This window comes from Amblyomma mixtum, chromosome 1 (genome assembly GCF_055824585.1).
Source record: "Amblyomma mixtum isolate Tamu chromosome 1, ASM5582458v1, whole genome shotgun sequence".
Classification (NCBI taxonomy): domain Eukaryota; kingdom Metazoa; phylum Arthropoda; class Arachnida; order Ixodida; family Ixodidae; genus Amblyomma; species Amblyomma mixtum.
Window position 1 is genome coordinate 95689197 of NC_143012.1, and position 72089 is coordinate 95761285.

At 47.7% G+C, this 72089-nt stretch overlaps 1 protein-coding gene across 2 annotated transcripts; it reads right to left on the reverse strand.

Moving 5' to 3' along the window:
• Window positions 1-24421: 24421 nt before the first annotated feature.
• Window positions 24422-47806, reverse strand: LOC149367264 (uncharacterized). 2 transcript variants are annotated; one of them, XM_089554858.1, is made up of 4 exons: window positions 47574-47806; window positions 47199-47469; window positions 41235-41465; window positions 24422-32573 (listed from the first exon to the last, which is right to left on the reverse strand). In XM_089554858.1, the coding sequence occupies exon 4, from the start codon at window positions 32433-32435 to the stop codon at window positions 30837-30839; it is 1599 nt and encodes a 532-aa protein (XP_089410984.1). In that variant the 5' UTR covers window positions 32436-32573; window positions 41235-41465; window positions 47199-47469; window positions 47574-47806; the 3' UTR covers window positions 24422-30836. The 2 variants fall into 2 exon arrangements, with proteins under 2 accessions (XP_089410984.1, XP_089410981.1); XM_089554855.1 differs by having other exon boundaries at window positions 47199-47806.
• Window positions 47807-72089: the final 24283 nt, after the last annotated feature.

The following is a 72089-nucleotide window of genomic DNA, read 5'->3' on the forward strand; positions in this document are numbered from 1 at the left end:
ATCTTCTTCGTTAAATTTCTTTTTGTAGCTGCGCGTTCTAAGACACCCTGACCTAGTTTCAAAAAGTAGGGCACTGCCTCTTGAGTTAGCATAGAAAAATTCTTTCCTGATCTGCCTTTTCCAGTATTGATATAGTTCTACACTAGGTTTCTTTTCGATTGAATTCATCCAATTTTTAACTTCCGCGTTTTTAACCTGTCGTTTAATGCTCTTTCTTTCTCCGTCCTCATGACCGGCATACTTACTGGTTAGTTTTCTAGTTCTTTTCCGCCACTGTGAGTCAACGCTCTTTCTGTATAAGTATTTAAATACCTAGGCTGCCCACCTACTATCGTCCAATTTCCTCAGGCGTTCTTCATATAGTATTTTACTCTTTGTTTTCCGCGCTTCGAACGATGCTCAGCCCATATCCCCTTTTACTGCCTCGTTTGTGGTTTTACCGTGGGCCCCTAGTGCTAATCTTCCAACAGCTCTCTGATTTACGTATAATATCGACTGAACTTCTGCCCTTAAGCACAGAACCGCATTGCCGAAAGTAAGTCCCGGCACCATTATTCCTTTCCAAATACTTCTTAGTACTTCATATTTGTTGTACCCCCATAATGCCATGTTTCATTATCCCGGCGTCTCTTCGTCCTTTTGCCCTAAGTGCCTTTTCATGCTTTTCTGTGTATACCTGCCCTTCGTTTAGCCATATCCCGAGGTATTCGTATTCGGCCACTTTGGCTATTTCGTGGCCTTGTATTGTAAGCACCTGATCAGTTTTATCGCTAAAAATTATCCCACCTGACTTAGTTGCGCTAAAACTTAATCCTAGAGCATCTCCTTCGATTCCACAGCAATTAACCAAAGTTAGTAAATCTTCCTGGCTATCTGCTAACAATACAATATCGTCCGCATACATTAAACCCGGGAGTCGCTGCTCTACTACATTTCCGCCTAATCTGTACGACAGATTATAACCTAGATTACTTTCTTCTAGCCTTCTTTCCATATTTATCACGTAGAGCATAAACAGCAGCTGTGATAGAGGACAACATTGCCTTAATCCTTTGTGCACCCCACAGCTGTGGTACTTTTTTCCCTGCCCATGTAATTTCAATTTCATTATCTCGGTTGATTTCCTGTAGAAAATTAATTACGCCATGACCGATACCTCAATCTTTCAATATGCTCCACAGGAGTTCCCTGTTCACGTTATCGTATGCACCGCTTATGTCCAGAAAGGCTAAAAACAGAGGTCTGTTTTCCGCCTTAGCTATTTCTATGCATTGGGTAAGCACGAACGGGCTATCATCTAAGCGCCTACCCCTTCTGAACCCATGCTGAAGTTCTCCGAGTATCCTATTACCTTCTACCCATGACTGCATTTTTAATCTCACCGCCGGCATAGCCAGCCAGTACATAACAGATGTTATCGTCATCGGACGGAAGGATTTTATGTTCATCTTATCTCCTTTCCCTTTATAAATCAAATTCATTTTACTCTGTCTCCAGCTGTGCGGAATTTGCTTATTTGTTATGACTATCTCCAATGCTTTTATCAGCGCTTCCTTGCTTCTTGGGCCAAGTTCATTAATCAGCTTAATTGAAATTTCGTCTATCCCTGCGAATGTGGTTTCAGGAATATTCGCTTCCGCCTTTTCCCAGTTAAGACTAGTTATTTCTAAGCTGTTCTCCATTGTGCTGTCCTGTGTTGCTGCCTCACTTGGGGAGATAACCCCATTGTCGTTGCTAAAAGACGCAGCTATAAATGACGTAATGTATTTCACAGCATCGCCTCCCTCTAAACATTTTCCCTCAGCATCTAGGAACTGTTCCTGCTTTCTTTGATTTGTTTTTACCAACCAGTTTAAATGGTTCCAGAATTTTCTTGGCCCCCCTTTATTTGCCTCGCAAACTTCAGCCAGCCATTTATCAGAGGACTGCTTCATTTTAGCCTGGACTAGGACATGAACTTGTTGTTTCTTTTGTCGATAAGATTCCCATTTTTCGCCTATTTACTCTTCAGATAACTGCGCCCTCTTTGCTTCTCTGTGTTCCCTTGATGCCACCTGTCGTTGTTCGATGGCCTCCTTAATTTCCATATTCCACCAGCTTCGTGGCTTCCTCTTTCCTCTCCAGCGGTTTACATCTTTCACGTGTTTCATTTCTGTAGCGATGACCAGTTCTAACTGATTATAATCGCACTTTTCCATGGGGCCTTTCTCGATTACTTCTTCTATATTGGGTGATATTAGTGCTATTTGTTCATAGTTTAATTTTGCGTTGTCTTTTTGACTTCGCTGAATTTCTTTCTGACTAGGGCTTCCAACTGTAGACTAATACGTTTATGATCACTTCCCAGGCTGTACTTCCCCTCTTCGTCTATTTACATTATTGCGAGCTTGCTATAGATGCCCTGCGAGATTAGACAGCAGTCAATGGTTGTTTGCCTGTTACGGGATTCCCACGTTATTTCTCCCTCACATTTAGTTTCTCTATTGACCATAACTAGGTTGTGCCGCTCACAAAAGTCTAGCATTAACTTCCCGTTACAATCTGTGTATCCATCCAGATCCTCGATGTGGCCGTTCATGTCTCCAAGCAAAATAATATCGACACCGTCTCCAATCTGCTTTATATCGTCATTGAGGCACTTAACTAGATCCTTATTTTCTTGCCTGCATTTGTCCCCGGTCCCTAAATTAAACTACTCCTAGCCATGTCCTTTTGCCAGCAATTGTACCTGATACCCAGATCTTTGCAAGTTGCAGCTAACCAGGGCGGCGCCACCTAGCGGAATCCCAGGAGGACAATGATCTCGCGCCATGCGCGATGGCGGCGCGCCTGCCATCGCTGCCACCATCATCCTCTTTACACTAGCTACAGTTCCTTCTATCATCTTAGTAAATCCGCGTTAGAATTGAAATTTAATTCCCATAGACGCCGGCTGGCATTCATTTAAGTATGTGGTCATTTTAATTTAGTCAATATGGGCTTCTCTGCAAGTTCCCAAATTAAAAGAACACCCAATTTTCGAGAACTTTTTATTCAATGTCTTATTTCTTGGCTGTGCACCTTTCGAAAAATATAATACACTAGCAGAAGCCGAACGGAATCACTGTCTAGTCCTCGAATGTACTCATCGGCCCCGGCTGCGATGGTTCAATTTTGATTGGTTTAGTTTATTGGGGTTTAACGTCCCAAAGCGACTGAGGCTATGAGGAACGCCGTAGTGAAGGCTCCGGGAATTTCGACCACCCGGGGTTCCTTAATGCGCACTGACATCGCACAGTACACGGCCCTCTAGATTTGCGCCCTGATCGAAATTCAGCCGCCGCAGCCGTGATCGAACCCGCGTCTTTCGCGCCAGCAGCCGAGTGCCATAGCCACTGATCCGCCGCTGCCGGGTAGTTCAATTTTGATGTAGGCGGATTTCCTGAGGCCTTGGGGCTGTCCGCTTTCAGTGCAGGTTAAATAACCGCAGGTGGTCGAAATCTCCAGAGTCCGTCACTATGGCATTCCTCATAGCCTTAATCGATTTGGGACGTTAAACCTTCGTAAACCAAACCAAATTCATCGGCCCGCAGAGATCATCGCGCAAAGGTTCATGTTCCACTGTGCATTATGACATGTTCAGAAATTCATTCGTCCCCGCAACTGCTTCGGAGTGCGCCGGACTTTCTACCGCTCCTCCGTCGTCATGATTATGGACTCTAAAATTCAAGGAGGATGTTTCTACTTGTGTGCTGCAGGAACTCGGGATTTTCAGCTTGTTTTTTCTTCATTATATTACCACTCCTCTCTGCAAAGTATAACCGGAATGAGGCTAATGAAATCAAATCAAATGGAACGTTGGACTCAAGATTTAAACCATGCAATAACAAGAAACGCATATTGATTCGTAATTACATCATCCCGAGGAGGTCAAAACTATAGCAGATGCACTTGTGTTCAAGCATGATGGCGTCGTTTGCTTTCCAGATACCACTGCAGGGCCACGTTAGGCACTTTCTTCATTTTTATTTGTAGCTTTCAAGACCCAGAGAGGGAGCGCCAATGGATCCTGTGAGGGGAAATTAGCTAGCGTTGCATCTAAAACTGCTGTCATCGAAATGACGGTTTTATAACACACTCTGTATAGGCACTTTGCAAAGTATTACTATTCACGACTACGTCTTCGGCACGTCGCTCAAGCAGATAGATTGATAGATTGTAATTGACCCAGACAGCAAAATGTCTGACCAGCTTTTTAGGGTATCTACGCTAAAGCTGTTTCAGAAGAAAGCTTGTTTGGATGTGCAGACTTGGGAGAGTATAAGTCCGTGTGACTAAGCCGTACAGTTTGCTAATATCGTCGGCACTGGGACCATGTTGTTTATCTCCGGAACTGATAACTTTTTTTTATCTCTTCTTGCTTTCTTTTGAAATGACGTGCGTGTGCAAATAAAATCGATGCGATATGATTTCTAGCAAATTTTGCCTGCGCTCTTTGCAGTGAAAACGTGAAGTAAAAACTTGGAAGTAGCGGTCACGGGGTTATTTGCAACGCTGTGCTCTAATCACGCCGTTCTTATCAACGACAGTAATTTGGACGATAGATTTGAAACAATTTTTTTGCTCAATAGCTTTCCTTCAAACAATAGAATGACAATTTTTTGAAGGAGGATAAGGCACAAGAGTTTAACTGAAAACGGGTTATTATTGTGATAGCATTGGACGGCTCACTTTCATGGTCATGTCCGCAAACACGGCACCATATGACGTCACAGTTCGATGAGTCACGTGACAGTGAAGAGGCCACGCAATTATAATGCTAGCTAACGTACTAATTAATGTAACGAGCTAGATACCCTGCTGAAAAATGTTGCATGACGCAATAAACTAATACAGTTTGTCATACATATATCTTAGACTTATCATACAAATCATAGAATATTATCATATGAATGTCATACATTTCTGTAAAATCGTACAGACATCATAGAGATGTCATAAGATAACATAGAAATTGTATGATATATCACATAAATTGTATGACATTCTATGATGAAGCCTCTATGAGGTTATTGCATGATAGAACTTTTTTTCAGCAGCGTAACGCCAAGAATAATAATACGATTAATCATACCATATGAGTGTGGCGTCAAAAAGAGTGACGGGAAAACGGTGATCCCGGGATGGTATCGATGGCTGACCTGAATGTGGTGGCAGCATTGCCGACTACATCCGCATCAAAATTTTGAGCAACCGTTCTCCGTAAAAAGTGTGCGGGTGGTGTCATAGTATTTCCCTCGCCATATAGCTTGAATGCTTCAGTAAAGTTAGAGGCTAGCTTGAGACAAGTGTTGGAACCGATGAGATATGATCCTTCAGATGCATGCTTTAGGGCGCGGTTGCGGTGCCCACCGATGTGTCCAGATGTCAGAGCTTCTACGAAAATGTGTAACAAACGATCACAAGTATCGCCGCGCCCTGGTAGGTCTCGAAAATTATTTTTGTTACAGAAAAACCAAGCATCAGGAAAACTCCATCAACTCCTCCCAATGCGTGATCCTGGATACAATTTGGCCATAGCGGCCTTCCGATTCTGTTAAAAAAACTTTGTCCTCGAGGCCAGTATCAGAGGAGATGGACTGTTCCATCATTCTTCTGCAACCATGGACCACGTCCACCTCTTCAGTTTTAGATTATATGGCTGAAGTTCAGCACCTAATAGATTCTAAAACGGCAGTGTCCCACGATTGTCTTTTTTTTATACCTTACTCCTCGTACGATGAGCATCATGAGCCACACCTCTGCCTGTGCCTTTCTCATTACTAGCGAAGAAAAGATTATACGTCGCAGGCGTCATACACTCGACAAAGGAGCAGGCCGCGACATACGCCAGGCTAGTATTTTGATTGTCATTCACCACTGCAAGCATAATACAGCAGCACCCCTGAAAGTAAGCGAAGCCCGGCTCATTCATCCTATAGCTTTGTATGCAAGTAAATTACGGCTCGCCGGGAGGACTAAATTGGTGCTGCTGTACCACAGGCACTGCATCTGAACAGAACCAGAGCCATTTTTTGAGAATACTGGAAGCTGTAAGCAGCAGCCGCCTGAAAGCCACAGTACTTCGAAGAGACATTAAAACGCTCGTTAATAGTGGATATATTACCTCTTCAGATTATAAATTACGGATTAAGTTTCAGTTATTAATTATTTTTATTCTTGAAAGACCACTTCATGTGCTACCCAAATGCTAAATCTTGATTTGTTCATTGCTCTATTGTGTCTAAAGAGCTGCAGTCGCAAACAAGACTCTTGGCGGCTGTTGCTCTGCTACCTAGTGCAATAAGAAACGTACCGGTAACAGGAGCCTGCCGTCCTGTGTTACCAGCTCATCTATGTTGTGACCGGGGAAAAAGAGATATTGTAATCAGGTAAAGCATTACCCTGGATGCGTGCATTTGTAAAACAAGTCGAAGACCTATCGTATGAATTTTGTTTATATAGGGATGATATCTTTTTCATTCTGAAGCGTTGTCTTGCATTACGCATTCATTGCAACAGCGAGTGACACCAAAAGTATCGCAATGCCAGTTTATATATTTTCTTGCTTTATGCATGAGTTGAGATGAAACGCAGTTTGCCGTGATTGATGCGCAGAACCAACAATTTTTTCTGGTCTCTCTTTGACAGTATATTTAGAACTTGGCCTTGTTAGCAACGTATGCTATCAGTTGTTTATAAATTAATCCCTTTGCTTACAGGGACCCTTGTTCATTAAGTGTTGCTTCTTCAACTCACCTTATTCGTGCCATTTTTTTGAGTTGCACATCAAGGTTTAACTTTCTGCAATTTACACAGATTCACACTGCGGGGAGTATATAGTTATGAGTCAATAGTCATCGTCGATAGCATTTATCGTAAATTGTGGACAACTCGGTTACTACGGATTAGCAAAACAAGGAGAAAAGAACGGGGACAGTTGTTTATTACCCTCGGTAGAAGTCCACCGCGCCGTAGAGTGGCGGCGCCTGTTGGTTATCAAAAGGGTGCCGATAATGACTTTGCGGGCAGGCGCCGCTCACTGCTGTGAATATGAGCGATGCCGTTCCAGCGCCGGAGAGTTGACGGAATAAACTGAACCTTTTGTACACTCACCCATTTTGTGCATTCGTCCTGCGAAGACCACCACTACATGACAGTGGCAGGAGAACTCACGAGATCAGCGGGTGTTTCTGGTTCCGTGGCATTACTTCGAATGCTTGTGAAAAAGCGCAAGAAATTATAGAGCAGGTAGAGAACTTCTTGCATCGCTTCCTTTGACTGAAAAAATAAAAAAACTGCGACATATTTATTTACTCGTTCTGAATGATTTGTTGATTAGAGAGAAATCGGATACCGGCCGGGCTGAGGGCGGCGAGCACTCTCCTTTGCCTGCGCGCTTCCGCTAATCCTAACCTCACAGGAAACCAAATAATCGGACCATTTCTGGAGATTTGAATGGCAACATGACTGATACAGTGATAGATTGCGCCCAACGCCTGATTCACAGAAGCAGAAATCATGATCAATTGTCCAGACTATCTACACCGCGGTGATGAGGCGTATTGCGAGGAAGCTGCGATAGGTCTTGTTTCTGGCCTCTGTGATAACTTTGACACTGCTATTCTGCTGAGTGTTTTGCAGCTTCTCGAAGCTTCACATACCCAATATTCTTCTGAAGTATGAAGGTGATTATATTAGTAAAGAGTGATTAGTGATTTACTACGGGGTCGCTGGGGTGCTCAGTAGCTGCACAGTTACAAGTCTTGTTTACTAAGGTGCCTGCAGTGTAGTACTTCTTGGGGGCAGCTGACTTGGCCACTTTACTTGGTTCTATGCGCCAGTGCTGAAACAGGAGACGAGAGAAAGCAGGCTATCTGCTACGGGCCTCTGGGTCCTTTTAAAGATGTATCAACTTTTTACAGCATTTGTGTACTCTATACCTAAAATACAAATTGCGTGTCTACTTCAAAATTAAAAGAAATGTCGTACAAAGGCCCCAGAGGCTTCAGACCTGTTCAGGTACTCAAAGCAGAAATCTGATTTAAACAAATGAACTGTCTCGGAAGGTTGCTCGGAGAGTCGCCTTGGTTTCACACTTCATGAAAAGCTGACTCTGCGGAGTCCTAGTGAGTGGTGTTTGACATCCCTTGCCACTTTCGTGGCAGAAGTGAAGGACTTTTAGGAATTCCACAAAAGAGAACTTCGCTTTGGAAAGTACGCGCGGTCTGACAAGTATATAAATACCTAGCAATGTGCCACAATGTACGGCGGCAGCTCAATTATTCGCCAGAGGCTCTTCGGTGAGGGCTACATGAGTGGCAGCGCACTCCAAAGAACCCAAATCTCGCCGACTGCGCTAGCACAGCAGTGGCGCATTGCTTGATCTTTACACCCCTCCTCCTGGAGTGCAATGAGGACTCCCAGCGATCTATGAATGTATTGGAGAGGGGCCAACTGCAGATATAAGGACATCAACTACTTATTCGCTATCCGTAGAACTGCCATCCGTGAAGAATAGATCTGAACATCGGAATTGAAGGGCGAACCGAACTGCTGACGTACTCAGTTTGAATTTAGCCTAAACAAATCGACCATCATTTTCAGTGGAATTTTTTTTAGCGAAGCCAGGGAGGTATTTTATTCCGCCGCCATTTTTTTTTACCGCGGATGCTTGGACTCCGATTAGGTGGAATGTTTAGGTGAAGGATGCAGGATCCACTCGCCAATGGCTCACAAAGACGACCTGGTATATTCACCATATTTTGCTCGTGCATTTGCGAGACTACCAGAAAACAATTCCTTTGCAAAGCTTATTCATTTCATTTCATATCATTTATTCTACCCTCAAAGCCCGTGGGTATTGAAGAGGGGAGTGATTGTATACAGTGGTTTAGTACAGGGCGTTTCATTTCTAATTGTACAATGTTAGCTCAGGCGGAACAAAAACGCTAATGGTCGATGATGGAGGCTGTACTTCCGGGAAGGTGGTTCCAGTCCTTTGCTGTTCGTGGAAGGAAAGACTCAGCTGCGCATTTTGTTTTAAAGAAAGGAATGCCGATTTTATGCGCATGATCAACTCGTGATGAACATATTGCGGAGGAAGTATAAGATCGCGGTGCAGTCTGGGGTCATGATAGATTATTTTATGAATTAAGCAAAGGCGAGGGTGCTTTCGACGGCTAGCAAGAGATCGTAACTGTAATGTATTCTTCATAGTTGTTACGCTAGCGGTACGGTTATAGTTCTGAAGGATGAAACGTGCCGAGTTATTCTGAATTATTTCGAGGGAACTGATCAGGTTTTCGGTGAAGGGATTCGAAATGGACGCAGCATATTCCAACTTACTACGAACGACAGATTTATAGAGGAGAAGTTTCAGGGAGGTGGGGGCAGAGAAAAAGTTACGGCGAAGGTAGCCGAGGGCACGGTGGACGTTGTTAATCATTGAATTGATGTGTAAAGACCAAGTTAGATCACTTGTTATGTGAACGCTTAAATAGCGGTATGAAGACATTTGTTCTACCGGGTGCCCCGCTAACTTGGACCATGATGTGTAAAAAAACTAAGCGTTCTTCACAACTGAAACTGTTTGGATATTGTTAGGGTTACAGTACCATTTTTTCGCTCGTCCTATTTGAATAATTAATCGAGATAAATAAATTAACTTTTTAAATATTGCTTGAAACGTTCAGGCGTCAATGGGAAAGTTGTGGAGCTCCATAAATGTTGTCCAACCCAGGCATTTCAAACGAGATAGACTTAGCGTGGCCGTTTTTATCCGGGGAAAACGAAAGCCCGCAGAGTTTACAAAATATCACGTGACAGCGCGCTCTGTGCGCCCAGATGCGCCGCGTTTACTGCGCTCTGATCCGTGCTTTGTCAAAAACATCACTCGCTTCGCGCCTTTCGTGCCGCGGTGGCTCAGCGGTTATGGTGCTCGGCTGCTGACCCGAAATACGCGGGTTCGATCCCGGCCGCGGCGGCTAGAATTTCTTTGGAGGAGAAATTCTAGAGGCCCGTGTACTGTGCGATGTCAGTGCACGTTAAAGAACCCCAGGTGGTCGAAATTTCCGGAGCCCTTCACTACGGCGTCTCTCATAGCCTTAGTCGCTTTGGGACGTTAAACCCCATAAACCAAACCAAACCTTTCGTGCTGCCCGAGAGAGGGCTTCGCGCTGTGCTTGGTTCCAAGATAAGCACCTGTGGGTACGGGCGGCAACTGAAAGAAAGCCGGGCTCCAGTTTCCGGGGCGATAGTTGCGTTCTCCCGTTAGCAGAATGCATGCGGAGGAACGATGACAATCTCATGAGTTTGAATTTGGGAGCAAGATCCCAACAATCAAAGACATATACAACAAGCCTGGTAAGGTCGTTTGAATTACGCTGAAAAACAGGAGCTGCGCTTTATTTCAGTTGCCGCCCATACCCACTGGCGCTTATCTTGGAACCAAGCACAACGCGAAGCCCTGCCTTTGGGCAGCACGAAGGTTGCGAAGCCAGTGACACTGTTTACAAAGCACAGATGAGAGCGCTGTAATCGCGGCACATCCGAGTGCACGGAGCGCGCTGTCACGTGGTATTTTTAAACTCCGCGGGCTTTCGTTTATCCCGGATAAAAACGGCCGCGCTAAGTCTATCTCGTTGGAAATGCCTGGGTTGCACAATATTTATGGAGCTCAACAACTTTCCCATTGACGCCTGAACGTTTCAAGCAATATTTAAAAAGTTAATTTATTTATCTCGACTCATTATTCAAAGAGGACGAGCGAAAAAATGATACCGTAACTTTAGATAAACCCTAACAACATCCACGCGGTTTCAGTTGGTAAGAACGATTAGTTTTTTATAAATCTTGGTGCAGGTTAGCCGGGATACCCTGTATATAGATAACGTTTTTTTTCACTGGAAGCAACACAGTATATGAATAGACTGCCTTCAAGCACATCTTTAATCACCTCCAATGATATTTTCGTTCTTATATTACATTGACCATTTGAGTTTTGGGGTGCTCGGAGCATTTCCGCCCCTTTTTTTTTCACTGCTTCTTGATCCGATTCTGATTTTTAGTTAGGCTGTCACTGCTTAGGTAACGTTTTCCGTTTTTGTACAACCTCCCCCACTGGAAAGGCACTATACGGTGTGGGTGAATAATTAAAATATTCCGAAGGATAGGAAGCTCATCTGTTCGATCCACCCATAATGGTAGTTGTTGAGAAATGACGATACCCCTACCCAGCTCGAGAGACTGACTATTTAGTGCACGGGCTGTGAGTCACTCGGGAGATATTGGTGCAAAGCATGATAAAGGAGTTAGACAGGCATAGCAGAACGGCCTGGTATTAAAACTAACATGAAGAAAAGCAAACTGATGTTCAACAGGCTTGCAAGGGATCAGGAGTTCACCAATGCTAGCGAGGTGCTAGAAGCGGGAAGGGGATACGTCGACTTAGGGCAGGTAGTGGCCGATGGTCCGGATCATGAGAGGGAAATAACTAGAAGGATAAGAATGGGGTGGAGCACACATGCAAGGTTCTCTGAAATCATGAATGGCAGTTTACAAATATCCCGCTAGATAGAATTATACAATAACTATATTATCCGTACTCCCCTACGTGGCAGAAACGTGGAAGCTGACGAAAAGGGTTCAATTTAAATTAAGGCCACACCAGCGGGCTATGAAAAGGAAAACGGTAGGTTTAACGTGGAGACACCGGCAGCGGACAGAATGGGTGAGGGGGTAACGTGTGTTAATGATATCTTAGTCGAAATCAAGAGGAGGAAATGGGGTTGGGCAGGGCATGTAATGCGAAGGAAAGATAACCGCTTGTCTTTAAGGGCAACGGAGAGGATTCCAAGAGAAGCCAAGCGTGGCATGTTGCGGATCAACTGAGGTGGGCGGAGGACATGGAGAAATTTGAGGGGATTCGGGGGCCGCAGCTAGGAAGGGACCGGGTTAACTGAAGAGGTATGGACGAGGCCTTTGCCCTGCATTGGACGTAGTGTAAGCTGCCGCTGGTGCTGCTGCTGCTACTGCTGATGATGGTGATGATGATGATGATGACGACAGAATGTTTCGGTGGTGGCTCAGTGGTTTGGTTAAGTAGCCTGTGAAGCTGATCTATTCGCGCCAGCCCCGGGTTTGAAACCACGTAGGGAGATATTTAAAAAAAAACGCGTTCTCATTTCGGTTTTCGGACGGCCTGGCGTGGGCAACAAAAACTCTAGATTTAGCGCCTCATGAACCACTTCAAGCTTTTGCATTAATAATAGCTGCCGCTCCAATTGAGCGAGGCGAAGAGGGTGGCGGCGGAAGCAGCGGAAGGGTGCACCCTTCAGTTCCACCGGCTGTGCAGCCCAAGGCGTGCAGCAGTGTCCAGCAAGACTGAAAGCCAGACACTTGCGGAGCCACCAATGCCGAGCTTTAAAAGAAGTGCAGCTCGATTAGATTCATGGGTGGTGCGAAGCTCACAATTCCACGGAAGAACATTATCTCCTTCGAGCGTGCTCAATACACGGTAACTTTTAATTTTCTCAGTGCAGGCTTCTATCTAAGTTCCTCTATCTAGGCTAAGTTCCTTCCAGTGGGTAATCATGGACATGTTTATGTCTTGGCGATTTTTCAATTCTGCTGAAAAAAGCATTGCTCTCACAGCCAGGAAACGACGAGAGATTGGGTTCTCCACCATTCCCATCCATCCATGGTTCATGCCTGCCTTTCCAATTGCAGTGTTTATTGTTGAATTTCAGCGGCCGGAAGTTTTGTAAACAGAGATTTACAATTTACGATTATGCCTTTTTCATTACCTTTCTTCTCGAACAGTCAGGAATCCTGACCTATAGCTCCACCTATGTTTTTTCTCTTTACTAGCCACGGGTAGATGATTTCATGCAGATGTGATAAACCTGAACGATCGGCAGTCCGCGAGCCTACACCACGCTAGTATTTTATGTCTTCGTTTAGCACCGTAGGAATAATACAGAAACTGCCGAGAAGCTAAGCGAAGCCTTCCTCATTCACTCTTTATTATCGCCACAGCATTATCTGAAGGTAAATTATTGCTCGCTGGGAGGGCTGAACTCATCGGAAGAAAAACGATTGTATTGTCCCGCAGGAAGTGCAGCTGACCAGATCCTGAGCCATCTTTTGAGATCACTGGAAGGCGTAAGCAGCACCTGAGTGAGGCCACAGAACTTCGAGGTGGCATTAAAATCTTCGTAAGTATTGGTTGCATTATATTTTCTCTTTGTTTCATTGATTTCCGAAGTGCATTCAGTTAATATTTGTATTCTGAATATAGCGTCTGTTGTGCCACCGAAATCCGTATTGTTGCTCCTGTTCATTGGTGCATTAAGTTTAAAGAACTGCACACGCAAATATGACTGTCGAGAACAGTTGCTCTGCCGCCTATTGGAATATGAAACCTATCCTAGTAGGAGCCTATTGCTCCGTGTTACCGGCTTCATCTGTTTTATGATCTGGACGGTGTGAAGTATTGCTTGCTGGTGTAGAATTTGTCTGTATGAGTACATTTCTAAACGAAATCGGCGATCTACCGTCAAAGGTTTTGCTCCTTGACGATGATATGGGATGAGTCGTAACCATTCAAGCGTTGCCGTCCATTAGAAGTTCATTTTAAGAATCTGCGAGTCCAAAAACTATGTCAATGGTAATTTAAAGATTTTGTTACTTTTTTTGTGTGTGAGTTGAGGTGAAATGTGTTTTCAAGTGACTGTACGAAGAGCTGAAAAGGCATTTCTCGTTTTGTCGCTGAAAGTAAATCTAGTGAATGCGTCCATTTCCAACACGTATGCCATCTGCTGTTTATGAATTATTTCCCCTGCTTCTGAAGGCTGTTTTTCATAAAGTGCCGTATCAATTGGCTAGTTCATGCCGCTTATTCAGCTACAATTAAAAAAAAATCTGCGCTGCGCAGCGCTTCATATTGTCGGAAATATAGTATAAAAGTTAACGTCAATAAAAATTTAAGCAAATTGAGGATCATTCGGTTTTTACAGATGACCAGTAAGGAGGATAAAAATTTGGCTGTGGTTCAGCTTTGTTTAAACTGGTAGAGTAGCGAGAGTTGTAAATACCCCTTTGTACGCTTAGGTTCCGCTTGAAAGTAAGACACACGACGCAGCGTTCGGAGGCCGTGCGAGCTACGCGCTTCACATGCTCTCCGCAAACTTCATCATTTACGACAGGATTACCTCATCCCAGCCGTCTGAAGCTAGTGTTGTCAGCCTCCGCTTCTCGCCAGGAACCTGCCTATGCCAGCCTTTCCCAGTTGGACTACCAGATCAAGAGGGACGTCCATATATTTTCCTCACAGGTCTGCGCTGAGACGCTAAGCCTCGCGACGGAGCAGCAACCGACACCGAACGCCGCTAGAGACGTAGCTTCACCCCTTGACCACCGGCGCGTCGGAGCCTCGACGGCGGCATGGAACCCATTCTAGTAGAGAGACAAGACATATCACCCTCGGAACTTACCTCTATCAGCGCGGCGAGGCGCATGGGCGCACACCAGCTGCATGCTCTGACGTCACTCTACGCATGCGCACAACTGACGAGGCGGGAGGCGCCGGCTCCGCCGTCGGAGCAGCGGAGAGCCGCACGGCGCGCACACCAGCTGCGTGCTGTGACGTCACTCCGCGCATGGGCACAGCTGTTGGAGCGTGGTGCTACGGCTCAGCGCTCAGCCACGCTCACCTCGCGAAGCGGCTGGCATAGTGTTGCTCTCGCTACAAAAGAAGAGTGGCAGTAGTTCGTAATCCTCGGTAGATGTCCATCACGCGGTCGAGTACCGGTTTTTGTTGGCGCCCAAAGGGTGCCGGTGTTCACCTTTCAGGTGGGCGCGACTCAGTGCATGGAATGTGAGCGATGCGCTTCCGGAACCGTATAGTTGACGGAATAAACTAGCGGTTTTGTGCACACCCATATTTTGGGCCTTCGTGCTGCGATGACAAGCATTAACTTTGAATGGTAATGCGGCTAATACAGTGATTGTCACTGCCCAATGCCTCATTAATGGGAGAACAGATGGTATGTCATCTGTAATGCGTAATCCGCTCTTGTATGTGCCCTCGTAGACTACTTTACACCTGTGAAGAAGAAGATGGACGCCTTCGCTGGACGCAGATGAAGAAGAAGCAGTTGTGGGATTGCCATCGCGCAGATCGTGTAAACATACTCCATTCTCTGTACATGAGTGCGTTTGTATTCGCTATGCACCCTGGCCAATCCCCCGCCGTGGGTATGTTCCATTCAGCCTGAGGACATCATCATCATCAGTCATCATCGTGTTGGTCTTGGTCGCCCCGCTCCATCGCCGACGTCGACGCCGCAGTACCGATGTCCCCTGTACCGATTTCCCCCGGTTTCCTCGATATACCGGTTTTCCCCGCAGTACCGCTGTCCTTTTCACACCCTCGCCTATCTTTATAAACCACAGAAGTCTTGCACTGCCTTATGCCGTACTTTCGCTATCAGCTGGCCTCACCGTGCTCTGGATTTCTAATCCGTACTAATTTCCCGTGTCCTTGCGTCGTGGTGAATGCCTCGGCACCATACAGCTCATTGATTCCATTCTCACCGGTGACGCGACAGCCGCTTCACAGACTGATGACTTAGCTGCACTCACACCACCTGTTGTGGCGCTGGGCCAGTCATCTCCCGACGTTTTTCTCTGCTGCATCGATGCGAATCTTCCTGGCTCTCAACGCTCTGAACTTGTCGCACTGCTTCATCAGTTCCGTTCTTCATTCGACTCTCATCAGCCTGCTTTGAGCCGCACATCGACTGTGGCCCACCACACTGAAACGGATCCCATGCTCCTCTGCGTCAGCGCGCCTATCGTGTCTCTGCCACCGAGCGCCGAGTTATTGAAGCCTAAGGTCACACTATGCTTCAGAATAGCGTGATCGAGCCTTCTAACAGTCCGTGGGCCTCTCCTGTAGTCCTGGTGAGGGAGAAAGACGGTTCTATTCGCTTCTGCGTTCACTACCGTCGCTTAAATAAAATCACGCGGAAAGACATCTACCCTCTACCGCGTATAGATGATGCATTGGACTGTTTGCAAGGCGCTGAACTCTTTTCTTCGCTCGATATACGCTCCGGTTACTGGCAGGATACCCATGGCTGCGGAAGATCGCCCTAAAACCGCATTTGTCACCCCCGATGGCCTGTTTGAATTTACCGTCATGCCTTTCGGCCTCTGTAATGCCTCTGCTACATTCGAGCGTATGATGGACACTATTCTGCATGGCCTGAAGTGGAAGACGTGCCTGTGTTATCTAGATGACATCTTGGTGTTCTCGCCGGGCTCTGCGACCCACCTCTCTCGCCTGAAGCAGATCTTGACCTGTCTTGCGAACACCGGTTTGCAGCTCAACTTGAAGAAGTGTCGTTTCGCTGCTCGCGAGCTGACTCTTTTAGGCTACGTTGTGTCCAAGGAGGGTATCCACCCTGATCCCGCCAAACTTCGCGCTTTGAGTGTCTTCCCGAAACCTACTACCATTAAAGGGGCCCAGAAACACAATCTTAGTTAACTGTTTTGCCTGTTGATTGCATACAGTGAGTTATAATGGTGCTATTAGCGTCGGTAATACCGCGTACATTCCGTTTTTTAATATTTTAATGTCCTCCCAAAAACAACTTCATGGCTCTGATGGTGTCGCCACACAGTGGCGGGTTTTTAGCAGCGGATATGAGATCACCTGGCGCGAGCTTGATGACCGGACAAACAGTAAATATACTGCAAATTGTGTGAATAAATAGAGACACATTTTGTCACCTGTCTGCGTTTTATATTAGATGAACAAAAACAATTTGTTTGTCTTATACAAAAGCCCTGCAAAGCAAGTAAAATAAAAATACACCACCAGGGGCGCTCTGGCATGGAAACAACGCTGCCAGTCTCACAGAGAGCAGGCAACCATGGAGTACAAACTTCCGCGACGTGCTCTGGCTGGCTGTTTTGATTGGTTGCGCCAGGTGCCGTCATTGGGAGAGCGAAATAGGAGTGGGAAGCCCCGCCAAAATCGAGTTGAGGGCAGCGTTTTGTTTGCTTGTATTTTGAAATTTCTTCACTGAATAACTTCCGTTCCTGTGCATCGATTTCTGTAATTCTTTTTAAGTCAGCATCTGTGTGACATAAAGAACCCACCTGAAGTATAGCCGGTATTCCCCCAGGCAGTGTTTCGCAGCCCCTTTAAGCAACTCAGGAACTTCTTGGGCTTGTGCTCGTACTTTGGGCGTTTTATACGGAACTTTGCTTCCATTGTCGCCCCGCTGACTCAGCTCCTTGGCAATAACGCAGACTTTTCGCTGTGGTCACCAGCATGCGACGCTGCTTGCAATACCCTGCGCCGTCTCCTCACAGCTCCGCCCATCCTGCGCCATTTTGACCGCCAGGCGCCCACCGAAGTGCACGCAGACGCCAGTGGTGTCGGCCTCGGCGCTGTGCTTGCTCAGCTCCCCTCTGGCTTCGGCGAATACGTGGTCGCTTACGCCAGCCGTACTCTCACGAAAGCCGAAAATAACTACTCAGTAACGGAAAAGGAGTGCTTGGCCATTGTTTAGGCACTCAAAAAGTTTCGACCTTACCTTTACGGTTGTCCTTTTGATGTAGTCACTGACCATCATGCCCTCTGCTGGCTTTCATCGCTCAAAGATCCCTCCGTCCGGTTAGCACGATGGGCTATTCGCCTCCAAGAACATGGTATCCGTGTCGTTTACCGATATGGTCGTGAGCATACAGACGCGCGACGCTTTGTCTCGCTCCCCACTTCCAGCCGACCTTGCCAGCCTCTCCGTCTTGGACCCCGCGGCGTTTACGCTCGACGTCAGCGACATGCCTGCTGAACAACGAAAGGACCCGTGGATCACCTCTCTTATTGACTACCTCTCCCACCATTCCAAGATTACCGGCTCATGCGCCCTTCGCCGCCAAGCTTCCCACTATGAGTTTCGGAATAACCTCCTTTACCGGCGCAACTACAATTCAAGTGGACGGAAATGGCTCCTCGTGATCCCGCGCCATCTACGGACCGAAATATGTACAGCTTTCCACGCTGAACCGCAGTGCGGTCACGCTGGAGTTTTCAAGACGTACACTAGAATCCGTCTTCGTTACTATTGGCGCGGTATGTACAACTCGGTTCTTCGGTACGTTCGATCGTGCCTGGCTTGTCAACGCCGCAAACCTGCCTCTCACCGTTCGGCTGGTGAGTTACAGCCTCTCATATGTCCGCTTCGTCCCTTCGACCGCATTGGCATTGACCGCTACGGCCCTCTACCGTATACAGCTGCCGGCAATCGCTGGGTCATTGTCGCGGTCGACCATCTGACGAGATATGCCGAAACCGCCGCGCTGCCAGCTGCAACAGCCCGTGATGTGGCCGGTTTCTTATTGACGAACTTCATTCTCCGTCATGGTGCTCCTCGCGAATTGCTCAGCGACAGAGGCCGTGCTTTTTTATCTGACGTCGTTCAAGCCCTGCTCGCTCAGTGCAAAATCATTCACCGCACTTGCACCACCTACCACCCGCAAACAAATGGTCTTACTGAACGATTTAATCGCACCCTCAGTGACATGTTGGCGAAGTACGTCGGATCCGATCACACCAACTGGGACATTGTCCTTCCTTATATCACCTATGCATACAACACTGCTACGCAATCCAGCACGGGTTTCTCTCCGTTCTTTTTGCTTTACGGTCGGCATCCATCTGCTCCCCTTGATACTGTGCTCCCCTACAACCCTAATGCATCTGAATGTACCACAGTTACCGAAGCTGCACAGCACGCTGAAGAATGCCGCCAGATTGCCCGGTCGTTCACGACCGACTCTCAATGGCGCCAAAAACATCACCATGAGACCAATCAGAAGAATGCACTACACTTCGAGCCCGACTCACTCGTGTGGCTATGCGTTCCATCCAGCAGCCCCGGCCTCTCCACAAAACTGCTCTCCAAGTACAATAGGCCCTACCGTATCGTCGAGCGCACTTCGGCATTCAATTACCTTGTTGAGCCTCTTACACCACCTTCTGATTTTCGGCGCCGTGGCCGTGAAACTGTACATGGGCAGCGCCTTAAGCCGTTCTACGACCCCATCGTATCTTCGTCTCCTTAAGTCACCAGGATGGCTCCTTTTTCTCTGGGGGGCCATTATGAAAAAGAAGATGGACTTCTTCGCTGGACGCAGACGAAGAAGAAGCAGTTGTGGGATTGCCATCGCGCAGATCGTGTTGGTCTTGGTCGCCCCGCTCCATCGCCGACCTCGACGCCGTCCACGACGTCCTTCTTCTACACACCGTTATTCTGTTTGTGACTGAAATGGCAAGAGCGCTACAGCGAGACATACACAACACGGACTGACGTAGGACATGCGATAACTTCATCTGAGTTTATTTACTGCAAAGCCAGCATATATATAGAAAATCTAATCTCTGCGCAAAAAAAAACAGGAACAACAAGGCGTCGACAAAACCGTTCAATATATATTTCCGTCTTGAAAAGGCGGGCCGAAGTATAGCTTACACAATCTATTCCCGTCTTTTTTATGTGGAATGCTTCCGAAGCCTCCCGTGCCTTCCGTAACGAAGAATACGAAGCTGGCAGTAGGGTTGGACGGAGCGCTCCCGCTAGGCCAGCGGCCATTTTTTCACTCCTTGCCTTCCTTGTGGTGGACTCCCCCGGTGTTGCTCTCGCGTGTGCTTTTCTTTTCCCTTTAGTATGTACAGGTGAATAGCAACCTTTACCTCCCGATTCTTGGCCGATCCCCTAGTGTGGGTATGTGCCATCTTTTCAAAGGCTAACAACAACAACTAAAAGAACAACAAATCATCTCATTTTCATCAGTCTCATTCTTCTGCTGGCCGCCACGTAACAACTGGTGTGAGGTGCGGGGGTCCCTTCATCGCCATCCTGATCCCGGAGCTTCGGCCTACTGCGCCTGCAGAGGGCGTCGGCCGTGTGTATTGGGTCCGCCCCACCCGGCTGTGCCCCAGCCCGCCCGACCTGAACCGACCTCGCTGCTCCCCCCAGCCCCGTTCCCCGCCCCGCCCATAAGACACGACAATTTAAAGGTGGCCAGGTGAGTGATGAGTGCTGCATGAGAGATTGAAAGTGAGGTGGGTACGAGGGCCAAGGGAGGCGGTGTTAATATTGTTAGCCACCCGGCTAGGGGGCTTTGCGGCGGCAGCCCTAGCCAATAAAAACAACACTTAATATTCGATATCTTTCTTTACAACCTCGTATTTCTCGGTTGTGCATATTTCGAAAAACCTAATACACTAACAACAGCCTATCGCAATCATGGTCTAGTCCTCGAATGCACTCATTGGCCTCGGCTGCAGCGGTTGGTTTTTGATGGAAGCGAGTTTCTAGAGGCCCCATTGCTGTGCGCTGTCAGTGCACATTAAGGGACCCCAGGTGGTCGAAATTTCCGGAGCCCTGCACTGCGGCGTCCCTCATAGCCTGAGTCGGCGTCCCTCATAGCCTGAGTCGTCAAAACCCACTAACCCAAACCAAAGTCATCGGCCCGCAGAGATCCTCGTGTAAAGGTTCATGTTCCACAATGCATTGTTACATGTTCATAAGTTTATTTGTCCCCTTAACTGCCTCGGACTGCCCCGGACTTTCACGATTATGGACTCTCAAATTCAAGGATGCCCTTTCTACTTACGCACTGCGGGCACTCGTGCTTTTGATCCCTTTTTTTCTACGGTATATTGCCCCTCCTCTCAGCAAAGGATAACCAGAATGAGGCTAATAAAATCAATTGAAACGTTGGAATCAGTATTTGAAACCTGCAATGACAAGAAGCGCATATGGATTCGCAGTTACAACATTCTGAGGATGTCATAACTATAGCAACTGCACTTGTGTTCAAGTATGAAGCGTCGTTTGCCCTCAAGATGCCACTGCAGATCCACGTTAGGCTAATTTTACATTTTTTATTCGAAGCTTTAAACACCAAGAGAGGAAGCGCCAATGGATCTTACATTGGAGCATTAGCTAGCGTTGCATCTAAAGCTGCATTCATAGAATTGGTGGTTCTAGAACACCTCTGTGCATAGGCACTTTGCAAATTATTGCAGTAAAATGTATGGAACACAATGTACAGTTGTTTTAAATCTTGAAATATCAGCGAGAGACAATGAAGAAGCGGGCTGCCTGATGTTTGACACCGCGTTGCCTAACACTAGATAAGCACACTGCTTAGACTTAAGATCTGTGCAATGGGTGACAGTCGGAACCCAGGGATTGTCAGTCTTGCCACAAACATATGGAAACAGTTATAGGGTTTACATGTCTTTGGTCTCAAGACTCAGCTATGCTGCTCGCGGTGACGTAAGCCGGTACAAAATACTCCATTATCGTCGCTGTCGAATTACCAACGTCATGTAAGTTCTGTCCATGCCCGCTTCTTCGGTACGTCGCGCAAAGACATAGATTGTAACGCCGATAAATGACATAGGAAAGGAAAATAACCACCGTGGTCAGGTTTATCTGTACTAAAGCTGTTTCACCAGAAAGCTTGTTTGGATGTGCAAAGACTTGGGAAAGTATGGTCCGTGTGACTGAGCCGTACACTTTGTTAATAGCGGCGGCACAGGGCCATACAGTTTCTCCCAGGAACTGGTAACTTCTTTATTTGTTCTTGCTTTCCTTTAAAATGACGTCTGGGTGCAAATAAAATGGATGCGATATGATCTCTAGCAAACTTTGTCTTCTCTTTTCAGTGAAAATGTAAAGCGAAAAGCTTGCAAGTGGCAGTCGCGTGGTGTTTATTTGCAACGCTCTGCTCTAATCACGCCGTTGCTATCACTGATTATAATTAGAGCGGTACATTTGAAACATTTTTTCTTTTCCCAAAAGCTTTCCTTCAAACAATAGAATGACAATTTTCAAAGGAGCGTAAGACGCTAGAGTTTAGCGGAAAATGGGTTATTAATGAGAGAGCATTACATGGCACAATATGACGTCACAGGTCGACGAGTCATGTGATAGAAATGATTACGCCACACAATTGTACTGCTAATTAACATACTAATTAATGTAATGAGGTAACGCCAAGACTACTGCTATGATTAATGACACCATGTGAGTGCGACGACAAAAGAAGTCATGCGAAAACGGTGTAGTGACATCATAACAAATCACGTGACAACGATGTATTCTGTCGTCATACTTAGTCACGTGAGAAAGACTATGGAGTCGTCATACCAAGGCCTTCACCCAGCCCCTAATCCGAGATTATGGAGATGAAATCGTCTGGATAGTATCAATGGCTGTCCTAAATGTGGTAGAGCATTGTCGACTACAGTAGCATCAAAATTTTGAGCAACCGTTCGCTGCACAACGTCCGGATGATGTCATAGCATTTCTCTCTTCATATAGCTGGCATGTTTCAGTAAAGTTACAGGCTGGCTTGCGACAAGGGTTCGAACCGATGACGCATGCTCCTTCTGATGCATGCTTTAGGGCGTGATTGAGGTGTCTACCGTGATGTCCAGAAGAGAGAGCTTCTGCGGAAACGTGTGACAAATGATCACAAGTGTCACCGCGCCCTGGCAGGTCTCGGAAATATGGTTGTTGGAGAAGAAGCGCGCATCAGGTAAACACCATCAATTCCTTCCAATGCGTGACTCTGGATAGAATTCTGTCTTAGCGGCTTTCGGATTATGGTCAAAACGCTTTGTCCTTGCGGCCAGGATCAGAGGAGAATGACTAATCCATAATTTTTCTGCAACCACAGATCACAGCTGCCTCATTAATTTTAGATTATGTGGCTGAATTTCAGTGCCTAAGAGGTTTTAAAATGACAATGTCTGACGATTATGTCTTCACCTTTCTACTCGTGTGATCAGCAATCATGAGCCAAATTTCTGCCTGTGTCTTCTGTGCAGGACGATATCTTGCAGGTGTCATAAACCTAACAGAGGAGCAGGCCGCGGCATACGCCAGGCTAGTATTCTAAGTCTCATATACCACTCCAGGAATAATCCAGCAGCTGCTCAGAAAGTAAGTGGAGCCCGTCTATTTTATTTATCAATACTGCAATCCCCTCTGGGGATTTTAGCAGGGTGGGATACAATAAATACATAATGAAAACAATAACAAAAACAATAACTAATTCACCCTTTAGCTTTTCTACAGCTTTACATGGAGGTAAATTATTGCTCGCCGGGAAGACTAAATTAATGCTGCTCTACCGCAGGCACTGCACCTCAAGGCAGCCAGAGATTTTTTCTGAAAATACTGGACGCTGTAAGCAGCAGCCGCCTCAAAACCACAGTATTTCGAAGAGCCATTCAAATATTTGTAAATACTTGATATATTATCTTTTTCCTCGCTTTATCAATTACAGAGGACGTTTGTGTAATTAATTATTTTTATTCTCAAAGGACCGCTACATATGCTACCCAAATTTGAAATCTTGCTCTTGTTCATTGCTCCGTTTTGTTTAAAGACCTGCAGTCGCGAAAAGGTGCTTGCCGGCCGTTCGTCTACTGACTAGTGCAATAAGAAACTTATTGCAAACAGGAGCCTGTCGTCCTGTGTTACCAGCTCATCTAGTTTGTGACCTTGACAAAAGATATATTGTTATCCGGTAAAACATTACCCTTCATGCGTACATTTGTAAAACAAATAGAAAACCTATCGTACAAATTTTTGGTTATATATAGATATCTTGTTCTATCAGAAGCGTTGTCTTGCAGTATGTGTTCAATTTAAGAGCCAGTGACACCGAAAGTATCCCAATGCCTGTTTATATATTTCAATGTTTTTTGTATGAGTTGAGATGAAAAGTAGTTTGCCGTGATTGATGCGCAGAGCCGACAATTTTTTCCTGCTCTGTCTTTGACAGCATATTCAGCACTTGCGCCTGCTAGCAACGTATGCTCTCCGTTGTTTAGAAGTTAATCTGTTAGCATAAGGGTAGTCTTGCTCATAAAATTTTGCTTCAGCTCCAGTTATTCATGCCGTTTTTGAGATACAAATTTAGGTTTAACTTTCTGCCCTGTACAGAGATACATACTGCGGGGAATATAGTTATATCATCGTCAATAACATTTATTGTAAACGGTGGATCACACCTTTGCTAAGGCTTACCAAAACAAGGATAAAAGAACAGCGCTAGTAGTTAGAAATCCACGGCGCGGTAGAGTGGCACCTGTTGGCTGTCTAAAGGGTACCGTGGAGACTTTGCAGGCTTGCGCTACTGACTGCTCTGAATATGGGCGATGCCTTTAAGACGCCGTATGGTGGTGGTGTAAAACATTTATTTATACTATATACAGTGGTATTGCTTGCACCGTGCCTGAAGGGCCCGGCCCTCACAATCACTAAGAGGGATCCCTAGTCCGGGACCCCTGTGGCCTCCGCGGCGGCCCGGGCTCTTGTCACCAGGGCTCGTTGGTCCGGGAGAGTTGAGCAGCCGAGCAGGGCAGCCTCCCAGTCCTCTCGGGTGGGGTGGGGGTGGGATGGGAAAGCAGGATTGGCAGGGCATGCCCACACCATGTGATACGTGTCCGCAAACACTTCCCCACAGTGTGGACACTCGCCCGAAAAGGCCGAATTGAAATGTTTGAGCACTGCCGGGCACAGTACCGTGTTGGTGTAGAGGCGAAGTAGCCAACGCTCCTCTGCCTTATTGAGGCCTTTACAGGGGGGTGGGTATCGGCCGTGAGCGTTTTGATACAGGAGAGAGATCTCCCGAAAAGTAATAGCCGGATTAAAATCAGTAGCCGGATCAGGTGGCGAGAGAGGCGATGCCCGGTGGTAAGAAACCTCAGTGATGACCAAATCGAAAGCCTGACTGGACTAATCAACGAGCACTGGGAAAGGGGCACGGTCCCGGCGGAGTGGAAACACGCTGAGATTCTCGTGATACCTAAACCAGGGAAAACACCCAGTTTGGAGAACCTTAGGCCCATTTCACTAACTTCATGCCTCGGTAAACTATACGAGAAAGTGGTCAAGACTAGACTGAGCATTTACATGGAGGACAACGGTCTGTTTCCGGATACCATGTTCGGGTTCAGAACGGGGCTCTCCACGCAAGACGTGATGCTCCAGTTAAGAGACACGGTACTAAAACAAATATCGGGCACTCGAGAAGGCGTAATCTTGGCCGTAGACCTCAAGGGGGCCTTCGACAACATCGGTCACAATGCCATTCTCACAGAACTCTCGGCAACAAACTGTGGGGAAAGGATCTTCGCATACGTAAAGGCCTTCCTGTCTAACAGAACAGCAACGATCGGCATCAACAACATTAGGTCAGAAAAGAAGACGACGCCAAACAGAGGGACGCCACAAGGATCCATCATCTCACCTTTGCTCTTTAACATAGCAATGATTGGATTAACTAGGAGACTGAAAAACATCAAAGATGTAGAACATTCAGTTTATGCGGACGACATCACAGTGTGGACGACAAAAGGATCGACGGGAAACAAGCAAGAAATACTGCAAAGAGCGGCGGATGAGATCGGTCAATTTGCTTTATTTAGCGGGATGCAGTGCTCCCCAGAAAAATCAGAATTTATTAGACTTCACAAAAATAAAGAGGACAGGGGAACGATAGAATTAGAGATAGATGGACAACCCGTAAGAAGGACAAATAAGCTTCGCATCTTGGGAATGTGGCTGCAGGAGAAAGGCAAACGGGACCACACCATCCAGCTCTTGGAACACTCCACGAAACAGATATGCAGGATGTTAAGCCGGATTACGAACAAGAGAAAAGGGGTGAAGGAGCGAGATGCGTTACGGATCACTTCTGCGCTCATCATACCGAGGATGACGTACGCGCTTCCGTACCTACAACCTAACAAAGGGGAAAAGAACAAAATGGAAACATGCATCAGAAGGGCGTATAAGCAAGCCTTAGGCGTCATGACCTGCGCCTCGACAGAGAAGCTGATGAACATGGGGGTGTACGGCACCTATGAGGAGCACAGCGAAACCATGCTCAGATTTCAAATGGAAAGACTTAAAAGAACAGCCGCTGGCCGCGCACTACTGATCAAGCTAGGATACCCGGCAGAAGACGAGGGCGAAGACAAGACAGACATTGACAGCCAAATTAGGAGCACTTTCTTCGTTAAACCAGTGCCCAGAAACATGGACCCCAAGAACCACGAAGGAAGACGGGCGGCGAGATCATTGGAGTTGGACAGGTTCCTAAAGAAGAAACAGATGGTTCTGTATGTTGACGCGTCCAAGTACAGAACGAAGGAAAACGCTAGGGCGGTAGCAGTAGTGAACGCCAATGGGAATATAGTTACTGGTGCATCAGTGCGCACAAGGACAACTCAAGCAGCGGAAGAGATCGCCATAGCTCTAGCCCTGACTGAAGCCAATCGGCAGGGACTGAGTTACTGGATAGCCACGGATTCTCAGGCTGCAGCAAGGGCGTACAGAGATGGAAGGATCGGCCGAAAAGCCGCGAGTATCCTCTTCGAACAAAAACAACACAGACATGGATCAAACAACACAAACATTCAACACACCATCATTTGGGTCCCTGACACTGGGGTTGAGGGAAATCTCATGGCAGACACCGTTGTCCGAGGGTTCACGAACCGGAGGGCGGGTTTGCCGGTGGAACCCTTCAGCACGCCAGAATCTTACGGGGAGGCAATGAAGGCGTTGTTGGGAGCGCGCAAGAAGTACTCGGCTCCGGCGGATATCCTCGACAGAGAGCAGGCCACCACGCTCAGACGACTACAAACAGACACCTACCCAAGCAGAGCCATGTATCACAAAATGTGGCCGAACAGATACGCGAAAGAGTGCGTGTGGTGTGGGGGCTACGCCACAACGTACCACGCCACCTGGGGCTGCGAAAAAAGCCCTTTACTACCAAAGGTAAATAGCCCTAGTCTAGAGCAGTGGGAGGCCCTCCTGGCTGACTCCGACCCGAGCACTCAGCTTATGCTGGTGACGAGGGCCAAGGCAGCGGCGGAGGCCAACGGTATCCTGGACTAGGGAAGACCGACCACTGTAGCTCCACATCTATCTATCCCCATCCCCCTACTCCCTAACTCTTCCTTTTGAAAAAAAAAAATAAATAAATGTTTTTACTACTACTACTAAGCGCGCGCGCGGTAGTGTCCGCTACCTTATTTCCCTCTATCCCCGCATGTGCTGGGGCCCAGATGATGGTGCGCCGGGTTGGGAAATCCCAGTACTCACATCTGTGTAAAATTTGGAAAGCACGATCTGGAATTTGGCCCTGTTGAAAATTGCGGCAAGCTTCTCTTGAGTCGGTGATAATGACTCGGGACGCTGGATCCGCAGCTGCAAGTGCGATAGCAACTTCCTCCGCGAATGTAATGTTAGGGGCACGGAAGGTGAGGCCCTGAACTGGGTTGTTTTGGTGGACAACGGCAGCCGTGTACCAACCTCCATGGTGTGGACCTGCCGCGTCCGTGTAAAATACCCCTGGTCGAGCACCATACTGCTTGGAAATGGCCTCCGCTCGCGCGAGGCGGCGGCCATCATGGGCATCTTTTGTCATGTTATTGGGGAGGGGGCGAACCTTTAGTGCGAAGCGCCAGGCCTCGGGCATGGATACCCGCTTCTCCTCTTGGGTTGTGTAATTGATGTGGAGGCGGGTCAGTAGGCGGCTACCCGCACGTGTTTTGCTTAACCGGAAGTATTGATTGCTGAGATGAGCCTCTTGCAGCTCCCCAAAGGTGTTCGTCATCCCCAGGCCGAAGAGACGTTGGAAGGATGTTGCAATTGGGAGGTCGAGAGCTCTTTTAGATTTTCCGGAGAATCACTTCGAAAGCGTTCTCATCGCATTTGCGCAGGTGGAGGTACGGTGCGGAATACAGGATTCGACTGGTTACGAATGCATTGGCCAGCCGCAGGGCGTCTTTGCATCGCAACCCCCCTCGTTTGTTTGATACCCGGCGGACCATACGGCCCACCTGATCCCCCACCTTGCGGAGTTTCTTCAGCGTGGTGCCAATATTGCGGTTCTTTTGTATGTAGAGTCCGAATACTCTGATTTCATCGTGTTCATGTATCGGGCCACTAAGCAGGGAGAGGGCAATTGTGGTTGTGCACCTTGGATTGGGACGTATGTGCACGAATTCCGATTTGCTCGGGGAGCACTCAAGGCCGCAGCGGTGTGCATAATCGTCCACAATAGCCGCCGCTTGCTGCAGGTTGGCCTCGATTTCTCCAACCGAACCGTGTGTTGCCCAGGGGGTGATGTCGTCCGCGTACAGGGCATGCTGCACGCCCGGGACCTCACCCAACAGGGAGCTTCATCATGGCCAGATTGAAGAGAAGAGGCGAGAGGACTGCTCCCTGTGGAGTCCCTCGCGTACCAAGTTGTTACGGGCCATGTTCACTGTCTTGGAGTCGGATATATGATTGCCGATCTGTGAGGAATTGCTTGATGTATTGGAATGTGTTGTACCCACAGTTCACTTGGGACAGGTGGAGAGGATGATATCATGAGTAACATTGTCGAAAGCCCCCCGCAAGTCCAATGCGAGGACCACCTTGTTATCGCTAGGGTGCTCGACGGGATCAAGAATCTCTCTATGAAGTTGCAGCAGCACATCGTATGCGGACCGGTGTGGGCGGAACCCGTACATGGTGTCTGCAAAGGCGTTGTGCGTTTCTAGGTAGGTGGATAGTCTGTCACGGACCATGGTCTCCATCAACTTCCCCACACAAGAAGTGAGAGATATGGGCCGGAGGTTGTCAGTGTTGAGAGGTTTGCCTGGTTTGGGCATGAATGTGACGAGAGCTGTCTTCCAATCCACTGGGAGAGGCGTACCTGCCGTCCAGATGGCATTGAAGTATTCGAGCAGCCGCTCGTAGGCCGGTTCGGGTAGGTTAGCGAGAAGTTTCACAGTTACCTTGTCCCTGCCCGGTGCTGTCCCTCGTTTCATTTTGGCCAGGGCCGCTTTCAGGTCGTGAAGCTGGAACGTTCGATCCAGCTCTGCGTTCTCAGAACCTGCATACGAGTACGTCGGACCACGCGAATCCTGGTCTGTGTACAGATATTTGTCTCGGAGCGCGTCAGCCAGTTTGGCTGTGTCTCCGTTGAAGGTGTGAATTGCTCGTTGAAGATGTTTTTGTGTTTCGGTGCGGGTTTGGGTCGGATCAATGAGGGCGCGGAAAAGGCGCCACGTTCTCCGGCTCGACATTTGCCGAGCAGCGGTGTTGCATCGGTCTACCCAGTTCGAGTCGGCGAGTTGGGCCGCATACTCTGCCGCTTGTTGGGTGAGTTCCGCGATGCGGATTTTGAGTTGCCGATTGTACTTCTGCCGGCGCCATCGGCGTACAAGGCTGTGCCGGGCCTCCCAGAGGTGAAGGAGGTGGTTGTCCACCGCTGGGTTCGCCTCTGAGAGCTGAACGTGGTGTTCGGTATCTTTGAGTTGGCAGATGAGGTGTTGTGACTGGGTAGTGTAACCTTGATCCGCTATAGGGGTAGGGTTAGTGTAGTTGGATCTGAATTTGGTCCAGTCTAGAAGGGTTGCTTTAGTGTGAGGTCTTGTAAGGGGTTTGGTGCGGATTGTGGTCGCAAGAATGCAGTGGTCGCAACCCAGGGTTTCCTCGGTGTTGTGCCATTCTGCATATCTAATATTTTTGGTAAAGGTGAGATCTGGGCACGTGTCGCGTGCCACGGAGTTCCCAATGCAAGTGGGTTGTGCAGGGTCCGTGTGAAGAGTAAGGCCCAACGTTGACGCAAGCTCCGCCAGCTTGCGTCCTCGTTTTTCTTCACGTATGTATCCCCATAAGCGGCTAGGGGCATTAAAGTCCCCAACGATTATGAGGGGCTCCCTGTTCGCCACCTTTAACGCCCGACTGAATAAGTCTGCAAATGGGACGTTTGGAAGTTTGGAAGAGCTTTAAACGTTGAGTACGTGTAATGGGGGGTCCTGTTTGCGTAGCGGAAGGATCGTCACCATCGCATACGGGAAAACCGCCTTGTAATCCAGGTCCACCGGGGAGGCCGTATAATTTTTATGTACGCAGAGGCAGCTCTGCGCATCCTGCTGATACACTGAGTAATTTGTGAGGGTGGCTGCGTCCCCCGGCTCTTCCAGGGCCACTACAGCAGGAGGACTGGGGAACGTTGTTAGGAAAAGCCGTAGGTCTGCCCGCTTAGTACGGGCCTTGAAACTTCTGCAGTTCCACTGTAAAATTTGGACAGGAGCCGATTTGCTGCGTGAGTACCATCACGGTTTATTAATTAATGTCTGCCATGATTATGACTAAAATTTATGCTTACTAGGAAGGGGCCCGCCTCTGAGCCGGGTGCCCCAATGACAGCAGGTTGCGTCACGCTGGGCAGGTTGAGGGCGGGCTCCTGTTCCTCATGTGCGACTTTTGGTCTACCAGTCTTAATATTGGGGCTCCTTATACGCTTGAGTTGGCCGGAGCGCCTGGTAGTTAAGAGTTTGTTTCGTCATATGTGCGGCTATAATGGTAGGAATTTTGTCTAGAGCCGCCTTGATGGTGGTTGCGATTTGCATTTCTAAGGCAGAGAATGCGGAGTTCATCTGGGCCTCCAGTGCGCTAACCGTCGGCTCAAGCGCAGACTGCGCGGTTGCAGTCTGCGCGTTTGCCGGTGTGTCGCTATCCATCTCCTCCACCGCGGGGTGAGTGGGCCTCTGGGTTGGAAAATTTTGGCGCGCCTCAGTGAGGGCAAGACGCTTCTGTAGGTTAGCGATTTCCTCTTTGAGGGCGGAAATTTGGGATTGCTCGGCCGTTTTTGTCGGTGGTTTGGAAGGGGGGGATGAGGAGGGGCTGCCCTGCCCTTGCTGCTCACCTGGGATCCCTGGATGACGGCTTGCGCCCATGTCCGCGAAGAAACTGGTGGGGGGTACTCGTTCGTTTCTCCACGTCGGCTTGGGGTGGTGGTGGTATTGCCTTAGGCAACTCCGGCTTGTCGGTAGATGGACCGCCTGGCTTGCCGGTAGACGGACCGCCTGGCTTGCTCAGGGGCTGGTTGGCTCCCTTGTCCCTGGCTTGGCGGGGCCGCCGTTTCCGGCGTTTACGGCGGCCCTTCTTGTGCGTCGGTCCCTGCTCCGGGCGCAGGGGCTGGGGGGTTCGATACTTTGCAACGCACCCGCGGGCCCCCGTGGTATGGGCTTCGCCGCACAGACAGCATTTTGGAACGCACTCGTGAGAGACCCGCACACCCTCAACGAGCTCGGCTTGTTGGCCGCACACACCATATTTGTCCGGTCTTGGGCCGGGGCAGGCGTCCATACGCTGACCGACAACACCGCAGTGACCGCAGGCCGGGATGGTGCGCTGGTATTCACGGACTTGGATGAGCATGCACTCGTAATGTACGTAGCGCGGCTTCAGCTTTCCGGAAAATGTTATTCGCGCCTTGTTTGACGTGCCGAATTTGCGTATCTCCAGAATCTCGCCATGGCGCCACTCGAGACTTGAGCGGAGGGATTCGGCTGTATCTGTATTTCGTACTGTTACCACGCCGTAACAGACGTTACCACCATCTTGCCTTAGGTGGCCTGTATGTTGGACTTTCTTATTTTGCCGATTTATCTCGAAGTCTCCGATAATTTTATCTGCAATTTCGGCTTTTGAAGTGTAAATTAGAATTAAATTTTGGTCGCGTACCGGAAGAATTGTGAAAAATTGCGAGCAGTCCGGTCCGAGGTAGGCTATGAACGCCCGCCCGTATTCGTTCTCCTCGATTACCTCTTGCAATGATACTCGAGTTCGCGGCTTGAGGACTACCACGAAGTCTTCGGGTGTCGGTTTTGGCAATGGCTGCGGCCTCCAGGTCGTAAGAGGCCAGCCCGCTGTGCGTTGAGCGGAGTTGTCGGAGCCGGCGCCGGCGGCGGGAGCGGCAGGGGAGGCCGCGTCGACGGACGCCGCTTTTAGGGCACGGCCCTGCGCTCGCCGAGCTACCACGGCAGCGAGCGCGGCGCTCTTGAAGCTTGCTGCTGTTGTCTCCTCCACGTTCTGGGGATGAACGGTGGTCCACGCCATCGCCTCCGGGTCATATCCCTGGCTGGTGGCTTGTTGGAAGGCCATATTATCGCAGAGCAGGGGCTCCTCCGCGCCGGGCGTTGGCGCCGCTGTCAGGCCTAGCGGCGCCGTCCAGCGTGGTCGAAACTTCGCTTTGCCAGGATTTGTAAAAGGGGATCTCACCTCGGAAAAAAAGATATCCGCCGATCCCCTGTGACTTCCGGAGCACGGTGGGGCAGGTCTTGTTGGCCCGGGGTGGAAAAAATCCGGGGCTCCAGCCGAGAATCGGCAGAGCCGATGCGCACCTGCTGAACGCTCGGTGCGCGTCCCAGAGCCCAAGACGCCGCATAGTTGACGGAATAAACTCTCCCTTTGTGTAGACACACCCATTTTGTGCTTTTGTCCTGCGAAGACCACCATTAAATGACAGTGGCAGGAGCACTCAGGAGACCAGCGGGTGCTTCTGGTTCCATGGGATTACCTCGAATGCGAACAGTGCTTGAAACGTTGCAAGAAATTATAGAGCAGGTAGATAAGTGCTTGCATCCCTTCCTTCGACTGGAAAAGTAAAAAAAAACAGCAACATATTTATTTACTGGTTGTGAATGATTTGTTGATGGGGGAGAAATAGCATAGCAGCCGGGTCGAGGGTCGCAAGCACTGTTCCATGCCTGGGACCTTTCGCTAATTCTAACCTCACAGGAAACCATATGATCAGTCCATTTCTGGAGTTTTGAATGGCAATATGACTAATAGAGTGACTGAGTTCGGCCAGTGCCTTATTCACGGAAGGAGAAATGGTGATCAATTATCCAGAATATCTACACCGCGGGCATGAGTACTAGTGCGAGGTAGCTGCGATAGCTATTTTTTCTGCCCTCGATGATTGCTTTGACAGCGTTATTTTATTTAGTGCTTTTGCAGCTTGCCGAGGCTTCACATACCCAACATTCTTCGGAAATATGAAGGAGGGTAGGTGAGTGAAGAGTCATTAGTGCTGTACTACATGGGTCAACCGAGACGCTGGGGTCCTTAGTAGCCGCCGAGTTAGGGGAGTGGTTTAGTAAAGTGCCTGGAGGGCAGTGCTTCTTGAGGGCAGCTGACTCAACAACTTACCTGGTTCATTGCACTAGCACTAAAACAGGAGACGTGAGAAAGGAGGCTATCAGCTACGGGCCTCTGGGCCCTCATAAAGATGTAACAACTTTTTAAGGCGGAAGCCTTTAATGCCTCATCGTTGTAAGCAGCGGTTGTCGACAGAAATGTCACGCTTTTCAATAGGTCGAAACGGTCTTGGCGTCACAGTGCGCGAATTTCAAACGGGGCCAATCGGACTTTGGCAAGTAACCGTGCAAAAATTAAAGGGATCGTATAGTGATGCTACAAGTAAGCGGAAATCAGTTTAGTTAATTGCTTAATTGCCCAATTAGCCTAATTACCCTTTCTAGTCAGGCCAGATAAATAAAACCGAGTAAGAAATTAGTCGAGTTCGGGAATCGAACCCCGGTCTCCGGAGTGCGAAACGAGCATGCTAACCACTACGCCACGCCAGCTTTTTTTTTTCTTTATTGCCTGGCTTTGGCTCATGGCATCGATGGTTCGGAACGAACAAAGGCGAGTCTAGTGAATACGGTGTCTTCGTTCACTCCAATCTTCCTCTCTTACCTTACGGCGAGGTTCAGGTGTGCACCGTGGTATGCGAGACAGGTATTTCCTTTCCTCAAAATCCATTTTACCGACGAGCAAGGTGTAGAACCGAACGGGCGATGGCGTTCTATGTACTCCCTGACAGTGTTGCAAGACGCTGTCGCGTTTCACTCTTAGAGGCGAAGCTTAACATCTTAACAACACAACAGTGACACAAGCAGCAACACTGCGCTTGAGGCTTTCACCTCACCGCACTTTAGGTGAACAAAGTGCCCCCCTGAATATTATAGCATATGTTTACTCAATACTTACCCGGCAAAATGCGTATCGAGTCCAAAATTACAAGAAATGTCATACAAAGACAGCAGAGGCTTGAGAGTTGTTCGGCTACTGAAAGGAGAAATCTGATTTAGAGAAATGAACTGTCTTGGATGGCTGCTCAGCAATACCCCTTCATTTCGCACATGATGAAAAGCTCACTCTGCGGTGTCCGAGTGAGTGGTGCTTGACTTCCCCTGCTGCTTTCGTTGCAGAAGTGGAGTGATTTTAGGAATTCCACAAGAGAAAACTGTGCATTGCAAAGTACACAGTGTCTGACACGGATATATATACCTAGCAATGTGTCACCATGTGCGGCGGCAGCTCAATTATTCCCCAGCGGCTGTTCGGTATGATAAACCTGAGCGGCTGCGCACTCCAAAGAACTCAAATAGCACCTGCTGCCCTAGCAGAGAAGACGCGTATTGCTTGATCTTTGCACCACTCCTCCTGGAGCGCAATGGGGACTCTCAGTGATGAATCTACTCGAGAGGGTCCAACTGCACGCTGACAACATCAGCGGCGACAACAAAGCATCTGAGTTGGACCTCATCGTTGTGCAGGCCGATTCACGACGCAGCTGAACTCACATCCCATCCTCGCCTGCTGCCAACACCTACCAGCCGCATCATCTTAGGAACCGACGACACGTGCAAGGTATTTTGCAACTGCGCACGCCGAACCTTCCGGAAACAGTCCTGCTGGCCGTCCGGGAGCCCCTGCCTATAAATTCAAGCCGCCATCAACAGATCACCACAACATCAGTGGCGACAGCAAAGTGTGTAGCATCTAAGTTGCTCCTCATTCTTGTGCAGGTTAGTCCTGTCACTACGGTGCTTTTTTTCTTTCTTTCTTCATTTTTCTGGTGCCGGTGCTATTTATTTGTATTGAACATGCTCTCCTGTGCCTAACGAAACAGATCGAGCTTGCCATTCCAGTGCTGTATTTACCTTTTGCTCTACCTATCGCATGCAATATGTCAGTTAAAGAGGACGACCTTCACAAGTTCAAAGAGGAAATAAGGCAAGAGCTGAAAGTGTTTGGCGAGTCCATAGAAATGGATTTGCGGGATTTGTAAACTGAACAAAGAAATCTTGAGCAGGGCCTTGAATTTGCAGTCGGAACGATCGAGGAAATAAAGCAAAAACTGGGGGCATAAGTCTTGAAGAGAGCAGAACTGGCAACACAAAATGGAACCCTTCGCGAAAAATGCTTTGAAGCAGAAATTAAAATTCGAGATCTTGACGACCGGATGGTCTCTTCGGAACAGTGTTCCCGGTAACCAAATGTAGAATTTCAGTGTGTTATTCAAAAAGAAAATGAAAGCTTGCCAGATTTGCTTTCTAAGATCGATTGTGGTGTGAAAGAAGCAATAACAGAAAGCGACATAGATGTCTGCCATTGAGTGCCCACCCGAAAGACTGATAAGACAAAAAGCATTGTCGTGCAGCTTAAGGCACGCACGAAACGGGATGCTTTTTTCCGGAAAGCAAATAAAGCGCGCTTGAGAAATGATGACCATGGCATTGATGATACAGCACCTGTTTACGCAAATGAGCACCTCTGTCCAGCACTCAAGAAATTGCTTACGATGGCTGTCAAAAAGAAACACGAGCATAAACGGAAATCTGTCTGGGCACACAACGGCAAAATCTATGCAAAGCAAGCAGATCGCAGCTGAGCCGTGTTGATGCCACGTGAAAGTTGTCTATATGATATATTTTCTCAACGGAACTAAGGCCCGATGTGCTGATAAAAATGCATAATTGACAATCTTATGATGGATTTTGCTGTGAATTAGGAAGAATTCATTTTTCCCAAAAATGTTAAAACTTCTGAAACCTCTTTTGAATCAATTCTGGATATTAATGTATGGTCTGTGACTTCATTTCTGGATAATTTTAATTTTAAATTTAGCATTGTGATGTTATCAGAAACGTGGAACTATGATGGCTGCAAAATGACAAAATTATAAGATTATAATTATTTCTTTCTAAATTGTACAGGCGGTCGGGGCGGTGTCACGGATTATGTTGCAATGAGTAAGAGCTGTGAACTTGTACCTGAATTTAGTAACGTCCGACTATGAGATAATAATCTTACAGAGCCAAAATGAAACCGTCTCAGTTGTATATCGTCCACGAGGAGGTAACATGAATTCTTTCATGCTGTCTTTTGGGCTCTTGCTCAAACACAAGGGCAGCAACAACTGCCGCCCTGTCTGCAGTGGTGATTTTAGCATACCTGTGCTTGATGACACTAAAGCTACACGGGACATTAGCAGTGCGTGGCATTCTTCTGGTTTCCTGAACTTATTAACAACATCCACACGATTCACTGTCAGTACTAAATCGTTGCCCGACTTCATTTTGAAAATGTATAACGCTGTAGTTTACAGCTGTGGTACTCTAGCATCTGACATTAGTGACCATTACCCTGTATTTATGACCAATCTGACTATTTCCAAAAGAACAAAGGAACGCAAGGAGTCGCAATAGTTCCGTCCACCACCGAGGACAGTCTGGAATCGTGAAATCAAAGCGAAATATACAGCACGTTCATGGGTCTAAATAACAGTGGGTCATTTGATGCTGACGATATTGAAATTAAAGTAAGACATGATGTTGGGCTTGTCGGTTCATGGTTAGAGCAAAATAGAACTGCGCGAAGACGACTGGACAAATGAAGTCACGAGTACACAGACATTTCAAATTTTCTTTATTTCAGCATCGTGTATATCGATACTAGGGGGCCGTAGACTAAAAGCCACACAAACGGCTTGACGAGGCCCACGGCAGCATGCACTTTATAAAGGCTGACACATCAGGAAATCGTATACAGTGCAGGAATTTACACACACTGCCCGCATGGAAGCAGGAAATTAAAATTGAAACCAAAAAGAAGGAAATATAAACTCACAAAGAGAAATCAGCTAACACAATGCCATTTAAATAACTGGGAAGCAGAAAATGAAGCATTTGCTTTCCTTAGTTAGTGCGAGTGCGTGGAACTTCCCACTGTTGCGACGTGCAAGTGTCATGCACTTTCCTTCTTTTAGTGAGACGGGAAACAGTACTAAAGAAATTGTTATTGTACTCTATGGTCAATTTATAGCGCTTAAGAAGGGTAATTTTATGAAGGTCACGCATTGAGAGTAAATTGAGCTCTTTAAAACTGGGTTCTGTATGACAACCATGCGGAGATTTTGTTATAGCACGGACTGCTTTCTTATGAATCTTATGAAGTTTGGTGATGTTGGTAAAAGTGGGGGTTGCCCACACTAAATGACAGTAGTTAATGTGGGGCTTGAATAAACTATTGTAAATTATGAGTTTGATGCTTCTTGGTAAATAAAACTGTAATTTGTTAAGTATTCCGCACACGCGGGAACTCCTGGCTGCGACATAATCTATGTGCACGTTCCAGGTCATATGTTCTTCGAATAGTACGCCAAGACATTTTATTTGAGGGACAATTTCAATTGGAGATGTTCCGTATTTTATTTCTAAATTAGTGTTTATTCCGCAGTTTTTCGGCCGGAACAGCATGGATTTTGTTTTAGTTGCATTAAATGCAAGAGAGTTTGCAGTGCTCCGTAAGGAAAGCCTTGATAACACAAGGTTGGCATCGTTAACCACGTCAGTAGGATCTCGCCCAGTGAAAAGCAATGTGGTGTCATCCGAGTAAATGATGAATTTAGAACGACATATTAACGACATCATTTTTATATAGACAGGAGAGTAACGGCACCAGAATGCTTCCTTGTGGCACACCTGCTGTTATGTCGCGGAAATGTGAAACATGATTGTTAATGCATACTTGCTGCTTGCGGTGTTTTAGATACGATTGTAATAATTCATGAAAAACTCCTCGAAAACCGTAATGGTTCAGTTCTTTAGTCAAAGGATTGGTTTATTGGGGTTTAACGTCCCAAAGCGACTGAGGCTATGAGAGACGCCTTTAGACAAAGGAGTGTGATTAATTCGGTCGAATGCTTTTGAATAGTCCACAAACACACCCAGAGTGCACTCCTCAAGCTCAAAAGATTTTTAATATTTCTTCTTTCTGTAACAAAAGGTCATACTTTGTGCAGAGGCCCTTCATGAATCCAAACTGAGCGCTTATAATTATATGGTGCTTACTGATAAAGGAAGTCATGCGTGTATGTATCTGCTTTTCGAAATCTTTTGAAAATGCAGGAAGTATGGATATTGGTCGATAATTGGAAAATGTATTTTTTTCACCACCTTTGTCTATTACAGTCACTTTCGCCTCGTGCATTCTATTCGGAAAAACTCCTTAAATGAAAGCAAGGTTAAAATGAATGTTAAGACAGGAGAAATTACGTCTATATCTTGTTTGACTGGTTTAATTTGCAAACCCTCGACATCACGGCAATAAGTATTGTTTAGCGATCTAGACGCACTCACTACCTCTCCTTCAGTGGTTGGTAGGAGCTAAGAACGCACTTTCACGCGTCTGAGCCCTAAGGAAAAGCATTCAATCTTCGTTATGGTTGCCGGTGCCACACATAGATGTAAAACAATCGTTAAAAAAGGTCGCTAAATCTGTACCTGTAAAGGCTGTGCCGTATACAGTAATGTCATCAATATCTGTCTTCTCGCTACTCTTACGCCTTAAAAGCACATTGTCACGTAGTGGAAACGAAGCTCTTTATTCGGGCTGACTTGCGCCCGCAAAGAACTGAATCACTCGGCGGCGGCGTGGCAACAAGCGTGCTCGACGGTCATCGAACAGAATGCCCGCCGCTGTCGGCCATGCTCTTTTTAAAGCTGGTTACGAACATTCTAGATAAAGCTTGAAAGGTTACTAGAACATTCTGGCACAAAGCAGAATCAGCTCCGTCTGGATGTGATCAATCGAGATATATCTAGGCGCGTCTTGCGTCACAAACGAAGCGATAAAGCGGCGTGCCGGCAGCCTTGAAGCATGAACAAATAAACACAACGAACAAAACCTACAAAAATTCGCGGCAATATTTAATCGTCTCCACCCAATATCTGTATTTTTCATTGCATTATTCTCGAAAAGATTGTGTAAGTATCTCCTTTTCTCGCACCTTAATAGTGTATTCACCTTATTTCTTTGAGCTTTGAATTGCAGTAGAGTTTCATCATTTTTGTTATTTGCCGCCGCAGTGGCTCAGCGGTTATGTGCTCGGCTGCTGACCCAAAAGACGCGGGTTCGATCCCGGCCGCGGCGGCTGGAATTTCTTTGGAGGAGGAATTCTAGAGGCCCGTGTACTAAGCCATGTCAGTGCACGTTAAAGAACCCCAGGTGGTCGAAATTTCCGGAGCCCTCCACTACGGCGTCTCTCATAGCCTTAGTCGCTTTGGGACGTTAAAACCCCATAAACCAACCAACCATTTTTGTTATTTATTAATATTGCATACAGTTTGTTTTTAGTACGTATTCCCTTTAGGCATTTCTTGGTAATCCATGGCTTTCTGCCTTTGCGTGGTTGATTTAATGATTGATAAAGAAAATGTTTATCATAAGCAAATATGAGCTTCTTCAGAAACACTTCATATGCTGTTTCGGCTGTGTTGGCGCGCCAAACATCTGACCAATCTGTTTGCAAGAGTTCCTTTCTAAATGCCGTTAGGTTAAAGCTGTTTATGTCTCTGAAAGTTCTGGAATTCTGAGGTGCGATATGTGGCATTGAGGTTTGTTGGGTTGTAATAAGAAATATAGGTAGATGGTCACTAATCGGTGCACAGATTAAACCAGACGTCAAATCTTTATCATCAATGTTAATATGAGCATATGAAGCAATGTTGATGTACTACTTCTGAATTCGTATTGGAAGCGTCATTGTGTTAGAAAAGGCACTGCACTCCAAAATTCTGCGCAATTCTTGGTGTTGCGGATATATTTTAAGAGCATTTATATTCAAACCTCCCGCTAGAGCCAACTTGCTATGGCTGTCGTTAACCCAGCCAAGGTAATCGTCAAAAAAGGTCAAGAAATACGGCACACTTCCTTTTGGAGGTCGGTGTAAAACGCACAAAAGAAAGTCGTTGTGGCGGACAGTCAGTATTTCATAGTGAGACGTTATACAAGTGCGGAATCCACAAGATGACAAGGTATAGCATGTTCTGCCATTAACATACCGCCTGAACCATTTTTAGCGAAGCGATTTACAAAGAAGGTTTTGTAGCCAGACGGTCTAAGTACATCTGTTTCAGTTCTATACCCTGTTTCCGTTACCATAAAGATATCGGGTTCAAAATCAAGGGCGGCGAAGAGTGCAAAGATTTGCTCTTCTTTGTTCCTGGCAGCCTGGGCATTCACATGCATCAAGGTTATATTTCTATCATATTTAGCACATATCCCACCGTCTTGGCGTAGTGTGAAAAAGTTGTTGCCCATATTCAAACTACGCGTTATGTTGTCGTGAAAAGAGGCAAACTTGTTCAGACTATCTTATCTCTATCACGAATCTGGGCAATGCGCAAAGTCTGTGAGGAGTCAGACTTCTTTGCGTATATCTTGCCGCCCGTGGTCCACGTATAGCTCCAGTCTTTTTCCTTCTTTGTTGCAACAGTCATGCCAAGAAGTTTTCTTAGTTCGGGACACAAATGTTCATTCACGAACACTGCAGCATCATCTCAGAAACCAAGATCTGTGGTTGAAACGCGTAATTTTACAGCTTTTTCAATCACAGAATCGCACTTTGCTTTTCTCGAGAATTGAACGATTATGCTCGATTGGTTGGAATCCTTGACTGGCACTCTGTAGCTGACTTCGACGTCATTTACTGTGATTGGTTCTTTTACGGCGTTCCAAATTTTTTCTAGCAGGGCTGGCAAGCTTTCACCTTTTGAAGTCGGAATGCCTTTGATTTCTATATTCCTATTCGGAGAGTATTGCGCGATTTGTGTTATTTTCTGCTCGTTTTCGAGCACTGTTTTCTTCAGCTCTGTACATGCAGAAGAACGCGCAGAATTTTCAGCTTTTATTGCAGCATTTTCTTTTCTCGTGAGTTTCAGCTCAGCGGTAAGGTCTTCAAAGCATTTATTAAAAAACTCAAGGCTCTTTTGTACCTCTCGATTCTCTTTCCGAAATTCCCTTTCAAGGCATCATCGCATTTCCTTCAGATCTTGGCGTGTCTCTTTTAGAGCTTTGACAATTTCTGGATTCACTTTGACAAGAACACTTTCGACGAGCTTAGCAGCAGCATCAGCAGTTCCAAAGAAGCAAATACCTCAAAATAAAGAAACTGTATCCAACCTCCAAAGGGATGAACAGCAGGCTTGAAAGATGCAACGTTTCCTTGCTGCCGCTGCCGCCAAGTGATGGCTGTGGATGCGTGCGTCGTCTTTATCCCGGACAGGTCCTGGCGGCTGGTGCTTGCACTTTATTGACGTCGGCCGTCACGTGAAGCCGGGAGGTGTTGTGCCATTCTTGGTCCAAGCGATAACAGCGGACGATCTCGGTGAAGTTGGGTGCGTGGCCAGCAATCTGCAAAGGGATGAACTGCAGGCTTGAAAGATGCAACATTTCCTTGCTGCCGCTGCAGCAGACTTCCAACTGGCTTTATTTAGCGAAAGCAGGGTGATTATAAAGGCTATCACAGGCAAACAAGGAGACAAGGAGAAGCAAAAGCAACATGCGCTCGGCAATTGATCTCTTGACTTGAAAGAGATATAGAAGGCGCGCTAACGCACTTATCGCCCCTTTTGGAGATGAAATAAGCCTCGATAACTTCTCTTCCGGTTTTTGTTTTGGCCTTAGAAAGTACCTTGGTTTTTTCCAGGTAAGGAAAAAAACTTGTCCTTAACGTTAACTGCTTAGGTAATGTGGTCCCTACCAGATTTTAGAACACACTACAACTTAGAGTTCTTGGCTCATAAACTTCTCGTTTTTCTCAGCAAATATAAAGACACTGTTGGTTTTACTCCCACGCAATTGAGAACCTACTTCGTGCAAATATGATGTATCCATACATGTGTTCTTACTTTAAATATTATACCCAATTTCCAAACTTTCTGCCTTGCTGAGCGTTTGTTTTTGTTTTATTTTCATATCGTGCTACAGTGACCTATGCATTGTATAAAACTTTTGGATGCCATGTTAATGAAATAGTGGAATTTGCTGTTCACACCAGCTATGTTGGGTAGTGGTTTCATGGTCCTTTGTCAAGCAGCTTGTACAGCTTTTAGCCCAGGCAACCACCCAGTTGTTGAAAAATAAACTTCATTTGATTTCATTTGATATAAGGACATCAACCCCTTATCGCTATCCGTACAACTGCCATCCGTGAAAAATGGATCTGAACAATGGAACTGAAGTGAAGGCTATATTCGGCGCTCTCAAGCCGAATACAGCCTTGTGTAAAACACGTTTTTGGGCAAGTTGGAAACATTCTTGTTTCAAATTGCAGCGAAGAAACACGAACACACCGAGAAGGAACACGAAAAAACACGGACGAACGCTGCACTCACAACTGGCTTACTGCGAAAAGATTTGGAGCTTAAAAAAGGCTTACGCATCTGCGCACTACAGAAAGCAAAAACCATAGCAACCTCGTGACAAGGAACATCAGAAACATGTTATCGTATTGCCGCAAAAAAGGATGAATTCCGAAGCCTACAAAAAACAGGAGCATCACTTGTTGAACAATCTGCTCTTAGCTTTATGTCAAAGGCCTCCAGGAATTCATGTGCCGTTTTACACTTGCTGCGGCCTAGGATTCGAACGCTATCGAAACGTGGTGAACGTGTCACGCATGACTGGCAGTGTTTAATCAACTGCACATTCTCATTATTATTTAAGTTCGTTTGGTGCTCCCCTAACCCGCCAGTTGAGATCCTGTCTCGACTGCGCCAGTTGAGTTTCCCCTTCAGGTGGTGACGAGAGGAAACACTTGATGGTGATGAATGGATGATTTGGAGTCGCAAACAGTCACGTTACTAGATGGCGGGACAAGAAGATTAACTATTTATTTACACAAAATAAACGAGAAGAAACAAGCAAGGAGAAAACTATTTACAACATGACTGACACGTTATTACACAAAATCAGCCCCACTTAACCGGGAGCATTCCCTTTTAAGCCTTCTGTCTCCGCCCTTGGCGGGGACAGTAACCAATCATAAAACAGGCGACACTTATCCCCAATCGACGCCCAGGGAAAGGAAAACAAAACCTCCGTCAGCCAATCAAATACCTAGGAAAGGAGAGGTTCCGAGCACGCACACAAAATGTGCGCAACTCGCCGCGTCCCGAACCTCCGCCTTCCTCTTCGTCTCCCCTCCCGCACGCGTGCATACGAGGCGCACGTATGTCACAGGAACAATCACTGGATATTCCCTATTATAAAAAGAAAAGGAAAGGCTGTCGCCGAGGGGTCCAGCGTCCAGTGCAACAAACAGGAGAACGAGCGTTCTAGCGACGGCGCCGCCAGCAACAAGAGAGCAGCCACCGACGCGCGTCGCGCCGTGCGTCCGCGGTGTGTCCGTCGCGCGTTCGCAGTTCCATGCACTGCGCTGGAGGCTGGATAGCACCGCAGAAAGTTCAGCGAACTTAACACCTCCCACCTAAGAATGTCACACGGACACTCGTTGTCAGTGGGACATTAAAGTTCATCCACAGTGTCCGACAACAAAACTACACACATACACGCACATGTATGCCAGCTGTCCAATCAGTCCACCGACACGCACACATGCGCGCACACAGCGGTCTTCTCAACTCGCACACACAAGGCCGAAAACCGATCTGCACATTCCAGAATCCGCCATGTCAGATCGATGCCCCCAAAACTGACGACAATTCTAGCCGCCTACGTCTCGAAACAAACTTTGTTTAGAAAATTGGACCAAAATTCCAAATTATCCAAAACAACGCCGGTTGCAAAGGCTGCCGCTGCTATCAGGTCTACCTCGACACTTTCCTCAAGACTGACAGAGCTCACTGACTGCCTACGCGCAACGAGGATTGCTTCTGCTATTGCGTCTGTGTTCGCCTTTTAAGCATGAAATGCTTTTAGCCCCCGTTGTCGGCAGTGTGGTGACGTCACGCCGAGACCGAGATCCACTCATCCGGGCATTGAAATCCACTCATCCGGGCATTGAAATCCACTCATCCGGGCACTGAAATCCACTCATCCGGGCACTGAAATCGAGTCATCCGGGCACTGAAATCGAGTCATCCGGGCACTGAAATCGAGTCATCCGGGCACTGAAATCGAGTCATCCGGGCACTGAAATCGAGTCATCCGGGCACTGAAATCGAGTCATCCGGGCACTGAAATCGAGTCATCCGGGCTCTGAAACGAGAACATCCGGGCACCGTACGAGACTTAACGAGATTTAACGAGACTCTCTAAGCCCTCCTACGCGACCGGCATGCAAGCAACGGTTGGTCTCCAAACGACTCACAAAAAATAACTGCTGCCAGTGCCTTCTCAATGTTTATCAAGATATCAGTCGCGCTGTGCGTTTGATAATGCACGGAATTATAATTTCCGATTTCTAATAACGCCTGCAAAAAGCACATAAATGCCACGTACACTTCGTGGTCGTACGTGATCTCTTAGGGGCTTCGCGCATCGAAGCAAAGCTGCGCAGGTGCACAGGGGCCCGGGGGAGAAGCGCTGCGTTCAAAGGGCAAGGCATCGCGCCGAACGTGTGGTGGCGTTCCTCCCTTGCTTTACGGTGCGGTTCGGGTGTCCACCGAGATAGCAGAGAATTACTGCGCCATTTCCTTTCCTCAAAAAACCAAATGGCAAGGCATCGCGCTGAACGGGTGGTGGCGTTCCTCCCTTCCTGTACGGTGCGGTTCGGGTGTCCACCGAGATGACATTAGGCCCGTAAACATTTCATGCTTACTCTACTCTCGTTTGCGGGAGAGGCAGAGAATTTTTGAACTTCACGTCAGGGTTACGCCGGGCACCGGCTACCTCACGTGCTGTTTTACACCGCGTTTCAGGTAGCGCAAGCTCTTTGTACACCTGCCCGCCAACGTTTCCTTCAAAGAAAAGCATACCTTCATCCTTTATCTTCTCAGGATTTCCTTCCTCGTCATCAGACGCGGCCTCATCGTTCCTTGTTAGCTTACAATCTGCTGCAAAAACTTTTGCAGCTACAGAATTGGCCTCAAGCTCTACCGGCGTCTCAGTTTTCTCTCGAATTTTGAAATGCTCTTCAAAATCAGCTCTCTGATTTGCTTCATGTAGCCGCTCTCTTTCTGTTTGCTCTAACAGCGAGTGCGTCTCAGGTGTCACCAACTTCGCTACACCATCAGCTACATCTGTTGTCACTGCGCATATTGTGAGAACCCGCTCGCTAACCACATCATCTTTGGCAGCTAGCTTACCTCCGCCTGCAAAGACTGTTCCCGCTATTGGTGCCTGCTCTACCTCTTCGTTGAGCGTTACTGTGGGCTCGGAGTCAGCGCCGACCCGCTCTGGCAGGCAATGCTTCACAGGCGTGACTAACGCCCCTATGCCCTCAGCCATCTCTCCCGGCACGGCACACACGGTTAGGCCATGCTGACTAACCGCTGCCACTGTCACAGCTATAGCCATTGGCGCACACGTCAGATAAGCTTCTGCTACCTGGAGAGACGCACCTTCGCACTTTGTTTTATCGGAGCCCTCACCCCTGGAAAGTGACTGAATCGTTTCTCCTTTAAGCGCTTTTTCAGTCCCTGAATCCACACAGGCTTCGGGACTCTGATCTTTGGTAGTCAAGTCGCCGCATGCCGGATCATCCCTCCTATCTGACTGCCTGGCCTTATCAACAACCATTTCTGATTGGGAGCATAACTTGTCAGGCATCGGCATGTCCGCATGAGCTATTATTTTGCACATCTCTCTCCTCTCCACGGGAACATCTTGTTCTTGCTTTGAGTTAGGACACTCAATCATTAAATGACCAAATTCCATGCAGTCAAAACATTGAACTCTCGCAAATAACATCTCGCTATCAGCTTTCGTTCCCTGGTTCAATTTGAACTGCATCTGTTGAAGCTTTGTTTTTTATTGCTGAATTTTTTTAATGCGATTTTGATTGCCTCAGGGCATAAAACGGCATGTAATGATAAATGAGGATGCCTAAATAAATGAGTAAAGGTTCGCTGATCTAATGAAATCGAGCAGTGAACGATGATGAGGTCCCTATGTCCAAGCGGTGCCTCAAGCACTATTATCGGGCGAAAGACCCGCTGCCGCCAGGTGCCGAATTCTTGTCGGCTTCAACGCCGGGCAAACCCACAGCAGGTGGTGAATGTCGGCCTCAAGATTTCGGTTCTTGCAGACTGGACACCCGGGGCGGGGAAATGCACTTTCGAATTGCGGCCACTTTCGTGTAACGGCCGGAGTTAGGGCAACCCCGACCCGGATCCTCCGAAGCGCAACCTCCTCTGCACGGGTAAGACCACGGGGGAGGGTTACCGCACACGGAGGGATTAGAGCACGTGTGCGGCGCCGCAGGTGTTTCTTTTTTGTTAAAAGGAGGGTGGTGTCATCCAGTGTTAGGACTCGAGGCGAAGACGAAGTTGGGGTCACAAGGTGGGTCGCAGAATCCGCACGGCTTTGCGAACTCAGGAGGTCTCGTGGGACCCACTGAATTCGGATTGGCTGCGGTATGCGTGCCGCGAGACGATGGATGTCCTGGCAAATGCCTGGGGTGCGACTGACGCGTCGTAGTAGGCGTATGACTTGAAGAGCGTCGGTGCGGATGACAATGCGAGCCGTAGGTAGTAGGGGAACGGCGGCCACTGAGCATAGTGCCTCTTGAACGGCAAGCATCTCCGCACAGAAGGAGGAAGGAGGTTCTGGGAAGCGAAACCTGGACGTTTTGTTGAGGGCAGGCTTGCAAGGGCAGTAAATTGCAGTAGTGGTTTCGCAAGCCTGGATGCCTGCGTCAACATAGAAAACGATGGAGCCATGCGGCAGATGGGCGTCTTTTTGTGTAATTCGTTCGCGAAACGACGCCGCCGCGAGGGTAGATGATGGCCGACGTAGATCAGTTGGTTTGTTATCGCTTAGCTGCACAAAATTTCAGGGAGGGAGAACTGGCGGAGCTCAATTAGAAGCTTCAGTTTCTCAACTTCAAGCAGCTTTTCTGCCTCCTCAACCTCCAAGCGTCGCATCATGCCCTCCCGATCATGCCATGAGGCAGCCATCTCCAGTTTACGTGCTATCGTTTCTATAGTTGGTGAATTCAGAGAAAGCAGAAAGGTCCCCTACCTCTCTCGATGCTCCGTCGACTGCACTGCTGTCGCACTCGGCGTGATGACAGCGGGCTCCGAGGAAGGTAGACGCACATGGGTGCGTCCCACAGCAGCTCACTGCCTTGGAACTCGCTTGGCTTGGTCGCCTGGCTCTTGCTCTGAACCTTTCGATAGGGACGCCTGGTTCCTTACAGCAGCTTGCTGTCTCGAACCCTCGAGGACCTGTCTTCACCCAGCTCCTTCAGCTCCTCGCTGACTTGAGCTTCCAGCGTCCTCTCGAACTCGACCTGCGTTCTTGAAGCGTCTCGACGTCTGTTCCACGACGCATCTTCACGTTTTCTCCTTTAGGACGAGCTACTCTGTAGCTTGTGCACCGACTTGTTCTTCTCACCTTCCGTCCAATACCTCGAGTAGAAAGACGTTGCGATCCTGTCTCGACTGCGCCAGTTGAGTTTCCCCTTCAGGTGGTGACGAGAGGAAACACTTGATGGTGATGAATGGATGATTCGGAGTCGCAAACAGTCACGTTACTCGATGGCGGGACAAGAAGATTAACTATTTATTTACACAAAATAAACGAGAAGAAACAAGCAAGGAGAAAACTATTTACAACATGACTGACACGTTATTACACAAAATCAGCCCCACTTAACCGGGAGCATTCCCTTTTAAGCCTTCTGTCTCCGCCCTTGGCGGGGACAGTAACCAATCATAAAACAGGCGACACTTCTCCCCAATCGACGCCCAGGGAAAGGAAAACAAAACCTCCGTCAGCCAATCAAATACCTAGGAAAGGAGAGGTTCCGAGCACGCACACAAAAAGTGCGCAACTCGCCGCGTCCCGAACCTCCGCCTTCCTCTTCGTCTCCCCTCCCGCCCACGTGCATACGAGACGCACGTATGTCACAGGAACAATCACTGGATATTCCTTATTATAAAAAGAAAAGGAAAGGCTGTCGCCGAGGGGTCCAGCGTCCAGTGCAACAAACAGGAGAACGAGCGTTCTAGCGACGGCGCCGCCAGCAACAAGAGAGCAGCCACCGACGCGCGTCGCGCTGTGCGTCCGCGGTGGGTCAGTCGCGCGTTCGCAGTTCCACGCACTGTGCTGGAGGCTGCATAGCACCGCAGAAAGTACAGCGAACTTAACACCGTCGTTAATACATCGCCCCGTTTGACCGATGTACACTTTTCCACATGAAAGTGGCAGCTCGTATACCACCTCAGAAGCGCATTTCACACAGGGCGTAGTGTGCTTTTTACCACACCGGCTTCACCTTGTTTCGCTTGCGGAAATACGAGGGCACAGCTTTGAAAGCTTCACCGGAGCTGAAAAAACGAGCGGCGCTCCCTATACCTGTTCGCAACCTTCTTCATGTTATGCGACCCCTTGTGTAAATAGGGGCAACTTCCACTCGCAGGTTTCTGTTCCTCTCTTTGGTCGTGGAGTTCGCTGTGCGTGTCTTCACATTTTTTCAGGCAAGCTTCTGCAACATAAGTCACGACCGACAAAAGGTAGCCCGCTAACAAAATTCTAGCCAATCGATTCTCAAAGCTACACTGCATCTTATGGACGCACGATACCTCAAGCGCCGAATCCAGACACAAACTAACTATGCCTCTTTTTATCACCTTTGAATAAGTAGAATCGTAAGGCAGCAGTTGCTTCTGAACACGAGGGGCATACATCCAAAAAGTATGATCCCTGCCCAACTTGACCAGAATATCTAAAAACTCAAGTGCGTCGTTATACGGTGTCTCAAAAGTTAATGTTATACCCTTTCCATGCTGTCTAAAAGCATCTAAATCTTGTTAACAATAGCGCAGTAATATAAAGGGCTCAGCTTGTCCAAAACAAATTAAGAAATCATCAACATATCTGTACACTTTGATGATCTCGTACGAGTTAAAAACAGTGCTTAAAACCTGGTCAATGCTGGCTAAAAAAATGTCGCTTAAAATGGGTGCAACGCAAGATCCACTGCAAATGCCTTTCGTCTGTAAATAGAGATTATTGTTAAAGCGATAAATGTACCTTTAAGGCAAAATTCTAAAAGGGTAAACAAATTGTCAACAGAAATGCCAGCCGAATTTTGGAAAGGGACAACATTGCTCTTGTCAATACATTGCCTAACGGAAGCGAACAACTCTTGGTGTCGTATAGAATAAAACAGATTCTCTACATCGACAGAGAATGCAAAGCCGATGTTGCGGTCGGTCTTGAGAAAATTAACTGCGTCTCCAGAATTTTTGACAAGGAACGGATCGTGAACATTAAGCTGTTTCACAGATTTATCGAAACTGGCTAATATGTAACTGCCAAGAGCCTTTTCACTTACAATACTGCGGAAAGGGACCCCGGGTTTATGCGTCTTAGCACTATAGAGAAGATTCAAAGCATTACCTTTAGACTTAGTGACTCGCGTTAACAAAATTTCATTCCCAACATCCTTGCAGAAGTCGCCTATCCTTTGTTTTGCAGTAGAAGCACGGCGCTTTATAAGGGCGAAATTTTTTTCACCCGCTTGGATGGCTTTTTCATGGAACAGGTTTTTCGGCAACACCACAAAATCCTTTCTTTTGCGCTTGTAAAAGCGATATAAATAAAATGGGTAAATTGGTTTTTGAGTAAAGGAAATGGCGCTGTACATCACCCACATACCTCAGCGGACACCTGAACCGCGCCGTAAGGTAAGGGAGGAACGTGGTAGTGAAAGAAGAAAGAGAAAAAGAGGTGCCGTAGTTGAGGTCTGCTCAATAATTTCGAGCAACTGGGGATCTTATGGTCAACGAGTATCACCAGCCTCTACAAAAAAGTTGTTAGGCTCCTATCCCTTGAAACACCAGCTGTTTTTTGAAGGCAGTCAACACGAAACGTCTCCTGGCCACTGGTACCCATAATACAGTGATCGAATTAATAGAGGCTCAACGCACCAACCGATTAGTCCGCCTAAGTCGCACGGAAACAGGACAATGCCTACTGCGACAGCTATGTCTCAATCCACCAATTCCCACCCCAACAAGTCCTACACCTTACATGATTTCTCTGCGCACGCAGGATCACATATATCAGAAGCCCCTACCGCGCAATATGAGTGCTAGTCTCCATCACGGTAGGCGGCAGGCACGAGCGAGCTGTTACACGAAAACATACAGCAACCGCTCCGATATCCTTTATGTCGACGCGCCACAAAATTCTAAACCAGGATATTTCACGGCAGTCGCAGCCTATGAAGACGGCACAGTGGGGGCCGCCGCCACTATTCGAACTTATTCGCCTGCAGAGGCGGAAGGAGCCGCCATCGCTCTTGCTCTGGCCCACTCCACCATTGACAAAAACATAACAGAAATTTGCACAGATTCACAAGCCGCATATCGCCACTACCTAAAGGGCGTGGCGACTCCGGCAACACACCGTATTCTTAACACGGCCACCTCTCTCGACCGAATGGTTACTCTGTCGTGGGTCCCTCGGCATGCCTCGATCGCCGGTAATGAGCGCGTTCATGTGCTGGCCTAAGAACTCTACACCCGGACCCTGGAGGGTCAGGCACCCAACCCTGCGCAAGAAGCCCCTTCGGTCCTCTCTACATATCACCAAATTACCACATTTTACAAATTCAGCCGCATGACACTGCCACCACCCCTCAGTACCTTGTCGCCCTTATCCAGCGCCACATGGCGGAAATTATAGACAGGCTGCTTTATTTCACCCCACCGCCTCTCATGCTTTCATCCCACCTTTCCTCCTGATTGTAACACCTGTGGCGTGCCCAAATCCACACTTTTCCATTACCTTTGGGAATGTCCTTCCCCAAAGGCAGTATCCCCCATCCCCAATCCCACTCATTCTTCCTGGGAGGCTGCTTTACGGACCGCTCAGCCCGCCGGCCAGAAATGGCTAGTGGATCGGGCTTTACGTGAAGCACTAGCCCGTGGACTCCTGGACCAGTAGGGGACCACCCTGGAAGATTTTTTTTTTGTGTGTGTAATAAAGTTGTTTCCATCCATCCATCCACCTTCAAGCAAGCACCTGTCCTATTGTTCCACAGGCGCTTTCTTGGCTATCCGACGATTCAGGGCAGCCAGGTCTTGAATAGGAACAGTGGGAGGTAGTCCGTACTTAGGCCCTTTGCCGAGTACGCTGTGTATAGTTTTCGGCTCGTCAACCCCGCCCAACAGCGTGATGCTTGAGCTTGAACATGACTGTGAGGAATGAAAGTTGAGGGCTTCATTACATGTCCTGTATTCCTCCGGTTTCCTGAGGGCCAGCCCACTGCAGTACTTCCACCACTGCTCGGTAAGCTGTCCCGTGAGGCTTTTGTAATGGCCTAGTTTGCATGCCGCGAGCCACATGAGATTCAGAGCGTAACAACTTGCAGATAACAAGTCTTGGTAAAGTCCCACGTGACGGCAAAGCTCAGAACGTAAAACTTTACAGACGCGTTTAACGTGCGCCCACGAGGATCTAACAAGGCCAAGACGGCACTCACATCTACTGGAATCCTGCCTTTTCTGAGGCATACGGCTTTCCGCATACTGTAAGTGAAAAAGGCCCGTGGCACTTACATGTTAGCCAGTTTCTGGAAAAACCTTTGAAACAGCTTACTGTACACGATCTGTTCCTTGTCAAAAATTCTGGAGACGTAGTTAGTTTTCTCAAGACCGACCGCAACATCGGCTTTGCATTCTCTGCCAATGTAGACGATCTGTTTTATTCTATACCTCCCCAAGAGTTGTTCGCTTCTTTGAGACAATACATTGACAAGAGTGGTGTTGTCCCTTTCTGAAATTCGGCTGGCATATCTGCTGACCATTTTTTGACTCGTTTAGAATTTTACCTTCAAGGTACTTTTGTCACTTTTAACAATCTCCTCTATTTAGAGACGAAAGGGATTTGCATTGGATCTTGCGTTGCACCCATTTTAGCGGACATTTATTTAGATAGCGTTGACCAGGTTTTAAGCACTGTTTTTAACCCGTACGAGGTCATCAAAGTGTACTGATATGTTGATGATTTTTTAGTTTTTTTGGACAAGCAGAGCCCCTTACACTACTGCGCTATTGTTAACGAGGTTTTAGATGCTTTTAGAAAGCATGGAATGTGTCTAACATTCACCTGTGAGACACTGGATAACAACGAACTTCAGTTTTTAGATAGTTGGGTGAAGTTGGGCAGAGATCATACTTGTTGGATGTGCGCTCCTCGTGTTCGGAATCAACTCCTGTCTTACGACTCTACTCATTCGTAGGTGATAAAAAGAGGCATAGTTAGTTTGCGTCTGGATTCGGCGCTTGAGAAATCGTGCGCCCATGAGATGCAGTCTAGCTTTGAGAAAAAATTGGCTAGAATTTTGTCAGTGGGCTTCCACTTGTCGTTCGTGACTTCTGTTGCAGAAGCTTGCCTGAAAAAAGTGAAGGCACGCGCAGCGAACTTCAAGACGAAAGAGAGGGACAGGAACCTGCGACCGGAAGTTGCCCTCTACCTACACAAGGTGTTACATAACATGAAGAAGGTTGCGAACAGATAAGGGGTGTTTTTCCGGCTCCGCTAAAGCTTTCAAATCTTTGCACTCATATTTACGGAAGCGAAACAAGTAGAAGTGGGTGTGGTGAAAAGCAAACTACGTCAAATTAAAACAAGTGCAGCTCGATTAGATTCATGGTTGGTTCGAAGCTGAGACATCCATCGGAGAACATTATCACCCTCGTGCCTGTTTAATACGTGGTCATTTTTAATTTTGTCAGTGCGTGCTTCTATCCAGTTTCTTCTATCTAGGATAAGTTCCTTCCAGTAGGGAATCATGGACGCATTTCGGTCTTGGCGGCTTTCCGATGCTGCTGAAAAAAACCTTGTTCTTACTGCCAGGAAACGAGGAGAGATTGGTTTCTCCACCATTCCCTTCCATCCGTGGATCATGGCTGCCTTTTCGATCACAGTGTTCATAGTTGAATTTCAGCGGTCGGAAGTTTTCAAAACTTATTTTTCTAATTTACCACTATGCCTTTTTTATTACGTTTCTTCTCGAATAGTCAGAATCCTGAGTTACCGCTCTACCTGCGGTTTCTCTCTTTTCTAGCCACGGGAAGCTGATTTCGTGCAGGTGTCATAAACATGAGAGATGGGCAGGCCGCGAGCCTACGCCACGCTCGTATTTTATGTCTTCATTTAGAGCTGTAGGAATAATACAGGAACTGCCGAGAAGCTGAGCGAAGCCCTCCTTTTTCATTCTTTATCATCATCATAGCATTATCTGAAGGTAAATTATTGCTCGCCGGGAAGGATCTATTCACGGGAGGAAAAACGACTGTATTGTACCGCAGGAATTGCAGCTGACCAGACCCTGAGCCATCTTTTCAGCTCACTGGACGGTGTAAGCAGCAGCTGCGTAAAGCCACAGCACTTCGAGGAGGCGTTAAAATCTTCGTAAGTATTGTATGCATTATATTTTCTCTTCGTTCCATTAATTTCCAAAGTACGTTCAGTTAGTATTTGGATCCTGAATATAGGGTCAGTTTAGCTAGCGAAATGCCTAATGTTGCTCCTGTTCATTGCAGTATTAAGATTAAAGAACTGCACGCGCTAATATGACTGTCGAGAATATTCGATCTGCCGCCTATTGGAATATGAATATGTTTTTGGAATGGAATATGTTTTTGCTGTGTGTGTCTTTTGTGTGCACTTCGTACCTACAACAGAATTTGAAGGCTATCGCAGTAGCAGCCTGTTGCTCTGTGTTACCAGCTTGATCCGCATTACGACCAGGACGAAGCGAAATACTGGATCCTAGTTTAGAATTAGCCTGTATTAGTGCATTTGTAAAACAAATCGACGACCTATCGTTGAAGTCTTTGCTTCTTGATGATGATATGATTCGTGTCGCAACCATTGGAGCGTTTCCGTCCATTACGTGTTCGTTTTAACAGCCTCTGCCGCCGAGAACTATGTCAATGATAAGTTATATTTTTTCGTTTTTTTTGTGTGAGTTGAGATGAAATGTGTTTTGAGGGGACTGCGTGCTGAGCTGCAAATGCATTTCTTGTTTTGTCGCTGAAAGAGAATTTAGTAAATGCGTATATTAGAAACACATATGCTATTTGTTTTCTTTGAACTATTTCCCCCGTTTCTGGAGACTCTTTTTCTTAAAGCGCCGTATCCACTGACTAATTCATGCCGTTTATTGCGGTAAATTATATATAAAAACTTTCTGCGCTGTGCAGCGATTCATACTCTGGGGAATATAGAATATAAAGATAACGCCAATACAAATTTGTGTAAATTGAAGATCAGTCGATTTTTAGAGTGGTGTGAAAACGAGGATAAAATATGGCTGTGGTTTGGCTCTGGTCTAACCTGGTAGAGCAGGGAGAGGTGTATATACCGCTGGCCACGCTTAGGTTTCGCTCGAAAGTAAGGCACACGACAGAGTGCTCGGAGGCCGTGTGAGCGGACGCGCTTCACAATGCGCTCCGCAAACTTAACCTTTTACATCCTGATTACCTCATCCCAGCGGTCTGAAGCTAGTTTTATCAGCCTGCGCTTCTCGCCAGGAACCTGCTGATACCAACCTTTCCCGGTTTGGACTACCACATCAAGGTGGAAGTTTACATCTTTTCCCCGCAGCGCTGCGCTGAGAGATTATAAGCCTCGCGACGCAGCAGCCACCTATGAAGAACGCCTATAGGGACGCTGCTTCGCGCTGGGACCAGCTGCGCGTCGGCGCCTCGACGGCGGCATGGAACCCATTGTATTAGAGGGAGAAGATATATCACCTTCGGAACTGACTTCTTCCATCGCGGCGAGGCGCGCACACCAGCTGCGTGCTCTGACGTCACTCCACGCATGCTCACTGCTGTTGGAGCGTGGTGCCATGGCTCAGCGCGCAGCCACGCTGACCTCGCGAAGCGGATGCCATAGTGTAGCTCTCGCTACAGAAGAAGAGTGGCAGTAGTTCATAATACTCGGTAAAGTTCATCACTCGATAGACTACCGGTACTTGTTGGCTGTCCAAGGGTGCCAGTGGTCACCTTTCAGGTGGCCGCCACTCAGTGCTCGGTATGAGAGCGGTGTCGTTCGGGAGCCGTATAGTTGACGGAATAAGCCAACGGTTTTTTGAACACCCATATTTTTCGCCGTCGTCCTGCGAAGACTGGCATTAAGGGACAATGGTAGGAGAACTCACGAGATGAGCGGGCCGTTCTGGGTCCATGGTATTACGTCGAATACAGAGAGTGGATGGAATGGCGCGAAAGAATTTATAGACTAGATAAAGAAATTACGGTCAGTTGAAACTGCGCTTTCATTACCGAACTGCTTGCGTTAGTCCCCTTTGCTGGAGAAATAAAAACCTGCCGCACCGTTTTCAATAACTCGTTCTGAATCACTCGCCAATGAGGGCGAAATCGCTTGGCAGCTCGGTGCAGGCTCTCAAGAGCTCATCTATGCCTGGGACCTTCCGCTAATCCAATGCTGTCAGGGAAGAAAATACATCAGCACTTTCTGGAACTTTGAATGGTAATATGACTGATACAGTGATTGTCACTGGCCAATGACTCATTTATGAGAGTCGCAATAGATCTTGTATCTGCCCTCGATGACTACTTTGACATCGTTATTCTATTTGTGACTGAAATGGCATTAGCGCTACAGCGAGACATACACAATAAAGACTGACGCAGGACATGCAATAACTTCATCTGCGTTTATTTACGTGAAAGCCAGAAAATATATTGAAAATTGAATGACACTTCAAAAAAAAACAATACAACAAGGCATCAAGAAAACCATTCAAGATATGATATCTCTGTCTTGAAATGATAGACCGAAGTATCGCTTACACAATCTATTCCCCTCTGTTTTATGTGGAATGCTTCAAATAGCTCTGGTGCCTTCGTATTTCCACTCCAGTCCGGAGTCGTTACCTCTTGAAGCCGTGGTCCATAGTTTTTGCATTCTTTGCATCTTTTTTCCCCCGACCCATGTTCTGCCGCACGATTACACATGAAGCAGTGAGCACAGTGCTGCAAAAGATGTGCTCCTCGTACATTTTTTCGTGATCGTGCATGCTAAGCAGCGCGGTCATCAATCGACCATCCGGTCAGGCCCACCTAGGCTTTTCCGCAGGTCAGTCTTATCTCGTATACCCCATCTGTGCAGCACTACACGTACTCCTTGCCATTCTGCGTGTTCAAAGAGCTCTTTTTATCGGTCGAAATTCACGCGCATAGCTGGGCCAGCTTTCTTAGACCAGAAAACACGACCGGCATGCCATGAGCTCCGGGAGGCGCACCTTACAAACCAGTACACGCGCTTGTCGCTAACGGAGTCGGGTCGCCGCCTTCTTGCTCGAGTCCATATCCAACACTCCACTGCCATGGAAGACAGGTTTCACATACCAAAACTGTGGAGACGTGCCCTCCACGTGCGGCCTCTTCTAGCCAATATGTCACACGAAGACCATAACGGTCGGTGCCTGTCACGAGCGGAAGCACTAGCCCGACATTATAGCAAGAAAACAGCTGTATACTACGTGGACGCCTCCGGTCCTCACCACGGGGGATGGTGCACGGTCGCGGTAGTTCACAACAGCAAGACAGTTAACGGCCTTATCTTCAGAGCCCATTATAGCAAGAAAACAGCTGTATACTACGTGGACGCCTCCGGTCCTCACCACGGGGGATGGTACACGGTCGCGGTAGATCACAACAGCAAGACAGTTAACGGCCTTATCTTCAGAGCCCATAGTGCAACACAAGCAGAAGAGGTCGCGTTTGCTCTCGCGGCCTCACATTCCGATTCAAAATACATAATCACCGACTGGCGAGCGGCCTGTCGCAACGTCGAACAAGGCTGCACTCCGTTCCTTGCCTTTCGAATCTATCAAAATTGCATGCGGGACACGGACCCCGCACAGCGTTACCTTATATGGGCCCCTACTCATCAGCGGTTGACAGGAAACGAGGCGGCAGACGCAGCCGCCCGCGCGCTCTCTCACCAGGCTGTTTTCTCCTCCCCGCCCGATCAGGAATCCGATCCTAATCCGATCTATATCTTCAAAGATATTCCGACCTATCATAAAGACAGACTTCGCCTTTACCCTCGCCGATGTAAAGGCCTATGTTGCAAACAACATAGCCTATGTTGTTTGCCTTGTTCTCATTTCCGTGTACCACGCTGCCTAATCCTCTTAGCTGAGTTTTTCAGGTCCACTCAGCGCCAACCCCCCGTCGCAGCCCCTTCAAAGCCTTTGTTCATTACACACCCCCCGGATATAAGTTATCCACTATTGCAGCTTAACGAATCAAGATTCACCTCCCTACCCTTTCTGACACGCATCTCCTCTCGCACCACTTTCCTTCCCCACCCCCGGGGCCTTCCTCCTCGGAGCGAAGGCCCTATTTAATCCCTGCCAATGATGAACGCTTTGCCCAGACGAAGACAAGTCCCCTTGTCGAAACGTTGGCTCAAGCAACCTGAGGTTTTCCCCTCCCTTGTTGATTTTGTGATCGCCAAGGACCATCTTCCACACCCTCTCTCTATTATTGAGGTAGGTTAATTCGGTTCCCCCAACATCACCGAAGGCAACGTGGCGCAATGCTTATTGCTGACGCAATGCTTCTGAGGTGCAAAATTCCCGGATTTTGCAAGTTGCTCACATGATCTTTCAATTCCTCTAAGCCTCTTGTTAAGGAACATGCCCTTTTGCCCTACGTAGGTCGTTGACAGCTGGGCGGAATGCTGCAAGCGCTGTAGAGAACACGTAAGATTATGTATACAACTTGCAAATTCGACGAAGTTGGCACCCAATAGCGCCGACTGGAAATGCAGACTAATGGTAAAATACATCAAGGTAATAGGTCGGGCAAGAAACAGATGGGAACGAAAAGTTATCGAAGCTTTCGCAATGTACGTTGCTCCAGAGAAGCAATGTGTCAGCTCGCCTTCAGAGTTGTTAGGGGGAACTGATCTAACGTACCTAAAGAATAGTAATCTTCGGCTGTTGTAAGCAAGCGCTTTGTCCTGTGAGTTCGTTCCCTTTCCGTGTTTCGATAGCGCTTACCAATTGCTTCAAGAATGTATTTCAAGCTTGCCCTTTTGGCTAAGGGTTCACATTAAGAAATCACATAATCGACCGCAATTTTTTCGATATTACAGCGCTAGCATGTACAGCTCGAGCATCGCGGGACGGTGCTGCAGTACGCTGTTGCTGCGCCGTCGGACGGTGCTCTAAGGCTGCACCAAACCGCCGGTCGACGGCACTCCACACGCTGCCTACTTCAATGTGCTCCTCTTGAAACGTTACTTCGCGTGAAAAAGTACGTTGCTGAAGTGCACCAGCTCATACGCTTTTCGGAACTCGTACGAATACGGGAACTTTCCGTCCACAGACGCCGGCATATTCTCGGTTAACGACGCAAACCGAGGTCGCCATGATCAGTTCACGATAACCGTGGTGAGCGGCAAAATCATGGTTTGGTTCGCCGTGTGAACAGCTGGAACTATAATTAGTGAAAATCGCGGTTACCTTAACCGTGATTAGCTGCACTCGTGTGAGAAGTGTATAAGAGTGAGTGCCACTCCGGTTATACTCGGTTTGTGCGTACAATTCTTCTAGGTGTACAATCATTCTACAGAAAGGCCGTTGGTAGAAACAACAGATCCACAATGTCGGTACATCATCCATGTTTTCCACGGGCTGTGCAATCCAATCAAAAATAACACATCTAAGGGCTCATAGATCAAAATGTACTGCAGTCAGAAATTGTACAGAATGCGGCGACAAATGAAGACTTTTAAAAAATGGCCGTTATATGACTTCCCACAAGAGTATGCATTTTTACAATGGATGAATAACGCTCAATCGTTTAAGATGTGTCGCAAGGGCAGCTGTTCACCGTAGACACAAAAATACCCTTAATTTCTAGCCACGTTTCTTCTGGTAATATCACAGTGTGCAGCTTAAAGAAAAATGTTTTTGTCCATGTCGAGAGGGGCATTTTACGAACGCTCTTGAGTACGTCATGTCCCGGTAGACCGAAATACACATAGCGGTATAGTGGCGGAGGAAAGAGCATACAGATTAAGCCCTTGTGAAACCTATTCCTCGACACTGGAAAAAGGAACTCGGGTGAAAATCAAACAAGCAGGAAACGAGAAGAAAAATACTCCTCATGCATGAATCCCAGCAAACACGGACGATCAGAAGCATTTGAAGACACAATGATGCTCGGTAAAGCATGAGCGAAATTTACTTGCAGGAATGCCCGCATTATTTGGTGTTCAGTGTCCCGGAAAAACGTGAAACGTGAAACCACATGTCACACGTACATGTGGACTATGCCGAGGCCGCAAAAGGCCGGAAAAGGTTGTCACGCCTCTTTGTTGCAAAAAAACGAAACGAAACCCAGTAAAAATTTGCGAAAACTCTGTTGAAACGTTGGATATAAAGTCTGGCGCAATCAATAACTTGTAGTATATAATAAATTTTTTTGGCAAGGAACAGAATGCATGTGGTCGCCCTGGCCAAAAGTCTCTGCATAGCGCTGAAGAGTTGGCACGTGGTCTTTCCAGTAGTGTGCACTGTGCTTATCGGCACTCAAAGGAAGGAATCAATACTCGGCTCAAAGATTTGTAGTAGGAGAAGGGATAACAGATATTTAAAGGTCTTAAAAAATTCCCCTCAGAGGCCGTCAGTACGCGGGGTTTTCGAAAGTGGTAATCTGTCAATTCCGTCTTCCAATTCCCCAGAGTTATCGGGCCACTTATTACCTCGCACTTATCCTCAGAAAGCGGGGAAACCACAGACACCCAGCGCTACATGAACATCGTCAGCAGTGCTTGAAGCGGTTGCAAGAAGGGAGGTGTAGTATTTTCAAAACTCGGTTGTTATTTCATCTGTACTTGTGACCAGGGTGCCCCCAGAGTAGAGCAACAGATGCGCTTGGTACTCCCGTGCCGATGCTCATCAAGCAAGGCCCGTCTAGTTGGCTAAACAGAGTGCAAAGCACTATTACTGCGGGATCATACACTGGCCGCTGGAAAGTATTCTGCATCGAAACTTTGAAGGCGACACTTTACAGTTGCAATTTCTTCTGTGTACAACACTGTAGCCTCGCATTCAAGTTCGCGCAAATTATAAAGGCGTTGAAGCAGCCGTTTCTCGTTACCATGCTTAAAGTAGCTCCTCATGGAGCCGATCTCAAAACCTATTCTAAGAGCTTCCTGCTTAAACACCTCCCAAGCTGCAAATAATGGAACCTCATGGTCAAGCAAGATTCTAAAGTTCCAAAGTGGTCGCCACTCGCCGCTTGAAGTCCTGTTTTAACAACGAAGAGTTAAGCTTCCACAGTGACCGCTGTGGCTTAAATTTTGGGCGGGCACATTCTTCAACTCGTGCAATGACCACGGCATGATCAGAGAGAGAAACAGGGCTGATGTCACACGAAATACACCCTTTAAGTAGATCTGCGGAAACGTAAATTCGATCTGGGCGTGAATGCGAGGCTCCTCTAATAAATGCGAAGTCGGATGACAATCCGACATCAATTATGACTGCGTTTTCTGTGGTAGCCGATAAAATTGCAGCGTTCTTAGGGTCACTTAGTGCACAGAGGCAGTTAAAATCGCTCATGAGTACAACATGCCAGTCACCGTCTAGAAGAGTCCATAAACTCAAAGAAAACTGCTCTTTGCACCCGATTATTTGAAGCATAGACGTTGACGTACCTTCACGAATCACCAGGCAGCCGAAAGTCACAACATATCACGTGTCCTTCTGTGTCAACCAGGTACATAAAGTCAGAAAAAATTAGCTGTAGTTTAGGTCTGGTTAAACGTGGAGAGTGGCGAAAGCAACATCGGCCCGTAGCCATACATCGTTGCGTGAAGCCATATATTGTTCCGTGAGCGAAATCGGCAGTATGGCCAAATCGGCGACAATCATTACACCGGTGAGTAGGGCAGTGGCGGCATATTGGCCCAACCATGCGGCAACAGAGAAGCAAAGGAGGCCTGCCTGGAATAAAAACCAGGCTGTGTAGACCGCAAACTGTCAAGAGATGAGGTACGTCGTTGACAGTTACGCTATGAGCCAGAGTCAGTGCTATTTCTCTATCGAAACTGCGCATCGCATCCTTTTCCGAAACTCTACAGTGCTCCAAAGTGATGGATATAAGTTTCCCGCAAGCTCGGAGGCCGTCACGAATGTAGACATATGCTGCGGGGTCTGGGAGCGAAATAAGGTTTAGCTTGACGGTCTGCGGCTCTGGGTCAATGAGGAGACAACGACGGTTTTTCACTAGTAACTCTCCGGTGTTCACATGCTTAGCTTTGGCTGCAAGACTGTCTTGCAAGTTACCATCTGCACCTGTGACATCTGGAACTTTCCGACGGAACTGACTTCACTTCAAACTACTACAGAGCGTAAGGACTCTTTAAAGTCCTGGGCATGATAGGGAGGTCCAGCAAGGTCAACAGATGGTTGGTTTGGTTTTATGGGGTTTAACGTCCCAAAGCGACTGAGGCTATGAGAGACGCCGTAGTGGAGGGCTCCGGAAATTTCGACCACCTGGGGTTCTTTAACGTGCACTGACATCGCACAGTACACGGACCTCTAGAATTTCTCCTCCAAAGAAATTCTAGCCGCCGCGGCCGGGATCGAACCCGCGTCTTTTGGGTCAGCAGCCGAGCACCATAGCCGCTGAGCCACCACGGCGGCCAAGGTCAACAGATGGAAAAACAGTACTGAAAAGTAGCTTACCAGTAGGTAGACGCGGCAGAACTGTATGATAAGAAGTATTACTGGCGGCAGACGCCGCAACAGTACCTCGGTAAAGGGCCGATTTATCCATTCCTGCAGAGAACATCAAAAACGGGACAGTTAGGAACGATGCCTTCGCCTTTCTTCCACTAACTAGGCTAGGCTGTCGCCTAGGCTCGGCTAGGCTAGGCTAGGCTATCGCCGCAAGCTAACACGCCTCGTGTTAATCTGCACCAGACTCTGGTGCTCTGCATTGGAGAGCGTCGTCTTCATCAACTTTCATCTGGTCCGTCCTGCCGCACTGCCTGCTCACTGTTGTCGTCTACGCAGCACATAACCATGCTTTCGCTCTGATTTGATTGTAGTAAATATTCTTTAGAGTTTTGTTGAAACGAAGTGCGCAAAGCTGGCTCCCTGGATCAGTGGACGCCTGAATCGCGCTTTGGGGTACGTGGAGTAGTGAGAGAGGTGTGCGCGAGATGCCTGAGCGCTGACAGCGTCGTAGCAGACACTCGGAACTGCAGCAACAGGTCTCAGCGTTCATTGGGCGAACAAACTGTCGTGATCAACCATTGGAGCGACGCTACTCTGACGCGGAACTGAACGGACGTGCCTTACATGGGCTCCGCTCTTTTCGACTACATTTCTCCGGACCTCTTCACCCATTGTTTGTGAAACTTCGCCAGCAGATCCGTGAAGGTGAGGGGATCCGTTTTACACTTTCGGAGCGCGATTCCGTCCCCTTTCGACGTACTGCTAGGCTCTTCGCCACACCCGGGCCAATCGCGGCCCGGCTTCGCCGACTGCGCCGCTGCCGTTCACAGACGCACAATATGGTCTACCAAGTAGAAGGCGTGTCCATCACCCCTGCCGAATTTCGCAGCGGATTTACACTGGGCGCGTGCAGTGAAGGCACATCGTGCAGCCGCCGCACACCAGCCCAGCGTCTCTCCTCCGCCAGCCTCAACGCATCCATGACCTCTCCTCCACCGTCTAACACCACCTCCAGTATTACCACTCTATGTCGCCATGCTCCTCTCCCTCGCCTTCCAGCGGAGGTCTTCAAAATCGTCTTCACACGGGGAGGTGTGCTTGATCTCCGCACTACCACCGACGGAGCCCTGCCGCAAGTCCTCTGTGCCCTTGAAAGCATCGACTACGTCACCTCCCAACCCGCCGACCGTGTACGGATCGATCCATACAATAACTAATTCACTGTGAGCACCCCATCTGATCCGCGCGCTCGTCTCTACCTCCGGGTCTCGGAACTCCGCTTGGGTCCTATTTCTTACCCCCTGCGTGCCTACATAGCCGCACCCGAAAACGCCCTCCGCCGCGTCTTACACAACGCCGTGGACACTCAAATTCAGGAAGAATTAATCCAAGTCCTCCAACAGATGAACATCAACACCCCCTACGCTATCGCCGACGCGCGTCAGATCGGGCGCTTCAAACCTATACTCAACACCTTCGTCGGTACCATCACCCTCCCCAGTACCATCGTCTGTAACAGTGGGATCTGTCTATGCCACCCGTTACGCCCTAAATCAGATGCCTGCACGAGCTGCTGGCCTCCAGGCCACCGTGCGAAAGTCTGTACGAGGCACATGTCTGCGTTCTGCCACCGCTGCGGCCTGGCCCACGAGGCAGTCGAACCCCGTACCTGCATCCCCAGTTGCATCTTGAGCAAGAAGACCCACATCACGTGCTCGCGCTCTGCAGGCACCTCTTCGGCCGGAACGGCCCGTGGTCACCTCCATCCCCCTCCAAGCCCCAACCTGTCCTGAAGACGGATCCCAGCGGGCCCATCCTCACGACCTAACAACCTTCCCGCCCCTGGTAACGCTCTGCCTTCCGTAGTGCGCGGTCTGCCAACCGCCACCGCTCCGTCTCTTTCCCACCTCTACCCAAATCCGAGGCGTCCACCAGCAAATCACCGGCAAGGTGAAAATCGCAGCCCAACACGCCGGACCTCAAAATCATGGCCATCGAGGCCACTATCGCTGCCCAGCAGCTCCAAATTCAGGAGCTCTCGCATCAGCTGCAGGCCGCGCTAGCGCGTTTGTCCTCCCACGGTCGTCCTCCTCCTACTGCTGCACCAGCTACCGCCTTTCTCCAACCGCCGCCTCCGCCCGCACCAGCTGAGGAGCCGATGGACACGGCACCCTCGGCTGCGTCATCGCGTGCCTCTACTCCCTCCCAGTTCCCCCCCCCCCCCCCCCCCCGCGCCACCGCACAAACGCCGATCCCTCTCCTCCGACGCCGTCGCGCCCGAGCGGGACGTCGTCCGCCATGCACCCTCCGTTTTAAAAGCGGTTGAGCAGAGCGCATCGTGGCCCGCTTCGCGCAACTTGTGAAGCGCGTCGCCAGTATCTACACCCGCGTGGCCGGCATTTAATCTCACCTCGCCGCCTCAGACACCATGGTTCTGACCCTAGAGGCTCGCCAGAGCACGTCTGAGGCCACCCTCGCGCACCTCTTATTACCCGCCCCACCAATCCGTGTGCTTATTCTCACTCCCTCTGAGGACCTCACTATCCATCATGGCTAGACTCCCCACACATCTTAATCTCTGGCCGTAGAACTGTCGGGGGTTTCGCGGCAAACGGAGCACCCTACAGCTCCACCTCCAGAAAAATCCCTCCTGACACTCTCCCCTGTCTCCTAGCAGCACAGGAACCTCTAGCCCCTGTGAAGCTGTGCGACTGCGCCTCCTTCCGTCCTCCGTCGTAGGCCCAACGAAGCGCTGCAACGCTGATGCGCCGCCACCATACTGCTGTGGTGCACCACTTGGACGTTTCGAAATGTGCCCATCTCCTCTTTGAAATCCTCCCAGCCGTTGCACTGTGGCAAGCCTCTTCATTCTCGATGTTTGCAGCCTTCCCAAAGCCCCTTCAGCTTCTCTCCTCCTCGTTCTCCTCAAATCGCTCACCTTGGCTACCGCAACGCCCTGGTCATTTTGCGGGTGTTCTGGAACAGCTGGGGCTACTTCCAGAACACGCGCAAGGGTCATTCACTTTTGACTTTCATTCAGAAAGAATGCCTTTCTGTGCTTAATGACTTCGCTTGCCCCACCAGGATCGGATCCAGTGTCCAATGGGACACCAATCCAGACCTTGTCCTTGCTGAAAATATTACCAATCTCACATGGATTAATACAGGGGTCTCCTTCGGTAGCGATCACTACATCCCCTGCACCTCTTTCTCCCCTCTATTGCTTGTACCTCTCCTCTTCTTACCCAGATAGTTGACTGGGACCGTTTCCCCTCCACTCATCTGTCTACTTCCTCTTCTGCTCCTATCACCGATCTCTCGGCCTGGACTGAGACCTTATTGCACACTTCCACGTCTACACTACCTGCAGCGCGACAATCCACTACGGTAGACAGCTCTCTGCTGCACCTTTGGGAGGGTTATCACCCTCTTCACCGCCTCTGGCAGGTCCAGAAACACAATCACCGCCTGCGCCTCGGTTTGGTCCAACCTGTGTCTGTCATGGAGGAGCACTGCTGCTCTCTTCTTCGGCAACCGTGGGGCCAGACCTGCGATCGCATGGCTGGCAACCTGGGCCTCAGCCGCACGTGGTCGCTTCTGAAGGGGCTGCCAGACCCCATGCACACCGAAGCCTCCCAGCGCAAGGACATCTCCCACGTCCTTCACTCCTCCCCACTCTCTGATGCTGACTTCCTGGCGGCCATCAGGAACCACTACCTCCCCACTGCCCTCTACTATTATTCCCATCTACTCCGGCTCCGCCAACCCCGATCTTGAAGTGGACATCTCCCTGGGTGAGGTTCGAGAGGCGCTACTCAAGCTCCGCACCACCTCGGTCCCGGGGGCTCACCGCACCACCAATGGGGACTCTCAGTGATTTATGAATCCACTCGAGAGGGTCCAACTGCATGGTGACTACAGCAGCGGCGACAGCAAAGCATCTGAGTTGCACCTCATACTTGTGCAGGCCGAATCTCGACGCAGCTGAGGTCCCATCCCATCCTCGCACTCACCTGCTGCCAACACCTACCAGCCGCATCATCTTAGGAACCGACGACACGTGCAAGGTTTTCTGACTGCGCACGCCCAACCTTTCAGAAACAGTCCTGCTGTCCTTCCGCGAGCCCCTGCCTATAAATTCAAGCCGCCATCAACAGATCACCAACACAGCAGCGGCGACAGCAAAGTGTTAAGTATCTAAGTTGCCCCTTGATCTTGTGCAGGTTAGTGCTTTCACTACGGTGATTTTTTTCTTCCTCTTTTTTTATTTCTCGGCCGTTGCTGCTGCTGTTCATTTCTATTGACCATGGCCTCCTGTGCCTAACGAAACAGATCAAGCTTGCCATTTCAGTGCTGTCTTTACCTTTTGCTCTACTTATCGCACGCAGTATGTTAGTCAAAGAGGCCGACCTTCATAACTTCAAAGAGGAAGTAAGGCAAGAGCTGAAAGTGTTTCGCGAGTCCAAAGAAAGAGGTTTTTGCAATGAAATAAAGATATATTGTATTGTATTGTAAATACGGGATTTTAAAACTGAACAAGGCAATCTTGTACAGAGCCTGAATTTGCAGACGAAACGATCGAGGAACTAAAGCAAAAACTGGAGGCAGAATTGTTGAACAGGGAAGATCTGGACACACAAAATAAAGCGTTTCGCGAATTATGCTTCGCAGCAGAAAGTAAAATTTACGATTTTGAAGACAGGATGGTCTCTTCGGAACAGTATTCCCGGAAGGCAAGTATCGAATTTTAGCGTGTTATTAAAAAAGAAAATGCTTGTTTTGCAGGTTTGCTTTGTAACATCGATTGTGGTGTGAAAGAAGCAATAACGGAAAGCGACATAGATGTCAGCCATCCAGTGCACACCCGAAAGACTGATAAGACAAAAAGCATTGTCGTGGAGTTTAAGACTCGCACGAAACGGGATGCTGTTTTGCAGAAAGCAAAGAAAGTGCGCTTGACAAATGATGACCAGGGCCTTGATGATACAGCACCTGTTTACGCAAATGAGCACCTCTGTCCACCACTCAAGAATTTGCTTGCGATGGCCGTCAAAAAGAAACACGAGCATAAATCGAAATCCGTATGGGCACACAGCGGCAAAATCTATGCAAAGCAAGCAGACGGCAGTTCAGCCGTGTTCATACCACGTGAAAGTAGTCTAGAAGATATGTTGTCTCAACCGGACTAAGGCCCACTGTGCTGATAAAAATGCATAATCGACAATCTTATCATGGATTCTGCCATGAATTTTGAAGAATTTATTTTTCCCAAAAATGTTGAAACCTCAGAAACATCTTTTGAATCAGTTCTGGATATCAATGAACGGTCTGTGACTAGAAAAGGGGACATTCTTACTTCATTTCCCAGTGATTTTTTGTTTTAAATTTAGCATGGTGATGCTATCAGAAACATAGTACTATGATGGCTGCGTAATGTTAGAATTAAAACATTATAATAATTTCTTTCTAATTCGTACAGGCAGACGGGACGGTGGGGTCGCGATTTATGCTACAGTGAGTAAGAGCTGTGAATTTCTACCTGAATTTACTAAAGTAAGGTCCGAGAATGACATAATAACTTTGCAGAGCAAAAATGAAACCATCTCAGTTGTATATCGTCCACGAGGAGGTAACATGAATTCTTTCCTGCAATCTTTTATGCTCTTGCTGGAACACGTGTGCAGCAACAACTCCCGTTTTGTCTGGAGTGGTAACTTTAACATTACTCTGCTTGATGATACTAAAGCTACTCGGGAGTTTAGCAGTGTGTTGCATTCTTCTGGTTTCCTGAACTTATTAACAACATCCACACGAATCACTGTCAGTACTAAATCGTTGTTCGGCTTCATTTTAAAAATTCATAATACTATAGTTTATAGCTCTGTTACTGTTACTGGCATAAGTGACCATTACCCTGTATTTATGACCTATCAGACTAATTCCAAAAGATCAAGGGAACGGAAGGAATCGCTAATAGTTGAGTCCACCACCGAAGAGAGTCGGGAATCGTGAAATGAAAACGAAATATACAGCACGTTCATGGGTCGAAATAACAGTAGGTAATTAGATGCTGACGATATTCAAATTAAAGTAAGACATGATGTTACGCTTGTCGGTTCATGGTTAGAGCAAAAGAGAACTCCAAAAAGAAGACTGGACAAAAGAAGTCATGAGCACAGACTTCCAATTGGCTCTCTTTAGCGAAAGCAGGGTACTTATAAAGGCTATCCCAGGCAAACAAGGAGACAAGAAGAAGCAAATGCAACATGCGCACGGCAATGACAGTGTCAACAAGGCCACGTGTCGTTACGACCCATGGAAAGCTCGGATGTACTCGTCTAAGAAACTGATCTCTTGCCTTGAAAGAGACATAGAAGGTGCGCTAACGTCCTCATCACCCCTTTTGGAGATGAAATAAGCCTCGATACCTTCTCTTCCGGTTTTTATTTTGGCCTTAGAAAGGACCTTGGTTTTTTTCCAGGTCAGGAAAAAACTTGTCCTTAACGTTAATTGCTTAGGTAATGCGGTCCCTAACACATCCTAGAATAGACTACAATTCTTGGCTGATAATCTTCACGTTTTTCTCAACAAATATAGCGACACTGTTGGATTTACTCCTAAGGAATTGTGAACCTACTTCGTGCAAATATAATGTATGCATACATGTCTTCTTACTTTAAATATTATACCCACATTTACAAACTTTCCGCCCTGTTCAGCGTTTCCCATTGATTTTATTATTCAACTTTTTTGTTTTGTTTTCATATCGTGCTACATTGACGTATGCATTGTGTAACACTTTTGAATGCCATGCTAATGAAATTGTAGAATTTGTTGTTCACACCAGCTATGTTGGGTAGTGGTTTCGAGGGCCTTTGTCAAGCTATTTGTACAGCTTTTAGCCCAGGCGACCATCCAATTGTTGGAAAATAAACTTCACTTGATTTGATTTCATATAAGGACATCAACCCCTTATCGCTATCCGTACAACTGCCATCCGTGACAATGGATCTGAACATCGGAACTAAAGTAAGAACAGAACTGCTGGCGCACTCAAGTCGAATATAGCCTTGAGTAAAACAAGTTTTTGGGCAAGTTGGTAACATTCTTGATTCATATTGCAGCGAAGAAGCACAAACGCACAGAGGAGTAACACGCAAGAAACACGGACGAACGCTGCACTCAGAACTGGTCTACTGCCAAAAGATTTCGAGCTTAAAAAGGCTCAAGCGTCTGCGCACTACAGAAAGAAAACCATAACAACCACGTGCCAAAGAACATCAGAAATATCCTATCATCTTGCCGCAAAAAAGGTTGAATTCTGATGCCTGCATCACTAATGCAATAATCTGCTCTTTTCTTTATGTGAAAGGACTCCAGGAGTTGACGTGTCGTTCTGTACTTGCTGCTCCCTATGATTCAAACACTATCGATACGTGGCGAAGATGTGACGCATGACTGGCAGTGCTTAATCAAGTGCACATTCTCATTGTTCTTTAAATTTCTTTGGTGGTACCCTAGCCGGTCGTTAATGCATCACCCCGTTTCACCGATGTACACTTTTCCACACGAAAGTGGCAGCTCGTATACGACCTCAGGAGTGCATTGCGCATAGGGCGGAGTGTGGTGTTTACCACACCCGCTTCTCCTTCTTTCGCTTCCGGAAATACGAGGGCACAGCTTTGAAAGCTTCACCGCAGCCGAAAAAAGCGAGCGGCACCCCGTACCTATTCATAACCTTCTTCATGTTATGCGACACCTTGTGTAGGTAGGGGGCAACTTCCAGTTGCAGATTCCTGTTCCTCTCTTTCGTCTTCGAGTTCGCTGTTCGTGCCTTCACTTTTTTCAGGCAAGCTTCAGCAACAGAACTCACGACCGACAATAGGTAGCCCGCTGACAAAATTCTAGCCAATTGATTCTCAAAGCTAGACTGCATCTCATGGACGCACGATTTCTCAAGCGCCGAATCCAGACACAATGTAACTATGCCTCTTTTTACCACCTTCGAATAATTAGAATCGTAAGGCAGGAGTTGCTTCTGAACACGAGGAGCGCACGTCCAACAAGAATGATCCCTGCCCAACTTCACCTGAATATCTATAAACTCAAGTTCGTCGTTATCCGGTGTCTCAAAAGTTAATGTTAGACCCATTCCATTTTTTCTAAAAGCCTCCAAGAACCTTGTTAACAATAGCGCAGTAGTATAAGTGGCTCTACTTGTCAAAAAATTAAAAAATCATCAACATATCGATACACTTTAGATGACCTCCTCAGTGTGAAAAACAGTGCTTAAAACCTGGTCAATGCTGTCTCAAAAAATGTCGCTTAAAATGGGTGCAACGCAAGATCCAATGCAAAACCCTTTCGTCTGTAAATAGAGGTGATTGTCAAAATCGATAAATGTAACTTTAAGGTAAAATTCTAAAAGGTAAAAAATTGTCAACAGACATGCTAGCCGAATTTTGGAAAAGGACAACACCACTGTTGTCAATGCATTGTCTCAAAGAAGCGAACAACTCTTGGTGACGTATTGAATAAAACAGATCCTTTACATCGACAAAGAATGCAAAGCTGATGTTTCAGTCGGTCTTGAGAAAATAAACTACGTCTCCAGAATTTTTGACAAGGACCGGATCGTGAACATTAAGTTGTTTGAAAGATTTATGCAGAGACTGTCTAACACGTAACTACCAAGAGCCTTTTCACTTATAATAGTGCACAAAGAGACCCCGGGTTTGTGCGGCTTAGCACTAACGAGAACACTCAAAGCATTACCTTTAGACTTAGTGTCTCGCGTAAACAAAGCATCATTCCCAACATCCCTGCAGAGGTCGGCTATCCTTTGTTTTCCAATAGTAGCACGACGCGTTATAAGGGTGAAATTCTTGTCAACCGCTTGGATGGCTTTTTCATTAAACAGGCCTTTCGGCAACACCACAAATCCTCCTCCTTCTCAGCTTGTAAAAGCGATATAAATGAAATTTGAAAATTGGTTTTTGATGAAAGGAAGTGGCGCTGTATCTGTCTCACATATCTCGGCGGACACCTGAACCGCGCCGTAATGACAGGGAGGAAGGTGGGAGTGAAAGAAGAAAGAGAAAAATTACCGACGATTACGTTACTTCCTAATGCGAAATTTGAGCGCAGCAAATAAGCTGTTTCACCTTTTCGATAGATTGAGGCAAAGAAATCGAGCAACACATGTATGCGCTATCATAGAATTTTTTTTTTTTATTTTTCACACGTATTCCTTTAACAAAGACTCCACTAACAGTTCTTGACAGTCATGAAGGAAGCTTTGTGGTCGGAGAAATAGACTGATATATGTTCGACTTGGTACACCAATGCTTGATTCTCAAAGACGAGATCTATACAAGTGACTCGCGAGGTTGTCACAGCCGTGGGACGCGTTACGAGCGAGAGGAACGGGATGTTCTCCCGCATAAGTGTTAGGAAATTGCTGTTTGTCTTTATGTCAACATTAAAGTCCCCCACTACTAACATCGGTGTGGATCGATGGACGGCTAATGCGAGTTGCAGGAAGTGCACGACGTCTTTCGTGAGTGCGGTAGGGGCGAAGTAGGCAGCTACTACCAGCAAGCCGTTGGGCAACTTTGCGGCGCACAGTTCGCCAAGTTCATGTGACGTGCCAAACATTTCGACTGGTATTGCAGAGAGACCTGTGCGCAAGTAGATAGCGACTCCCGCCGCTGTGTTGTGGTCTCTGCGAGCACCACAGCAGTATAGGAAATCTATGATTTCGAGAGGCTCTTCGGGATCCATCCAGGTTTCAGCAAAGCAAAGTACAGAGGAATGGCGCAGAATGTGATCGTGGTGTACGTCCTTGGCATGTGCGGCAAGGGAGCGTACGTTAAGAATGTGGTTGTGAATGATGAATCAAGTGCTGCCAGCGAATGACGCGTCCATTGGCTGTCTGCGTGTGTTACTGATGTGTGGTTAACATGTTAAGCTTCGCCTGTAAGAGTGGAACGCGACAGCGTCTTGCAACGCTGCCAGGGAGTCCTCAGAACGCCATCGCCAATTCGGCTGTACGCCTTGCTGGACGGTAAATTTATTTTTTGAGGAAAGGAAATGTATCTCTCTCGCATATCTGGGTGGACACCTGCACCTCGCCGTAAGGGAAAGGGGGAAGATGG

What these genes read in the sequence shown, in the direction of transcription:
- LOC149367264 (XM_089554858.1), bottom strand. Translation starts at nt 32,435, where the DNA reads ATGGTGGTCTTCGCAGGACAAAAGCACAAAATGGGTGTGTCTACACAA.